Consider the following 71,896-nt stretch of genomic DNA (forward strand, 5'->3'; position numbering starts at 1 on the left):
AGTAACATGGATCAGAGACAAGGGCAATAAACCCCAAGTTACAGAAGCAAATCTTACCCAGGGCAAGGGCTCTTCAATAATGAGTGTCAGTGCACAGGAGGGGGGGGGCATGTGGCTCAAGAAACCAACCACCTGATTTACTAATGTAGCTCCTGGCTCCTTTGACTAAACAGTAATGGGCCTTCCATCAGAGATACTTTTGAAATGCCATAAAATACACGGACTGGAAGAGGTTGATAGTGAGTGACACTGGTCCCACAGGAGCTGTGACCCAGGTTCAATTCCTAGCACCCACGTGGCAGCTCACAACCATCCATAACTTCAGTTCTGGGGTGTCCCATGATCTCGACTGCCTTGAACAGCAGGCACACGTGTGGTACATACACATACATGCAGGCAAAACACTCAAATATAATAAACCTAAAACATTTTAGTCTGTATCTGCTAGGAATGCACATTCACATAGTTCAGAAATAAAATTGTCTGAGGTTTGCTTCCCAAAAACCTAGGAAAAACCGAACACGTAATCTCAGGACTTGGAAAGCAGTGGCAAGAGAGCAAGTCTGAAGCCAACCTGAGCCACATGCGAAGTCTGATGGGTCTGGGCTGTCCAGTGTACAGAGCCGGTCTCAAATAAACCCAGGAGTGGTGGATCTGGGCTGTCCAGTGTACAGAGCCGGTCTCAAATAAATCCAGGATTGGTGGGTCTGGGCTGTCCAGTGTACAGAGCCGGTCTCAAATAAATCCAGGATCAGAGGGTGGAAAGCACTAAGTGCTTCCAAACCCCCACCCCTAACAACACAACTAAACCTCCAGCTCGGTATGTAAAAGGCACTCACTACCTGGCATACAGGTCGGGTCCCCAAGCCCTTCTACGTGGTGGAAATAAAGAACCAATCCTTGAAGGTTGTCTTCCAACCTCCACATACATACCATGTTGCATGTACCCCGACACAAAATAAAAATAAGACTTAAAAAAAAGAACAAGTGGGAGAGCCGGCCGGCCGGCCGGCCCTGGAGCACAGAGCACGGAGCACTGGCTGCTCTGGCCAGGACTCTGAGGACAGGGCTCTGTACCCGGCACTTCTGTGGTGGCCTCACAACCATTCATAACATCAGTTCCAGGGAATGCAACACCCTCTTCTAACATCCATGGGCACAGACAAAAAGTTTAATTTTTTTTTTTTAAGTAAATAAAACAAGCAAAAGTTAAATTTAAAACAGGAACCAGGGCCCAAAGCCAGCAAGATAGCTCAGTGGGTAAAGCCATCTGCAGGCAAGCCTAATGATCTACCTGAGTTCAGGTCATTTTCTCCTTCAGGGCCCCACAGGGAAGGAGAAAACCAACCCTCAGAAGTTCGGGGGGGGGGGGGCGGGCACGGGGGGGGGGAGGGAAGGAGGAAGAGAGGGAGAGGGAGAAAGAACGAACCAGGGACACAATAAAAACCAGAACACCAGAGCTGTAAAACACCAAATCTATATTTACATCCACATATAATAACATAACTTTAAGCTGAAATATATCATAAATAAAGCATGTCTACGGTCTGACAACTTAAGTATCAACAATTAAAATAAATCAAACCGGAATGAAATAAATACATTAACAAAAATCCAACGAATTGTACCTCTACCACATGTACTGTTGCCGCAAAGGAAAGACACAGGAGGAAGCCAGTAGTATCCCGAGAGTTAATACTGATAAGAACACACTGTGAAGTACACGGGCTGTTTATAAACAAACAAACAAAACCTGGAATTTTTATGCATTCAGAAAATATAACTAGAGAAATCTGAAAGCCCCCAAAATTTCAGCATTACACACATTGACTTGTTTTCTAATAGATTTGGTGATTTTTTTTTTTAATACAGGTTTATTTTTGCCCCCCATTGTATATAACCTCCCCCCTCAAGATTTACATTTATCATCTCTGCGAGCTTCCTGGATACTCGCTGGATTTAGGCAAAGATTGAGTCAATCATCTTGCAAATGTGTTAATCTTCAAAAATAGGCTATAAAAGTGCAGAACCTAAGAAAACAGTCTAGATTATGTACATATGGCTCAGCTTGTGGACGGGAACAGGGCCTAGTGTACATGTTCTTGATACAAAAGCACTTTCTGCAAGAGCAGACACATCTCAACCCGGGTCTCCCTTCAACACAGGAGGTCTAGTCTCCCTTAGGGACCGTCCACAGGCCTCCCAAGGACCCCCATGTCACATAATCAGAGTGGGAAGAGCCGGGGTTCTTTGAGCTCTTCACCCTTCTGTCCTACCGAGGGGGAGGGGTAAGGAAAGGGAGCAGTGCAAATTCACCTTTGAAACAGTTTCTTAATAAAATACTTTGGGTTTGCTAAACCCAAAAACTGTTGGAGAAACTCAAGGCATCAAAGGAACTCAAGTTTAAAACGTCCAGCAAGCCAGCTGGTGGCTGTCTTCCCTCAAGCCCAAGCTGCCTGTGCACTGAGGACATCACCCTGGCCGAGAAACAAAGAAAAGGAGACGAGGGCACTACAGCAGCTCTTCTCTCCCTGCCTGCCAGGAGGCTCAGTCAGCACTCAAGGTGTTCACAATTCACACCAGACACACCAAGACTCCAGACACAAACTAAAAATCTCCCCAAACCTTTCACTCCCTTTAAAATTGCTTCCCAGCATACAATTCACACAAGGAAATTTGGCATATTTGTCTAGACTTAACCCAGACAACTCTCCAAGAAACTGACTCTCACAACAGAAATGAAGAACTGAGATGGCCCCCATGGAGCCTGGCTCTGCCACCCTACAGAGCGATGGCGTCTCTGTAGGCACGTTTGCTCAGAAGCATCATAGACCACCCCAGGGCAGGATGCTGGGGTTCCAGGACAACCTGTCCACAGGAAGACAATGTTTTATCTTCCTCACTGACTACCTGCTAACAGCTGACTAAAGGTGCCAGGTTCAGTCCTGCTGACTCGAGATGCACAGCCATCCTCAGAGTGCCAACACTTCCATCAGCAATTGTGTGAGGACAAACAATAGACTGTGGAGGACTCAACATAATACAGGACAGGGAGGATTTGCTTTAAAACACACTTTAAATGAGAAAGCATAAAGAAGCAGAAACTGCTCAAGTCACTGAGCTCCATGAGGAAAAGAAATACACACAGTACTTCAGCAAGTTTACAACGTAGGTATTTACATTTACCTGAGGTGCGAGCCTTACAACAGTCCCCACCCCACCCCACCCCACCCCACCCCACCCCAAATGATTTCTTTTCAGCAGCGCTCAAGTATGCAAAAACTTATTTGGTCAATTATTTAAAAAAATATTTAGGGACAAAATAGATTTGCAGTCCCCATTCGTGTACAGCCCAACTGCTCCCACTAGTTTTTATTGCTATTTGGTACAAAAGTTAATAGAACTTAGGAGAATGTAGTGTTCTTCTCTGCTCTGCGAGTCTATGTACAATACAGTCACAGCTTGTTCAGTAGCTCTCATCACGTGCTCTCAGAAGATGAACCAAAGTGTGATTCCGTGGAAAGTGTGTACTTGCATCCAGCAAGACCTAAGGGGAAAGAAACGGTTGAAAGCCATTAGGACAAAGCACACTGGTTGAGGATCCGAAGAAATAAACTGGAGAAATGGCCCTACAGTTAGTTGCCAGGACTGGCTCTTCAGAGGAACCACGCCAGGCAGCTCACAATGTCTGTAGCTCCAGCTCCAAGGGATCAAATACCCTCTTCTGGACAGGAAGAGCACCTGCACTCACATGGCATTCACTCACAGATGCACACATCAACAAAAGTAATACTATTTTCAACATACATGAGTCAACTATGGGAACCTACAAGTAAAGGATTCCACTTAAGCTCCAATTTCCCAATCAACACAGCTAGAGACTACTTTATGTGTTGATGGACTACGCGGGATGAGATAATTACACCAAGAACCAGAACCCAGTACTCAAGGAAGGGTTACCCAGTGTTAATGGCTCACTTCTGTAATACCAGGACTGAGGAAACTGAAACAGGATCCCCAAGTTCAAAGCTGGCCTACGCTGTACAGCAAGACCCTGTTCCCTACTTGCAAAAAGGAAAATCAAACTGGTGCTGAGCAAAAATCCCTATTCCCTGAAGCTGGAGCATCTTCTCACCTCTACATCACAGCTCCATCCACATGCACATGGGCCGATTTCATGGGACTCACCTGAGAGGCAGCCTCCTCTGTCCAGGAGCACCATCTAAGCCATTTAACTGCAGTGCTCAGGTAATAAGTCCTCAGCCTAAGAGTCAGCCTGGCATGGCAGCTGCCCAGGCTGTGACATCTAAACGGACAGCCATGCAGTGCTAACAATGCCCCCCCCTGAGCTCAGGAAGCTGCCACTCATACACAACGGAACTGTTAAGCCGAAAGTCAAAACACACCTCTGCTTACCCATGCCCAGTTCCGTTCCCAGAACAGATAAGGACTTCAGAATGCTCTGATCAGCTCTGAACCAAGAGGGCAGGCACAGCACAGCTTCAGCTCTGTGTAGACCCAAGACAATGCCAGGCAGAGAAGCAGCTGGACTCTGGGAAGCCACACAGGCCAAGCCTATCTCCTCAGGCTGGCTTGGAGTCTGTCTTCCAGCCTCAGGTCAGGAACCTTGTCCATCTCCAGCAGAACTATGGTAACCCTTGGTTACTGGGTTACACGCCCAATTTTGTGCTATAGCAGGAGGGCAGCTATGGAACTATGAGTAAACAAATGGGTGTGGCACATCCCAATCCAACCCCTTTTCTCAGCAGCAGGAGCTGGAGTGTAGCCTGCTGAGCCCTAACCTAACAGCCTGGCTGCAGTGAGGATTAAAGCTTGATTCATTAGATGCTCACTACATGGTAAAGACTCAATACATTTCACGGGCTATCTAACTACTGCCAGGCATCTATAGTTCCTGAGTTCTGTAAATTTTAACAAACAAAGATGGGGCCACTCAGATGGTTCACCGGGTACAGGCACTTGCTGCCAAGCTGACAATCTGAGCAATGTCACCGGTGGTAAGAGAAAACGACTCCCTAAGACATGCTACACCCACCCCCCTCCACAGCACACAAATCACCAACACATGTAACTTAAAGATAATATTTATAAACTTTTAAAAAGAAAATTAACCAATACAATCTATTTAAAGATACTCACACTCACCTTTTCCCCCCAAAACCATCAGAAATCAAGTTTTTTTGTCATTTGGTCGATAATGTGTATTTCCAGTACAGTTCTCATGGCCTCTCTTCTGCAGCATGCTGCTGGACAGGTGCTGATAGGACACAGGCCTCTTTCCTAAGTGAAGAGAAGGAAGAGGTCACCTGGAGTCTGGCCCCAGCACCTCGACAGGACGTGCAGGCTCTCAGTCCAGGAAGCAAGTGTCTAGAGCTGTCTGTTTAGGACAACAGTGGTGCACACCTTTAATCCAGAGGCTGAGGTGGAGACAGGCCAGCCTAGTCTACAAAGTGAGTTCAAGGCCAGCCAGAGCTACAAAAATCAGACCGTCTCTTAAAAAGAAACATGCCAGGACTAGTGGCACTCACCCTTAATCTCAGCACTTAGAGGCAGAGCAAGAGGGATGTCTACAAGACTGAGGCTAGCCTGGTCTACACAGCCAGTTCCAGACAGCCAGGGCTACACATGAGATCCTGTCCCGAAAAGTAAGTAAGTAGGTAGGGAGGGAGGGAGAGGTAGTTAGGTGGGAAGGCAGGCAGGCAGGCACACACACTTAAACTGGGCACCAACACGATGGCTCAGTCAGTGAAGGCACTTAAGGCTGCAGAAGACCGGAGACTGAGGATGGAGCAAGAAAGCAACCCCAATGTCTACCCACATCACACACACCATAACGAAACAAGCAATGTACTTAAGCTGACACAGACCATAAACAAAACTCTCTGCAACAGGAAAAAGGTCAGACTTACGTGAAAGACCATGGAACACTCGACACCTAAATCCACAGGGAGCAAAACCTACCACTTCCTTCAGGAGTAGGGATGCAGCTCAGCTGGTGCACTGTGCCGAAAGCACGCACCAGGCCCTGGGTTTGATAGCCCACACCCACAAAGACACATTACCACTTCATCACCACTTTAATGCAATCCACTGAAGCAGAGGAGATCTCCTGGTTGGTTTTCTCTCCAGCAGGAAGTGCCCAGAACACACCACACTGAGAGTAGTTCTCAGGGCTTCACAACACAAGTAAAGTGGTGTACAGGTCTACAAAATCTGGACTTCAAAACCTATACTAGACTGCCTCTCCCGGGCCAACCCTACAAGGCCTGACTGTGGTTGTCTGTGGAACAGCACAGACCCACAACACCATGATGCAGACAAGTCTGCAAGAGAGACACATAGACTACTTATCCTCCAAGCACTGGAAAGCACCAGAAAGCTCCATGAAACTCTGGAAAAGAAACTATTTCCCTATGGGAACTCCAAAGTCATCCACAAGAGGACCACTCCCCACAAGGCGACCTCCTCAGCAGACCAGTGTACCAATGCCACACACACAGTCTCTTCAGCACAGGAACACAGAAAAATCCCAAATCCCACCGGAGGTTTGGAGTGTCGGCCATGGCTTGTGGAAAGGAAAAGAGGGTTGTGACAGAGGCCTAAGCAGGATCTCAATGGCACCCACATTTTGTTTTTTGTTTTCCCTTGGGAACGGGTCTATATAGCCCAGGCTAATCTCAAAAGCCTCAGTCACCCAGGGCTGGGATAACAGACATGCACCACCATGCCCAGGTGGTACCTTGACTTCAACAGTAAGGAAAGAAACTACTTTTAACTTGTTTTTATTTTTGTTTTATTCTATATTATTTCCTTAAGAGAAATTCAAGACTTAATCCTTTAAAGTTAAGCTCTGAAGACCCATAATCCATGCTGCGTGTTGGGTACGGAAGAATGCTTGCTTGGGTTCCCATGGCATGTGTGCCTAAACTCAGTGCCAACCTAGTGCCTGGGTAGTACCTTCAAGGGCTGGGCTGGCTCCTGTGTGTCCCACAGGTCCACAGGTGTACAGAGGTCCGGAGGCGTTGTAGGGCTTCTGCACAGTCAACACACTGGGGGACTCCACCTCCCCAGGGCTCAGGAAACGGGCTTTCGGGGCCATCACAGGCGATGGGCACACACACTCTGGTAACAGCGAGGTGATGCTCCTGACCACATGGTACTTGGGTAGCTCGAAGCTCCTTCTGCCGTTGGGTCCAGGATGTTCTGGGTCCAGGGCCACCACGCTGGACTTGAGTCTTTTGGGAAGCGGCTCACAGAACTCGGCTGTGGCGCTGCCAGCATTCCGACGGCAGTAGGAGTCTCTCCCTGGCGGCCCCCACGGGCCGTCAGCCTTCATGGGGTACTCGATGGAACCACTGCCGTTACTACAGCCGAGGGGGGACTGAGACTGGGCAGCTGGCAGGGTCTTATGCTTCAGCTCGGGTCTTTTCACTTTATCCGTAGCAGCAGAGACACCACCTTTGGGCAACAGCTCTGCCTGCTGCGGTCTGGTGGCCCCGGGACCCCCGGCACTGGGCTGTGATCTGTGTGACTTCAGGTTACTCGGGGCTAAAGTGCTGTTGTCTGGCCCTGATGTCTGGGGAGCTTTGCTTGGCCCGGAGGTGCCCTGCCGGGCCTTCTCCAGGAACAAGGACTTGGCCTGTGATGAGAAGGCAAGCTTAGTCTTGGGCTTGTGCAGGCCGGACAAGGGAGGCACATCTTTGCCTAGCAAGGCAGGAGGACATCCCGTCCGCCTGCTCCTCAGCACAGACTTGCTGCTGCAGCTCTTGTGAGTGTCGGGATTGTACCTGTGCTCCAGTCTCTGGTGCATCAGCAGAACTTCCGGGTAAAAAGTCTTAAAGGTACAAAAGGGGCAGGCGATGGTAGGGATGAGACACTTGCTCAGAGAGAGAGCAGGAGAGGCGTGGAGCGCCCCAAGGGACAGATTCAAAGGCCTGTCCTGGCAGTCAGCACCCGGCTTGTATTTGCAGTCGGCCTCCCACTCCATCTTCTCCCTATGGCCACCTTCCCGGGCCAGGGGCCCACTCCCCTCTAGTTTGCAGGCAGGGATGCTGGCCTGAGGCTCACCCGCTGCTCTCTTTTTCGGCATGTCCAGATAAGCAGGGGCAGGACTCTTTCGCACTTTCTCGCCACTATCGGCTGCATTTTTATGGAAATCCTGAGTATCCTTGTTGTGTGCTGGTGAGAGGAGGACGCTGCCCAGAACACTCGGGAAGACAGAAGGCGGCGGCGTCTCCTTAAGCTGCTTGGCAGGTGGGCTGCCCTTAGCATCTTTGGCACCATCAAGAAATCGCTTTAAATTTTTGGTCTGTGCACTGTCGGCAGTTAGTAGTGCTTCCTGCGGCTCCTGGCTCCGACCTTCGCTTTTAACCTCGGCCGCAGCGTCCGCCAGCTGTTTGTCCTTGTGATGTCTCTCCAAGTGGTACCTCAGAGACGTCTTCTGGGCTGCGGCATACTCACAGAATTCACATTTGTACGGTTTTTCACCTAGAACGAGACACGCCATGTTTAGGGAAAAGCGCCAGTACAACTCTGCAAGCCAGACAAGCCATGACACGAAACACGGGTTGTCCCCTATCTGCCAATCTCCCTATCTAGGACATCTCAAGGGCCCAGTGCACTGAACACTTACTTAGACCCGTCTTTCCCAGAAAAAGCCCACTGCACGCTTTACTGACCTGGCCTCCCCTGCTGCCCTGTGGCAGTCTGTGCACTTTTTCAGCTAAGGAAATGGGAGCACAGGGAACTACACGGTGCTCCCAAGCCAAGGCAGGCTCATGACTTCCTAACCCATACTGATGCCCCACTGCATCCAAAGCAGCAAATATACCCTCGCTTCACTCCAAAATCATAAAGTGGTTTGTCTTCAGATGAGAACCAGAATATGGCAGCCATAAACCAGCCTCAAAACAGGACCCCACTGTTCAAGTTTAGGACACATAAGCCACTGAACCACAGACCAGCAGCACATCATCATCATCATCATCATCATTTTAGCTAACACATGCTTTAAGAAACAAGTCCTTTACCTGTATGCGTTCTGAGATGAATATTGAGGTAATAGTTTGAACGGAAAAACTTGCCACAGTAACTACACTCTCTCGAGGACGTGAGGGGCTTTGCTTTTCCTCCATCATCATTTTTATCTTAAAGCAGAAACAAAAATATTTGTGTAAGTCAAACGAAGCACATGATTCAGGCATGCAGACTCCAGTATTCTTGACACAAAACATTTGGAGAAACCATGAAATGATTTTTTATTTTAGTTCTGGGTAGAAGTTTCAAAGGCTAAATAACATACCAAATGCCATAAGGCAGTGTTTCATGCCTTAGACCGTGTGCTTTTGTTTTGTGCTGTTTTGGAGACGAGGGCTCACCTGTGTAGCCCTGACTAGCTTGGGACTCAGGAATCCACCTGCCTGCCACCCTTCTGCTGGGATTCAAGGGGTGTGCCACCATGCCCAGCACTAAACTGTGCTCCTCTGTGATCGAGTACAGCCTAGTGCCCTAGGTACTCAGGGTTTGCACCTTCATCACCAGAATGACCATTTCATGGTGGAGCCTGGCATGTACTGAACCTGGCTTACTGGCCAGAGAGACCACCTTACTCAGAACCAGCAATTTTATTTGGAGGCAATCAATATAAAACCTCCTAACCACCAGCCGAAAACGGCTTGAGATGAAGAAAGTGACCACTAGAGGGCAGCAAGCACAAAGTAACTTCAACAGTAACCCTGGCTTGGCTTTGGGCAAGCACCTAGGGAAAGCTGAACAAAATTTAGCCAAGTTTGGGAAGGTGGAGTTTATGGTTTCCAAGCAATCTCATGGGCAAAACAGACCTGGCTCATCAGAATCTACGCCACAGGCAAGACTGAAGTGCCTGATGTGAAGGCCCACTGGAGACGGCAGCTAAAGCCGCTGAGGCTTCTTCACTCTCACCAGCCCACCAACCTGCGCAGGACTGTTAAGACTGCCCCCTAGTGTCAGCTCTAGCAGGAAGGCAAAATGACCCACCACAGCCATCTCTGCAAGTCTAGTCATCAGCCATGATGCAGGCAGTGGTCGATCCCAAGGACACAGGTCCCTCCTGGGTTCAAAAAGGCATATTTCAACTAGTCATTTTGCCTTACGAAACTGATTTCCAATTACAGGCCTCTTCCCTGTTCTGCCACATGCTGCCTTCTTACTAATTTGCAAAGACAGCTGATCCATATACCTGGGCAAGAGCAGGTGTAATGAATGGACCTAGGCTATCTCCATTACACCAAATCCCCACTAGGGAAGGGGATCCATAAAACACAACTCCTGGCTTACAATGGTAGCAGAGGCTTTGGAAATTCAGCACTTTGTGAACGAACTTCTTGAAAGCAGCCCTAAAGCAAACTGGCTGACTGCACAGTGGATGCTGCCCTTACGGTCCCACTGCATCACAGCTAGGCTCACAGCTAGCCTGCATGCAGCTGTGTCCTCAGGGTGCAGGCTTCCTGACATCACACGCAAGAGGCTAGGAAACACCTCTGACACACACAGGCTGTGGCCTCTCAACATCTGGGCCTACCTTCCAGCCTGGAACTTGACTGGACTATGCCGTTCTGTACAGGGTTGTAAACTTTTACAACTAATGTCAAACTCATCCTAGGGAGGGGCGCCAGAGGTGGATAAGCCGATTTTGCAAACAGGGAAATCGCAAGGAAAGGTTGGGCAATGTGTAATGGGTCACCAGGAACCAAAGCCAGACCCTGGCACTTCCACTTGTGACAAGCCAGGCCAGGGAGCCTCCCTTAGGACCCCACAACAGTGCCCATGAGGTCATAAGAACGACCTCATAGATGGCCTCTGTGCCTCTGCAGTGTGTGCAGGTCAGGACTGGAGATGCCCATGTGCTCCCAGAGAAAGGAGTCTACTGACTGAAGATCCTCAATCAGTAGCCAGAAAAAGAACTAGGTACTGGTTCAAATGCACAGTGGTTGACAGGCCAGACATAACTGTTTGCTGGCCTCACCCCCGGTCTCACAAAGACTTCCAACACACCATGCAGGGCCACAAACACATCTGCAAGTGTTATCACTAACCTGTGGCTCATGCCCCCACACATCAGGGGTGCTCACTACTTTAAGCAGCAGAGCATTGTTATATTCTCTAACAATGGTTCAAGTGTGGGTGGACAGCAAGTCCAGAAACACAGGTGGGCTCCACTGCTCGAAGCTCACACCCAATCCTGTGAGCCTGGGCAACAGCTTGTTTCTATAAACACCATTACAGCACACCAAATTCATGAAGTGGGACTGAAGTGGGCCCACGTGCCTGGATTTCACCTACAGACCATTTCGGAAGCTCACTCATCAACACTGGCCTCACAAACACCGAAGTGATCAGAATGCAGCAGGCGATTCCCACAGCAGGATGAGCTAACTGGTTGGGAAGCCTCCCCCGCTCCTTCTGGGACCACTAGAAACCCATCTGAACGTACACAAAAACAGGGTCTTGATAGACAGTCCTGGTCTTACAAGTTAAGAACAGGAATGGCAGAGAATGGATCCCAAGTCCTGGGTCTCAGTCCCAGAACTCCTAGTATCCTGCACCAGGTCACTCCAGTGCCTGAGGAGGCAAACAGCATTCCCAGTCTCTACCCACTGTGCACTAACTATAAAAACCTGAGTCCTTTGGGAGCAGAATGTGCAGAGCCTTTCAGAACAAGACAGGATTTTGGACAGGCCTTTTAACTCCACCCCCTTACTACAGAAAGGAAGGAAGGGCTGAGATGCTGACTACAGGGAATTTAAGCAAAAGGACTGAGATTCCAACTTGACTCCCATGCTCCAGCACTGCCTGGGAGGCAGCAGAGTACTCACCCAGATGGAGCCCTTCAGGGAGTCCATCCTCAGACCCGTCTTCAGAGCCCCCTTCTCGGTCCACAGCCCCACCATCTTCCACAGTGGCAGCGAGGTCTGGGGAGCAAGTCCCGGGCTGCCTTCCATCCACAGGCATGGTGGGGGATGGGGCATCGGCCCTCCTGTCCTTCCTGTGCACCCTCGAGTGCAGGACAAGCTGGTGGTAGGTTCTGAAGGCTTTACTGCATTCGGAGCAGTGTGTGGGCTTCTCCTTGCTGCTGGGCAACTTGGGATCGCCATCCCCAGAAGGCACTTCACTGTTGGCATGTCTAGGTTTCTCTTTGTCTTGTGAGAGACCTGGACAACTGCTTCTATTTGTTTTGGACTTTCCAGAACCTTCCGACTTAGCCCCAATCCAAATTTCTCCAAGTTCCTCTTTCTCTGAACACGAATCTTCATTGTCCGTGCTTCCTTCTTGGCCTGACTCTTTCACCTCTTCTTGGGCAACGGCCACTTTTCCTTTGGTGGCCAGCTGCCACGCCTGGTAGGTGGTGAACGGGTCAAGCTGAGGTATACAGGCGACAGGCTTCACTGCAGTCTCCGGGTGGGATCTGGGTCTCAAGTTCAAACACTGCAGCAGCTCGTCCCTCAGAGATGTGGGGTCCCCCTCTGGCTGGGCATCAGGGGCTGTGCTACTGGCACTGGAGGCAGATTCTTTGGCATGAACCTTACTGTGCTCAATGAGGCTCTGCTTATTCGGGAAGATGAAGCCACACACCATGCAGATCTTGTAGGGGGTGGAGATGTTCCCAGCTACATGTACCTGAACCACTTCATTGATGGTGACAGGACTCTCCAGGCCCTGCTGCGACTTGCTCCTGGTACCAGACTTGCCATTGTGTGTCCGCATGTGGTTCTTCAGGAACCACGGCTCCTTGAACCTTCTCCCGCACATGCTGCACCCGTATGTGAAGGAGTCCTTGTGTTTCTTCATGTGGCTCTCAACGTCAAAAGCCCCTGGGAATGTCTGCCCACACACATCGCAGCTCAACTCTTCCTTCTCTTTGCAGTTCTTCTCCTTTGGGGGTTCTGTCGGCACCTGACCTTTGTCAAGAGGACTTAGGTACTCAGCCTCCACACGCAGGACGGCTGGCTCGCAGACGATGGGCCGGTGCTGCGTGAGTACATGCTGACTGAGGTCTTCTGCATGGGAGAAGACTTGGCTGCAGAACATGCAGTCCAGGGGCATGTGCCCTTCAGCTGGGGTCATGCTCCTCTCCTGCGCAGCTCGGAAGGGGACTGCAGCTGGCCCTTTGATGGACACAGCATCATCCACCTCCACCTGGGTGCCTAGAGAGCTGCCAATGACTTCCGGCCCGTCCATGTACGCGAGGAGTGACTGAGTTGGCATGCTGCCTGCCACTTCAGGGTCAGATAGAAGGGACAGTCCAGCCGTCTGCTGGGGAACCTCTGGAGTTAGAATAAGGCCACTTGTGAGACGTCACTCAAACCTCCAGGAGCCCTGGGCTTGTAACTAAAGTTCAGAGGGGCACATGTATTCCGGAGTTTAGGACAAGCTTGGTGATGGAGATGGGTCTTTGCACAACCCAAGTCTGATGGCTGCCCTGTGCTGTGATTCAGACGTGAGTCAGCACAAGGACACTAGTTCTGTCTGTCTCCATTGGGTGAGTGGCTCAGTTGAGCAAGACGTTGATCCCGGCAATGTGAAGACAAGGGACTTCCAAACTCTGAAAGGAAAAAACAAGACACGGTGAGGAAGGCTCAGAAAGAGGGTTCGGACCATGAGTCACGTGGTCTTTCCCACAAAAGGATACTAGACTCAATTGCCACACCTTTAACTAATCCATAATGCATCCTGCTAAACATGTTTGTTAATTAAATCACTAGCATATTTCCCAGCCAATACACTTACTAAATGAGTAGAAATTCAACCAATAAGGAGAGTTTAATCCAGACTTCTGCTCACTAAAATATAAAAGCCAAGTTTAAACAGGGAATGGCTATGACAGGCCAGCCAGACTAAGCTACATAGTGAGTTCAAAGTAAGCATCATCAACATAAAAGACAGTCTAAAAAATTAATGTAATAACTATCATAAATAAGAAGTCACACTTTAGGATAGAACTGTTACAATTCCGCTGTCTCAGACGCCACCAAGATACACGTGTGCCTCCTCCATACAGGCTATACAAAAGCTTTAATCCCAGTGCCCAGGAGGAAGAGGTAGGTGGATCTCTGAGAGTTTGAAGCCAGCCCAGTCAATATAGCAAGTTCCAGAACAGCTAGAGCTACATAGGGAGATCCTGTCTCCAAAGAAAAAAGTTAGGAAATGAGCTGACAAAATGAGACAGCTTCAGGTAATACCCTACAGCCTGTACTCAAAACGGCTACCTACACGAGACAGATGAGGTCTCCATCTCAGTCACATAGAGGTCCAAGCCTCAGCACACAACACAGGATCTTCCTCGGGTCCGCATTCAGACACACCTCAGAATGGGCATTCGCCTTGGCCCAGGACTCTGATGTGTTTGGGGCACTGGAGACTGCCAGGTAGGGCAGGGCTTCAGAAGGCAAATGACCTATCAGATGCAGAAGCCACTTACTTTGCAAGTGTCCACATTTCTAACAGGCCTCCACAGACCTGGCTCCGTGTGGCCCATCTTTCCATCAGAGAACATACCTCTCACCTTGTACTCCACCTTTCACTTGGGCATTGGCCAGGTGGAAGGAGGACTTGACTTAGCACTCTATAGGATCTGCTTTGGAGGCTGGTCTTTCACTCCTGAAGGATTAACCCCTAAAAAAGTCAGGGTCCTTCATGGCACAGAGGGCTTGTTTTTACAGCCCTGCCTCCTCATCCTAACAAGTTGGTTAATTCCAAAGGAACCAAAGGGCACCAGGCCACCTGCCAGTTCTGTCCTTCTCCTTCTGTGTCCCACCCACTGCTCATTCATGAAGCTGGCTCTTCCCCTTCTTCACACTAGGGCTGTGAAGAGCAGAGGGGGGAAGAGCAGGCCGCTGGCAGCGCTTATCTTCATGCCTGCCTTTATTACAATCACAATGGAGGACAAGGACCTGGAGTGGTTACCACCCTGTGACCTAACAGAGACCTAAGTTCTAGCCCAAGTTAGGACTTTCAAGGTGTCACAGCAAAGCTAACCCAACCCGGGCACTTCCTGTAGTTAAAACTAGAGCAAGGCTCACAAGCACTGAACTCTGTCGATGGCTGATAGATCCATACAACCAAAGCACTGGCCACAAATGAAGCTTGGGACCGATTTTAGATGGCTACACATTCACTGACCTGACACCCACAACCCAGGCAGTACGCTCACTAGAGAATTAAGCACAGCCTCTGGAAATCTCTCTCACCCTGCTGACCCACTTCACAGGGTTAACTGCAGTTCGGGCACAGTCACCTAGTTACTAGACGCCCTTTCCTCTTTGAAGCTCTAAAATAACTATTTTAAAATGGCAGAGAAGCAATCGTTGTATCAAATAGTGAATTCCAGGCCAAATTGGGCTAGCATGTGAAACCCTATCTCAAAAAACTAACAGCAAAGCTGCTTGAGCTGGGGTAACAGGAGAGGACAGCACCGCTGATCTGTGAAGCCTAAGCTTTTGGAAGAAAGAAGCCCACTTCTCTACAGGCTCCCTTTCTGAAAGGTTACCATCCCTTGGTTCAAACCATGACCACTAACCCAGGGATCAGGGTAACTTATAATCCCAAGTGTCATCTGAGTGCCTTCACTCATAGAACCTGCTTCCTGGACGGTGCATTCTGTTCAAATCTGCATTCTCCTATGTTTTGAATAAAGATTCCTGCTACTTCAGGGGAGAAAGAATGGTTCCAATTTCCATCTCTGAACTCCTCAGCTGCCTGAGGGAAGAGGCTGCAGCTCAAGGTAAAGATGCTCTAAAGATGGCAACCTGAGACGTGCCCAGTAAAGGACAAGAGGCACACTGGCCGGCCGGTGGCCAGAGAAGCAGGGCCTCATCTGGCTGAGAGGTAGACAAGGGAAGAGCAAAGCTGGGAGCACTTCCTCCTAAGAAGCTTCCAGAACAGATTCTAATGGTCACAACTATGCCCATGGTACAGCCCTGGACAGCCTGAGTTACAGCATCTCAAGACTCAGGGGCAAGCCTATCCCACAACTGCCTACCACCACCCACTACAGTTCAGCTGGGACATACTCTCAGGACTTTAGTTCAATCTAAAATCATCCTATGAGGAAATATAAATTTAAAATTAAAGATAAATCGTCTTTCTCTACCATCATTTTAAAGATTTTAAGGCTTTAAAATATAAAAAGTAGCATCCTAAGGACGACAGAGTGGCTGGCTGGTTCACTGCTGTTTCTCTGGGACCTGGCACTGGATTTTGCCATTCGCTGGGCTACAGTGCCTGCCACTCCTGACATGATGCTAAAATGAACCCAAATGTTCACAGGATTTTCTTCCTGAGAGTCAAAAGGCCACTTCCCATGACCACTCCCTGCAACCAAGACTAACAATGTTTATTTCTAAGTGGGTGTGCAGGTAGGTGCCTGCAGAGACCAGAAGCTGGGGGCAGAGAAGCAGGGTACCAGATTCCCTTGGAGCTGGAGCTACACAGGTGGTTGTGGCCACCTGGGGTGGGTGCTGGGACTGAACAAGGACAGTCTAGAGAGCAGCAAGTGCTGTTGACAAGTGAATCATCTCTCCATCCCTCCAAGATTTTTTGTTTTGAATATTTTTATTTGAGACTGGGTCTCTCTACATAGCCCTGGCTATGCTGAAATTCACTGTGCAGACTAGACTTAGCCTCGAACTCAGAAACTGCCTCCCAAATACTGGTATTAAAGGCAATTCCCAGATTCCCCACCACCCCCCCCATCACACACACACACACACACACACACACACACACACACACACACACAGCTGACCAGCACAAACAGCTGTGCCCTGAGTTGAGGCCAGAGTGTGGTCAGTTGCAGAGCACTGGCCTGCCATGGTAGGTCTGAACTGAACAATAACACTGCACCCCTTGAGTGTGTCCCCTCCCGTGGTCCATCAAAACGTGATAGCAGGTGCTCCCTCTTCCTCACAGAGAAGCCCCAAGTCTTTCACTCAACTGTAAAGCGGCAGAATACTTCTTAAGGTGTTAAAATCAATTTGCTGCGCTACAATCTTTAAAGCACTCAACAGACTTAGTATCGGAACCCAGCCAAGCAGCTGCTCTACCCTAACTGCTACCTAACATGGTCCCTCTGCCTGAAGAGTGCAGGCAAACGCAGCTCTCCCAGAAGCTGGAGTGCGGAAAGCAACAGAATCCCAGTCCTTAACGGACTATTTGACAGAGAAGTGAAGGGAAAGGGACATCACTGCAATGTAAGTTTGTTTGGTTGCCAGGAAAGCAAGTATTCTAACCATACCAAGCTTGTTAAAAAGAACTCTGCAAAAAATAAAAAAACAAAGGTCTGTTTAAAAACCTTTTTAAATCTTCACTCCTGTAAAGGCACCACTGAACCTTCAGTCCCACGCTCCAGGCACCGCACTCAATATGCCCTCACTTTTACAGAACACACTAGAGCTTAATGCACAATAAGATTACTCAGTTTCACCAGGTGGTGGTGGCGCACACCTTGAATCCCAGCAGGGAGATCTCTGAGTTCGAGGCCAGCCTGGTCTACAGAGCAAGTTCCAGGATAGCCAAGGCTATTACACAGAGAAACTCATGTCTTGAGAAACCACCTGCCCGACTCCCCCCAAGAAAAAGATTACTCAGTTTTCAGTAAGAACCATATGGCTTTGCTTTAACTGCTCAAGTGTATTTGATATCCTTTAAGTCCCTAACTAGACATTGATGTGTGACTAAATCAACCATGAATCTCTCCCCAGTACCTGACTGTAAAATTACCAATTACACAAGATAGTGAAAAGAAAGAAACTGTGCTCAAAGCAACACAATCAGGGGAACTGCCACTCGTGAGGACTACTATACTTGGACTTGGAAACACCACTGAACACAGAAATACTCATAGCCACAGAGCCTTCAGATAACACATCTGTGTGTGTGCTTCCCATGAATCCGTTCTCTCACATTCTAGGTAAGGGCTATCTCCCACTGAGGATCAGGAAGGCATTGAGGACATTTAATCCTCTCATAGGCAGCAATCTGCCTGTCTTCCAACTGCTTCCCCCAGGTTAGAGGTGTCCTAACAGATATGTGAAGACACTCAACTCACTCTGACCAATGTATTTCTATTTTTAAAACTACAAAATTAGGGCTAGAGACTTGGCTCAGTGGTTAAAGAAACTGGTTGGTTACTCCTCCAGAGAACCTAGGTTCAACTCCCAGCACCCACATGGCAGCTTATGGCTTTAACTCCAGTTCCAGGGGATCCAATGGTGGCCTCCGAAAGGCACACACACACAGTGCTCAGAAGTACATGCAGGCCAAACATCCATCAGTAGATAGTTTGTAGGAAGATGGTTAAGATTTATTTATTAAGTGTTCTGCCTGAGTGTATATGTGTGTGAAACATCTACATGCAGTACCCAGAGTTTAGGAAAGGTGTCCTGAGCCCCTGGAACTGAAGAGCCAGCATGTGGATGCTGGGAACTGAACTCCAGTTCTCTGCAAGAGCAACAAGGGTTTTTTTTTTTTTTTGGTTTTTTTTGTTTTGTTTTGTTTTTTTTTTTTTTTTTTGGTTTTTTCGAGAGACAGGGTTTCTCTGTGTAGCTTTGCGCCTTTCCTGGAACTCGCTTTGGAGACCAGGCTGGCCTTGAACTCAGAGATCCTCCTCCCGAGTGCTGGGATTAAAGGTGTGCGCCGCCGCCGCCGCCACCACCACCCGGCACAACAAGGGCCATCTCACCAGCCCACTACATTTTTTTTTTTCTTAACCCTGCAACAGGACTAACTTCTCAATCAGTCTACAGTAACAAAACCTACCACTTTAAAAACTGCATTTGTTGTATATAATGAGGGGATGCATACCACACCACATATGTGAAGATCAAAGGGCAGACAGTTTTTGGAAGCTAGTTCCCTCCTTCCAACATGTGTGTCCCAAGAATCAAAATGCAGGTTCATCAGGCTTGGTGGCAAGGGGCCTTACTGTCTGAGTTATCTCTACAGCTCCTAAACCTTTAACTTTCTCTCTCTTCTTTTTCTAAGACAGGGTTTCTCTGTGTGTAGCCTAGACTGTCGTGGACCTCGCTCTCTAGACCTGGCTGGCTTCAAACTCAAAGAGATCCGCCTGCTTCTGCCTCCCAAGCACTAGGATTAAAGGTGTGTGCCACTACTGTCACCCCCACTGCCCACCCCACCCCCCCCACACACACACCCTGGTGCATAAACTTGTAACTTTTGATCTTTAAAAAAAGGGGGAGGGGCCAAGAAAGACACAGGGATCGCCCAATGACAGAGAAATGGATAAGATCTACATGAACAACCTGGACGTGAGTGGAGGTAATGAAGGGCAAGGGTCGAGGGAAAGAGAGCTTAGGGGAGCGGGAGATCCCAGCTGGATCAAGAACAGAGAGGGAGAACAAGGAATAAGAGACCATGATAAATGAAGACCACATGAGAATGGGAAGAAGCAAAGTAACTTTTGATCTTTCAGTGACCAGATCAACTTTTCCCTAGCAGGTGAGTGAAAAAGCACTTAAAAGTTCAGAGAAACTGATTCAAGTGTAAATTCTCAGTTTAAATTCAACATTATAATCCAACTATCACAGGCAAAACACTGCTGTAAGGCAAGGTGAGAAACTCCTGGGCAAAACAATCCCAGTTCCGGAAAGTTCTGAGAACACTTCACTCCAAACAGCAGGAGACCCAAGGCCTGACAGCAGGAATGAGATCCTGGCCCTTTAACTAGACACTGCCTGATTCAGCCCCAAACAGCTCAGGTGTGCTGAGGGAGCCAGTTTTACTTTCAATATTGTCAATACTAAAAGATACTGAGCTCTGTAAACTGGCTTTCCAACACTCCATGTTGATCAGGAAAGCAGCTTATGGGGAATTATTTCCTTGCTACTTTTCCATCAGGCAGGATGGGACACTGGTGTTCCAACTTTCTCACAGTAACCCTGCCTATCGAGGGCAACCTCCCTCACATCTGCTCTGAGATCTGCTGGGGCCAGCTGCAGAGAGGAATGGGTTTCAGGAAAATGCAGCAGCAAACTCACATTTACCTAGGTTCATCAGCTCCACTGACTCAGTGTCTGTGCACAGCACGTCCGTGTACACACAACACAACACGACATCAACAAACAGGACGCCCATTATGTGGCACAAGGAATTATTTTCAGAAGGTTAAATGGGCAGGGTCTAAATCAAGACTCAATTTAACTAACCAGGTAAAACACAACCTGGAGCAATGCCCTTAAAATCCAGTATTCCTCAACCTCACAGAACGCCCCCCTTCCTACAGAATACATAAAGCTGAATAAATGCTAACATTGTGTCTAGCTCTTTCATAGTTACCTGTTTGCATCTCAAAGTAAATAAAAATAAAATTTCCTTTCAGTGAACAAGACCAACCACTGTTAGAGATTTACATGTCAGAGTTTTAATCTGCAGCTACTAGGAAATAAAAACTACCACCAACACTGAATTTTGCCCTTTTTAAATATTCACATAAGCAGTGTCAAACAAACATTTCTTTTAACATAACTAAATGTTTTACATTATCCTGCTCTAAGAGACATTAGAAAAGTCAAGTAAAACACCACCTCACCATTCAGCACTGTCTTAAACTTGAGAGATCACAATCACCCATTAAAAAGGCAGCTGACTTGGGGGGTAGTGTAGGCAAAAAAAAAAAAAAAAAAACCTTGGAAAAGCTGAAGAACAAAAGCCAGGGGTCAACTCATCCCCTTGCTCACCTCTGCTCAGCTGTCTTTTCAGGGTTGGTAATTGTATTTCTCAACTTTAGCATAAAATTACCAAACTGGCCCCAAATTTCCAGTAACTCAATAATGTTGATAGCCTGGGCAGGAAGCAATGGCTCTTCAGAGGTTGCAGTCAACAAACGTTCACATGTGAAGTTCTCTAGGGAGTGCAACATAAAAGGGAAATCTGAGGTAGCAGCTGGCTAACAGGGGCTCCCCCGGTTATTTGGAAGCTAGACATGTCCAGGAATTGAACTCACTCATGAGGAGATAAAGATTTTTAGGAGAAAATGGTGGTGTGTGCCCCCACTCCCCCCCCCACACACACACAACTTCCTTAAAGGCAAGATTGCTATCTGCCCTCATGGTCTGAATTCAAAACCCTTTGGCCCACATACCATTGCAAATCTGTCTGTCTATACTACTGGCTGGCCAAGAACCTTAATCCAGATCACCTAACTCAAAGGCCAGCTTTCCAGCACTTTCACAGTGCCCCCACAACAAGGCCATCAAGTGATATTCCACCACACTTCCCCACAGAGCAGAGGGAAGACACTTCCCCAAGTCTTTGTGTAATAATCCACTTTCTTCCACGTGCATTTAAACTAGTTAACACGCTCCCCCTGCGAAACCTGGAGCTGAGGTGTGTGAACTGAGGCGCCTCCTGTCACGGCTTCAATTTACATGCCTTGTAGCTAAGCCCTTCCTGGTTCAGAATATTTAATAGGACTGGAATCCTTTAATTCAATTTTGGTAGCTGTTCCACACACATCTTCCAGGTTCTTATTTTTTAATAACCCTGGTGAATTAAAAACTATTCCATATGCTCAGCTGTGATCGTTCAACTTAAAATGGCACATTTTGACACTAGAATACCAGACAGTTTACCCCAACTGCCTCGTGTTGTTCCTTTTAATTCGAAAGCTGGGAAATCCACTTCTTGATAACTCAGCTTCAACTTCCCAAATTATTAATTACACATACTGCCATGGGATTAAAATGAAATGGGAAATCAGGAACCAGCCACTTAAAAATTATAGCCAGTGACCTCAAAAATCCACAATGGAAGCCACACAGTATGAGATAGGACAATCTCAAACTGTTTTCTGAGCGAGTGGAAACACAGCTTCCTACACAGTATTTTTAAGGGCCCAGCCATGTTTTCACAGCAGTCAGAGAGCAGATCCTTCATGAAGTTCTGTTTTTAAGGCAGTCAAGGGTCATTAAAACTACTTCAAAGTTCTTATCAACCAGTATCATGTTTAGAACAACTGAGAAGAAAGAATGTCATTTAATAAAGTGGAAAAGCAGCTCATCTTTTGGAACCCCCGAGGCTCTAATCAGGCAGTTCAGAATTAAGAGGGCTCCTAGACGGAGGATGGCAGCCCTGCTGTGGCAAAACATCATTTCATACTAAAGTGATGTTAAGAGAAAGAAAAGGTGATTAGCACTTATCTGCCAGGAGGAGATAGACTGAGTCATCGAGGGCCATTGTGTGACTTAATTATTTCATCAGTTTGGAAGAGACTCGATGATTAAGTCTTATTTTCAAATTTCCTCTAAAACAAGCTCACTGGAAAAGGATTAGGGGCGCCTAGTCACCCCCAAGTTCCTCTGCCAAAATTGGAGGATTACAAAACAAATGCAAACAATCCCCCCAAAGCCAGAGTCTGAACTTTCTCTCCCCCTCTTCCTCCCCTACCACCTGGGGGAAAAGAAAGAGAGCTATTATTAAAATAGATTCTTCAGCATAAAGGGGAAAATTTTTCTAAGTGGTATCTTAGTTCCTTTTTTAAAGTAAGAAGTGAAAGGGAATAATACGAAGCCAAGACAATTACTAAACTTCAATCTCACGAATTATTTCACTGAAAAAGACGAGATCAGACTGCAGAGTGGGAGAGGAGGCTGAGAAGTAAAAGGACTAAAAGCTGGAACCTAAAGAAATGCATGCTTCCCCTCCACTTCCTTCTGTATGCATAGGAGGGCAGAATCTTTTTAGAGGTCTCTTGGATTTTATACTTACATAACTGGCAAAGTGGCAGGATGGGTAGGGGGCCTTGAGGGTGACTCCCAATACAAGATCAGGATTCAAAGTGAAAATCTAAATAACCAAAAAGCAAAACTTCACCACTGGACTCCAAAAATCTAAAAAACAGTATCTAAAATAAATAGGATTTCTCGGGAAGAAAAAAAGTCATCTATCATTAAGGACACACCTTAAAAAGTTCTCGGTACATTAACTAAGTAAGCACAGACTAGTGGTCTGACGGTTCTATTTTTCAGACAGCAATTAGGTTAGTTCTCTGCACTTGTCACTACAGAAAACAGCTTGGGGGGGGGGGGACTAGACCTGTTGTTCATCCTTCTCGAAGCAAAAATTAGGCGTCTGAAATCTGATTTGGTACCGATCAAGGCAGTCGATCCACTTGGGGGAAAGTAGTCAAGAAGATGGCTCTGGACGTCCTTCACTTACAAAGCGAGGTGAAAGGCCCCCTGAGGCCCCTACCTAGTCTCCAGGCCTGGCAAGCAGCTGTGGCTACCCTGCCTCTTCTTTTGTTGGCCTTAATCTCATGTCAAGTTATTCAACCAACTCAAAAGCGATGAAGACATAATTGAATCAACCTGAACTAAATCAGACCTAGGCCTCTTAAAACATACAGCTTAATGGCTCCAACCCATCCTCAAACCAGGAAACCGGCCACGGGATCCTGTGGTACACATGGTACTCCACAACCAGGGACCCCAGGCTGGCTCCCCTTAATCTAACGCGTGCTCAGGAATGCCTGTTTCTCAGAAAGAGAAACTAAGGCTCAAGGACACAAACCTTCTGTCTGGGGAGAACCCCCCCCCCACTAAACAATAAAAAGTTAAGAAGTTTCTACTGCCCGAATGCGGACCAGCACCCACTGGGGGTCCCAGATGGGGGCCCCCAAGGCTTCGGCTCACTTCAGGAAGCAAACCTTTTGGGAAAAATCCCCGCCTGCTGTCCCCACCCCCACTCTCCCCGCCCAAGAATGCGTTTCCCGTGCTCCGAGGGTCCGCGGCGGGGGCGCCCTTCCCCGTGCGCCCGCTCGCGTCGGGGCTAAACTGAGGCGCTCGGGGCCGCGCCCTCCAGTGTGCGGTTCCGCCTCCCGCCGCCCCGCACGAACTTCCCACGGGAGTTTGCGGGGCGTTCTAAGTTTGGGCGTGAAACCGAACACCTTCCCTCACTTGCGGGACGCGGGTCCCGGAGGGGGCGCGGCCCCCCCGACGGCCACGCCGCGCCGGGCGGGCCATTGTCTCTCGGCCGTCCCTCCCAGCCCCACGCGCGGCCCCGGCCGTGGGGATGCGGCCCCGGCGCCCCTTTACCTGCGGCCGTCCGGCTGCACCGCCCCGGCCGCGGGCTGAACGAGCGGCAAGGGCGGCGCGGCCTTTGTGCGTCCGCCGCGGGGCCCCGACGGCGCGGGGCCCCGGACGGGGCCGCGCCATGCCCGCCTCCCACGGCCGCGGGCGCCGGGACCCCCACCCACACAGCGGCTCCGGGGGGCCGGGCTCACCTCCGGCGCGGGACGAGGGAGCGGCGCGGGCGCCCCCTACTCGTCCGCGCGGGGACAGTGCAGGCGCGGGGTCCCTGCGCGGGCGGCCGGCGTCCGGCGGGGGACTGTTGGGGCAGAAAGTGCTCGCAGCAGCTGTTGCGCCCTCCCCCCCGGCCGCGCCGCCCGACGCCCCGCCCCCAGCCGCGCCTGTCACGCCCCCTCAGCGCCCGCGCGTGTGCGCAAGCGCGCCCCTGCCCCGCCCACCGATGCCGGCCACGCCCCCCACGGGCCCCCGAGGCGCGAGCCCCGCAGAGCGGCGCGCGCACCCCGCAGCCGCCCCACGGGCTCCGGCGCACGCGCGCCCCGCTCCACCTCCCGCCATCCGGCCTAACGTGGCGCGCTCGCGCCCGGGCGGTTCCAGTGACAGGTATTCTGGAGGGGGGGGCTGCGAGCACAGCGGCGCAGGCGCACAGCCAATCCTCCCTCGCTGCCTCCCCCCCCTCCCTCGCAAGGTGCGCCCGGGAGGGGAGGGGAGGAGCCGGTTGCCCAACTCCCGGGTCGCCCAGAATCAGGAACAAAAAAAAAAAAAAACTTGCCACTGGTTTTGGGGAGCTTACAGGATAGCGGTGCTCAGGAAAAGGAAAACACTTTCCAGAGATTCAATGTGAGATAAGAGGATTAAATTTCTCCAAATTAGTATCTTCATAAAGCTAATTGTCTTTTTCCTTAAGACCCTGGGCTTGCGTTTCTATTATAATTTGACGTCTGAATTTGGATTTGGTACCACAAATCTACTGAGTTTGCACAGAAATTCACTTGGGTGGAACTAGGCTTAAAAGTGGGGTCAAAACAAAAAAGAACACAGCACCCCCCCACCCCCCACCCCCGCTTTACGCCCAACTCACTTAAAACGTCTCCCTACCGTTTTGTTCCCGACTTATAGAAAAGATGAAAGAAAACAGGAAAAGGTTATGACTCCAAAGGCCTGGGACAGATGCCCCCTGTTTTAAGGAAGCCCCAGGGAGGAACTATGGCGGCCATAAATCACATCCAATAATTTTTCTGCTCCAAAATGCAAATGAATTCAAATATAGAATAGATCTATTGCTTCACACAGAAAGGCCAACTTGTTTGTTTCTTTTTCAAGCTGGCCCTCCGTGTGTCAAAAAGTGGGAAAACATCAATAAAGCATTGATACCCATTTTCTAAATCAAAAGAACGGAGGGGGGGGCGGGGAAAAAAGACCGGAACTGGTAAGCAAGGCAGTCCTTAATAAATAGGAAGAATTCAAGAAGCCAGCTTATCAAGGGACAAGAATCTGCCTTGTAGAATGTTTTTGCTGTCGTTTTACATAACTACCAACCCACATATGGTCTCGTTAGTCTTTTTTTCAAAGGAAGTGAATCAATTACTTACTCACAATTAATTAGCAGCGCTGGAAGTAGATCCTTAAGCCAGCCCTGATTCTCATTCAAGTCCATAAGATATCGATCATTTTTAGTACTACGGTTCCTTCTCTCACCACAAATTATTATCTTTCTTTAAAGTATTGGTTAAAGCCATATAAATATTCACACTCTACACGTAACAGCTCAAACATTCATAAGCAGTAGACTTCATTTAACTTTGTCCCAAAAAACGATGGGGGGGGGCAAGCTTTGACACAAACAAAGAAAACTCTGAGCAAGTAAAGTGGATGGAGATTGAGGCTAAACCGAAGTGTAGCCTCAGTCTACATGTTAATGGATAACCTTTGCACTCTGAAGCCTTGAATACTGTAAACACAATAGTGCTTAGAGTTAAAAATCTTAGTGTGGAGATGGAGCATAAAGAGAAGTCCAAACTTCTCCGCAGCAATAGGGAAACAGTCAAATATTTTGACAAATAATCGTTTGGCTAAGAACAATGAGACTCGGTCTCTCAGACCTTGTAGCTACTGAGTTATTTTCAGAGCAAAGCAAGAAAAAGGGGGGGGGGGGGGTTTCCTCCATGCCCTCACAAAGCCACCTCTCTAAGCCATTTTGGCATCAGATGGTCTGTTACTGTTTCTCCTCCCCCTCCTCCCACCACCACAAATAAAAGGGACAATAAAAAAAAACTTACTATGTTGTAGCCTTTAAAATTGAAAGAGAATTGCCTTCCCTGCTCTATCTGCTAGAGATTTGTATGTGATCCTGATGTCTGAGCAAAGAATTACAAAGAACCTTCCCTCCTGGAGATGTGCCAACAAAACTGGGAAATCGTTGCAAAATTCTGCCAGTGACGGCTGGGCTTGCAAACACACACACACACACACACACACACACACACTGTTTTCTAAGGGACGTGGAGGGATCGAATTCCTGCCTTGGAGTGCGGAGGCTCGTGCCTCGCGTTGATTTGGGAAGCGTGGGTCGTTAGACACAATTAAAAGTCAGAAAGTCACAGGAGAATCCGAGGGACGTTTGGTTTCGTAATAAGCAGCTAAGAACTCCCCACTCCTGGGCGAAGTGGAAACTGAAAAATCGAACGTTGGTCTCCACGGCCTTGGCCCCGCCCACGCGGAACCCAGCTTCGCCATCACTCACTCACTTCCCAGGCTGCGCTACCTCCAAAGGAATCAGGTGCTGGAGGACACAGCCACCGAGTGGGAGCCGGCTTTTCCGTGCCTGCTGCTGGGATCTACACGTGTACCCAAACTCAGGCTCCATCCTACCTTCTCCTGAACCCGACAAACCTCGGCCATGTCTCGTCCTTTTCACAGTTCCAAAACAGCCACCACCCCCCAGCCCCAAGACACACTTCCAATGTGCGCTTATAAAAAAATCACACCATTATCTCTGATTTCATCTTAGTGCTAGCAGGCCTCTTCCTTGAACTAACATCTGATTTTCTATCCAGATCCTGCCTGTATACGAAAATCTTACAAAAACAAGGGCAAGCGTGGTTTGCTGTATATACTATCTACAGGAATTATCTTTTTGAGACTAAGTCCTAATTAGAAGTGCAGATGGAATATAATCTTTCCTAAGTATTTATTTCACTGTGGAACAGATTACAGAGAAACAACTTGGAAACGAAATCCCTGGAGCTGCAGCAGAAACACACGCTCCAAAGAACTCAGTGTGCAGGGCAGGAAAACCAGAAAAACTGCAGGCAGCAGGAAACAGAAAAAGTTAGCCGGACCTGCATTTACAAACTACAAAGGACTCTGAGAGGGAGGCAGGGCAGCCCTCTTCCCAAGACTGAAAGCACTAAGTTAAGGAGAGATAACAAAGCCAAGGGAGGGCACTCCATTTTTCCCTTCCTGGATTTCCACCCAATGGAAGTCATCATTTTGAAAACGCTCAGTAAGTTAAGGAAAAGTAGACGGCAGAAGTTACCTTTCAGGAGGGAAGGCGGAGCTGAAGCCTGCCAGTCCACCTGGCCCGGAACAATACAGGAGGAGAGGTGATTGCTGGTTTTTACAGCAAACCAAAAAGGGAGGGGCTAAGTAAAGCTCAATTTAAATAGAGGCTGAGATATAATCCGACTTGATTGACTTAAATCAACCTTGATTGGGTTAAGAACACCATTTGATTCTAAGAACATCTGTCCCTTTGGCAACTTTGTTAACCCCTTTACAGGCACAACTGTTTGTTCTTCTAATACTGCTGTGTCCCAAGGTTGCCTTCTCTCAAAATATTCCTAAAAAATCGCCTTACAGACTTATACATATAATGTTCCAAAGAAGCCCCTTTCAAAACTTTTTCCACTCAACACATTTTCCCAATCGGACAAGGGAAGAGAGAGAGAGAGAGAGAGAGAGGAGAGAGAGAGAGAGAGAGAGAGAAGTAAAAATTATTGAAATCCAATCATGGCCACCAGTCTCAATCGAGAGAACCATTTTCTATTCACACACTCAAACCAAAACTTTTTAGAAGCAGGCAGATCAAGGCATTCCAAGCTAGACTGAATACATGAGATCCTGTCTCAGGGAAAAAAAAAAAAAAAAAAAAAGCAGAACTGGGAATATAGTTCAGGTAGTGGAGTGCTTGCCCACAGGCAGGAAGCCTGGATCTGTCTCTAGCACTGCATAAACGGCATGGTAGCCATGGCTGAAACCCCAGCACTGGGCACAGGGAAGCAGAAGGATCAGAAGGTCAAAGTCATTCTCAGCCCGTGAGTTTGAGCCCAGCTTGGGCTGTATCTTAAGTCCTTGTCTCAAAATAATAATAATAACAGCAGGGCATGATGATGCATGCCCTTTAATCCCAGAACTCTGGAAGTAGAGGCAGAGGTGACAGATCACTGAGGGCAGCCTGGTCTACAGAGTGAGTTCCAGGACAGCCAGGGCTATGTAGAGAAACCCTGTCTCAAAGAACATTATTAGCCGGGTGGTGGTGGCGCACGCCTTTAATCCCAGTACTTGGGAAGCAGAGCCAGGCAGATCTCTGTGAGTTCGAAGTCAGCCTGGTCTACAGAGCAAGATCCAGGACAGGCTCCAAAGCTACACAGAGAAACCCTGTCTCCAAAAAAAGAAAAAAAGAAAAATCAAAGAACATTATTATTTTAAATTTTAATATTATTATTAAAATTTTAGAGGTACAGGAATATTATAGTTACTGCTCAGTCTGCTGCCACCTTATATTATAATCAGTAAACTTTTCTTCCCCATGAATAGCTCCATTAAATTATATATACATACATTTTCCAGCAAATCCTATATTTTCTACTTTTATTTTTTTGGGGGGGGGTTGGTTTTTTTTTTTTTGTTTTTTGGTTTTTGGTTTTTGGTTTTTTTTTGACAGAATTTCTCTGTGTAGCTTTGGAGCCTGTCCTGGAACTCACTCTGTATCCCAGACCGGCCTCGAACTCACAGAGATCTGCCTGGCTCTTCCTCCCAAGTGCTGTGATTAAAGGCATGCGCCGCCACCACTGCCCAGCTTCTCCCCTATTTTCAGCTTTGGAGCTGGGAATACTGCTGAGTGGTAGTGCACTCACCAGACATGCAGGGGGCCCCAGGTTCAATTCCCAAGCACCTCAACAATATTTCGAATCTCACTTCTGTTAATTTACCTGTGTCTTTAACCCCAGCCTGGTGTGGAGCACCCAGTTCCCTCCTCCGGTCACACACACGGTGACCTCATACATGCTTCTCAGATCGATCTAGCTTGGCCTTCATGCCTTCTCCATCCATAACAAAGGACATCCTTCACAGTGGAGAGCAGAGCCTGTCACCACCCTGCTTGTGCTTTCCTATCGCCCAGGGCAAGAACAGCTTCCTGGCCAGCCTGGCTAGCCTCTGGGTCAGACCTAACTCTTGCAGTCTCAAGTCTGGACAGGGTCCTCACTTCAAACCCTACACATATCAACCAGCAGTCTTCTTAGAGCAGAGCTTTCCACCTGCCCAGCCTCTGCTCTGCCGCCATCACTTCCCACTCCACAAAACAAAACAAAACAAAAAAAAAACACCTACTTCTCCTTCTCTTCCAAGGGATCTGACATGGTGGCCTGGACAGGAGCATTTTCTCCCTTCACTGGGGCTCAAATACCCAGGCACCACCATTTAAGAGTTACATAATCCTAGACCATCATTTAATCTCTGTTAAGGTTCAATTTCCTTACCTAGAAAAGGGTGTGGTAAACCTGGCCTAGGAGCTCAGTACCTCCAGCTGCTCAGAAGCCTGAGGCAGGAGGCTCACAAGTTCAAGACCAGCCTGGGCAACCTGAAACCCTGCCTCAAAATAATAAAAACTAAATAAAGGATGTAAAGGCACATGCCATTAAGGAGACAGACAGGAGAATCTCTGTAATTCTGTGGCTACCCTGGTTTATAGTGAGACTCAATTAGTTAACTAAAGTTGTGATAGTACAATGCTGTAACCACAGCATTCCAGAGGTAGAGGAAGGAGGATCTGGAGTTTAAGGTTGACCTAGGTTACATATTAAGTTCTAGGCTAGCCTGGACTCCATAAGATTGCGGTCTCAAAAATATTAACAAAATAAACTAATCATGATGCTGGATGCCCAAAATCCTAAACACTCAGGAGGCTGAGGCAAGACCCTGTCTCAAAACAAAACAAGGCTGGAATGTAGCTCAAAGGCAGAGTACATCCCTAGCATGCATGAGGCCCTAGATTGCATCCCCAGGACTGAAAATAAATAAATAAATAAATAAATAAATAAATAAATAAATAAATAAATAAATAAATAAAGAATAAAAAAAAAAAATAAATAAATAAATAAATAAATAAATAAATAAATAAGTATGCAAAGGCAGATGAGCATGACAAGAAATATAATGGTAATGCAATTATTCAGATTGCCTGCAGAAATAATACACATCTCTCTAGGACTCTGGAGGCTTAATGAGACCTGTTGAGCAAACCCTAACCACCCAGGCCTCTGGGTACCCTGAAAGGAGGCAGAGTGGTAGGAAAACAATGAGTCCTCGTCCTTTCTGGGCTCATCTCCTGAGACAGAGAAGGGAACTGGAGAGAAGTGGAGATTCCCTTCCGGGAAGGAAAGCAAGCTATGATCATTACAGCCAGGTGTGGTCGTATTGCTCCGTGAGCTCAGAATTGGGGAGAGTTAAGCCAGGAGATTATGGAATTCCCTACTACCCCATGCTACCCAGCAAGAGACACTGCCTCATCTCTCTCTCTCTCTCACACACACACACACACACCACACACACACACTTAAAAATAAAAATAAAAATAAATGAATAAATAAATAAATAAATAAATAAATAAATAAATAAATAAATAAATAAGGACTTGGGCTATAACCAAATCAGGAAAATGCTTGCCTAGCATACACAAAGCCCTGGGTCTGGTCCCTGGCATGGACTGCACAGGATGTGGTTGCTCATGCCTGTAATCCTGGCATTTCAGAGGTGGAGTTAGAAAGACCACTGGTTTAAAGTCAAACTCTACTACTCTCAAAAAAATGAAAAAAGAACAAAAGATATGGCTGGGTGATGGTGGCCCACACCTTTAGTCCCAGCACTTGGGAGGCAGAAGTGGATCTCTGAGTTCAAGGCCAGCCTGGTCTACAGAGTGATGCTCAGGACACCCAGAGCTGCACAGGGAAACCCTGTCTTGAAAAACCAAAAAAATAAAAATTAGTATATATATTAATGCGTTAACAAGGCCATGGAAAAGCCTTGGTTTGAGTCCATTACAGTAGGCTATCAAAGGTCAATTCTCTTTTCTCATTCAGCACATCAACAGCACTCCACAGAGCTGTTAGTGTGTGTACCCCTCTTAGTCTGTGGCCCCCACACCCTCCTGATTCCCCTCAACCTCTATCCTGGTCTATACATGTCCCTGGTACCCCTTTTCCTGTTCAGGTAATCTCCCCCATTCCAACAGCTCAAAAAACTATCTCCAATAGTTCCATCTCCAATTGGTTCAATATTCAAGTCTGGTGCCATTACAGACCTGCCTCAAGTCCCCAGTGTCTCAGAAAAACAGTAAAATCTACAACAAAGGCTGTGTGACCAGGTGGACTGTTAAGAGCTCAGTCCTTAGCCCACTACAGAGATGGCTCAGTGGCTAAGAACCCTGCTGAGACTGTAACCCACAGATCCAGGGAGGCTACCTAGCAGGGGGGACCCTAGGATGACTGTAGCTTATAATAGGTTTTGGTTTTGCCCAATCACTGGGCATGCTTTAGTGAAACATTTCACTATTAGGATAAGAATTTGTACCGTATCAAGTTAATGAAAGGATATGCTGGCTGTACTTTCAGGAGGGGAAGCTAAAATCTGTTTAGATTACAGACTAGCCTATAGAAAAATGTCTGCCATAAATCAAACAGTGAAGAGGAAGATGAATAGAAATCTCACTTACACAACTTATGTGAAACATAGCTCTCTTAACAGATGAAGATAGGTTTCTTCTATCCCAGAATCTAATCAATATTTATATGTATAATTCAGCTATTATTTGGCTTAAAGGGGCTTATTGGGAAATGTTACATTTTTACTATATTTCTAGAGAAAATATTTTCCAGATTCAAATAACTCTGGATTTTGGAATTATAACCTGTTTTTATGTTCAAAAAAACAAAACAAAACATTTAAGTGGAAAATGCTGAAGGACCACAGAACTCAGTGTTGTATTTACATATCTATATCTGTATAAAATAATGAATATAAATGTTTGTTTAAAAAAGGTAAAATATGCCAGGCAGTGGTGGCGCACGCCTCACTCGGGAGGCAGAGCCAGGCGGATCTCTGTGAGTTCGAGGCCAGCCTGGTCTCCAAAGCTCCAGGAACAGCGCAAAACTGCACAGAGAAACCCTGTTTCGAAAAAACAAAAAATAAAAATAAAAAATAAAAAAAATAAAAAAGGTAAAATAAACAAATAAATAACATGGGGGGGGGCGGGGTAGAACCCTGCTGAGGCAGGTGGATCTCTGCGTTCCAGGCCAGCCTGGTCTACAGAGTGAGTTCCAGGACAGCCAGGGCTACACAGAGAAAACCTGACTCAAAAAAACAAACAACAACAACAAAAGCCTGGGAGATGGCTCAGCAGATAAAACACTTGTTGCCAAACCAGACTGGACCACCTGAGTCAGATTCCCCAGGACCCACATGGTGGAAGAAGAGATCTGACTCCCAAAGGTTGTCCTCTGACCTCCATGTGTGTACCATGCCACTTATGCATGCTAGTATATAAAACACACACACACACACACACACACACACACACACACACACACACAGAAATGTAATTTAATTTTTTTCAAAAAAATTTTTAAAAAAATCCCAGGCAGACATGTGTGTTAGTCCAGCAACTTGGAGAATAGAGCAGGAAGAAATCAAAACAACCTTGACTCCTGGAGACCCTATCTCAATAAACTAATCAACTGTCCAGAGCTGGTGTTTCAATGCAGGCCTTGAATCTCAGTAATCTCAGTGCTCAGGAAGCTGAGGCAGGACTGTAAATTTGAAACCAGCCTGAGATACAGAGGGGGTTGATGGTTGGCCTGAGCTATGAAGAAAGACACAAACAAAAGCTGGGCCTGGTAGCCCATGGTAGCCCATGCCTATCATACCAGCACCGACTGCTGGAAATAGGAGTCCAGAGTTTCAGGCCAACCTCAGCCACAGCAACTTCAAGAGCAACCTGGCCCACATGAGACCCTGCCTCCAAAATAAAAATTCCCAATACAGGGACCAACTTCCCCCTATACCTCCTTCACCTTGTCCCTCAAAGCTACTTGCTTGCCTCCTAGGCCACTTCTCTCTCAGGGTCCTTTCCTTCTTATTCCCATCATCCTTGATTCGTTCAATCTGTGTCACCTGATTCTCACCCTCTGGACCCCATCTTCTTTCCAGTCACACAATGACCATGGGACTTCTGTCCCTATAGGAAAATCTATTTTCCAGAACATGACTCAGTTCACTCTCTGGACACCAGGATGCAAAACTATCGTGGCCCCAGCCAACCTTGCAGCCTGATTCACTTAGCAAATATTTACAATCCATTCCTTTCTCCCGAGCAACTAAGCTAGGTGGTAATTACAGGAGCCCTGCCTTCCTGAGGCTTCTATTTTACAGAAGTAGATGGTCACCACATTTAAACATAAATAAGCAGAACGGTATATAAACATGGTATCTACCCGGGACAGGCCACAGCTCATGTATACCAGAGGCAAATACAAAGGGGTCCAGAGCTTCATTGTAACAGGACAAATCTTGAAATGCTGAATACAAACTTCAGAATATAAACAGCAGTTTATATTAGCAAAGAATCAGAGTATTCAGGCAGCTGCATCACCAAGGCAAGAACTGACACAATAATCTACAAAAGTCTGCCAAGTTCCTTTACAAAAACAGCTTTGTGTATGGATGGGTGTCAACAAACAGGTACCCCTTCCGAAACAGACCACCACAAAGATCATGAGACAACAAAAGTTACTAAATCTTGAATGAAAAATCAAAACAGTTGATGGTAAATGTTTTCATTTCTTTTTCTTTCTTTTTCTTTTTTTCCAAGACAGGGTTTCTCTGTGTAGCTCTGGCTGTCCTGGAACTTACTCTGTAGACCAGGCTGGCCTCGAACTCAGAGATCCATCTGTCTCTGCCTCCCGAGTGCTGGGATTAAAGGCATGCAGCCTATAAAACATACAATTGCATGTCATAAGCCAAACACAAAAAGATCAACACTCTGTCCTCAAATTGTATCATCTGAAAAATTGAATTCAGAGCAGAATACAAATAAATAACTAAATCAGGTGTGGTAGGACACACCCATCTACCTCCACAGCATTGGAGATTAGAGGATCAAAAGTTCAAGGTCATCCTAGGGTAGAGCACAACCTTGAGGCCAGCCTGGACTATTTGAGAAACTGTCTCAAAAAGGAAAAGTACCAGCCTGGTCTATAGAGAGTTCCAGGACAGCCAGGGCTACACAGAGAGACCCTATCTCAAAACACACACACAAAAAAAAGATATCAGAATGGGGGTGAGGGGTGTCAAAGGATAGAAAAGTGAGTTAGACTGGAGAACATTCCTGGGAATCTACCAAATAGCATGAATGGAGATGATTATGAATTAATGTGTAAAGTAATATCATGGTTGGGTTTGATAGTACTCCCCTTTAATCCCAGCACTCATAGTGGAAGGAAGCAGATCTTTGTGAGTCTCTGTGAGTCTAAGACCAGCCTGGTCTATTCAGCAAGTTCTGGGACAGCCAAAGCTACATACATAATAGAGATCCTGTCTTTCAACACTAATATATATATATATATATATATGTGTGTGTGTGTGTGTGTGTGTATATATATATATATATATATATATATATATATATATATGGTGTGTGTCTGTGTGTGATGTATTAAGAGATTTTAAATATTCTAAAAGCAAGCCAAGCATGGTAGTACTGGCATGTGATCTCAATATGAAGCTGAGGCAGGAGGATTACCAGGTGTTCCAGCCAAACCTAAACTATCTAGTGAATTCCAGGCCAGGCTGGGTTACATAGCAAAACCTTGTCTAAATATATATATAATTTTAAGAAAAAATTTTTGGGCCGGGCAGTGGTGGCACACGCCTTTAATCCCACCACTTGGGAGGCAGAGGCAGGCAGATCTCTGAACTCAGAACTCACACGACAGAGCTAGTTCCAGGACAACTATGACTACACAGAGAAACCATGTCTCAAAAAAAAAAAAAGAAAAAGAAAAGAAAATCAAATTTTAAAAAAAGAAAAATTTTCAACACACCAAAATAAATATATAAGATAATGTATACATTCATCAGCTTCAGTTTCTCATTCTACTGCATATACCTTTAAATAACATGACATTGGACCCCATAGATAAACATAATTATCATAGGTCAATCAAAAAGTAGTAAGTTTGCAAAAATCCCCAGTTTGAAAACAGCCTGGGCTACAGTGACACCCTGTCTCTAAATGTGTATGTGTATACATGTATATATGTTCATAAATATGCTCACACACACCACATATCTAGGAAAGACCTAGAATACCTTTTTTTTTTTTTTTTTGGCTTTGCATTCAGGGCCTTGTACATACTAGACAAGTACTGACACTGAGGTACACCCCAGCCCTAGAAATATAATTTTATAAACACTTGATGAGCACTGCATTCACTCCTTCCCTGGCTTCCAAGTTCCCCTAACACACCAAGTACCCCATATATGCACAAAGCAATGTGCAGGGCTTGGGCAGCTCAGTGGTTAGGGGCTTGTATAAGATCCTGAGTTTAATTCCAGCCCCTAAGAAAAGTGAAGGGTTTCTGGGCTGCTTAGCATAACACTGGCCCTGGCCCCTTCAGTGCCCCCATTCTTCCCTCAATACAAGTTAGGATCTAACACTTCATATCAAATGTCCATTGGGCAAGTGGATCTCTGTGAGTTCAAGGCCAGCCTAGTCTACACAGTGAGTTCCAGGACAGAGCTAAACAAAGAAACCCTGTCTTCAAGAAAGGAAGAAAGAAGAAAAAAAATAAAAAATAAAAAACCCAAGCCGGGTAGCAGTGGCACATCCCTTTAATCCCAGCACTTGGGAGGCAGAGCCAGGTGGATCTCTGTGAGTTCGAGGCCAACCTGGTCTACAGAGCAAGATCTAGGACAGGCACCAAAACTACACAGAGAAACCCTGTCTCGAATAAAAAGGAGGGAGGGAGGGAGGAAGGGAGAGAGAGAGAGGGGGGGGGGGGAGAGAGAGAGAGAGAGAAAGAAAGAAAGAAAGAAAGAAAGAAAGAAAGAAAGAAAGAAAGAAAGAAAGAAAGAAAGAAAGAAAAAAGAAAGAAAAAAACAAAGTCCAATATGTGTGGGGATAGGCACTTTGTTATTTCTGGTTTCTTGCTGGTCTCCAGCACCTAGAATAGTGTGTGGCACACAGTAGGTGTTTAGAGTACTTGTGTAGCATATACAAAGGTCCTGGGTCCAACCTCCTGTGACATTTTTTTAAGGGACTCACTATATCACCCTGGCTGTCCTGGAACTCAGAGAGATCCACCTGCCTCTGCCTCTCTAGCATTAGGATTAAAGGTGTGTGCCGCCACACCTGGCCTTTAACATTCATATTAAGTAGGAAGAACCTGCATGAGTGACATATTTATGTAATTACATAGAAGATCCAAAAGTCCACAACATGGAGTAAACAGATCTCCCCTTCAAGACCCACCTTCTAATCGGAGGATTAGGTTAGTCCACACAGCCAGGGTAATAGCACTCTAGAGAAGGGCAGGAAAGCCCTGAAGCAGCGGGAAGGCTGAAGGCAGAGTCTGGAGAGGACCTCCAGGGACAGGTGGAATGCCTATAGTTTTCTTTCTTTCTACAGAGGTTTGAAGATGATAGTGGGAGCCCCAGAAGTTAGATCACTCCAGGCTTCAGGAACAAAAGCTCCAGGGACAAGTCCAGCCTGGCATGGAAACCCATTGAAAAACTGACCTATGTGTATCAGCTGCCTGGAGCCTCCTGGCCATGGTACGGACACAGTAACAAACTGGCTCAGTTATTAAGTGACCCATTTCCTCAGACAGTAACACAGACCACTCACTAATAACCACTCAGATAAGTAAGTGTGTCCAGTTTTCAGGTCACTTTTACAGCAACTACAATAACTAGTAATAAACAAACAAAAAAAGGGGGGGGCTGGGTGTGGTGGCACAGGCCTTTAATCCCAGCACTCAGGAGGCAATGGTAGGTGATCTCTGTGAGTTGGAGACCAGCCTGGTCTACAGAGTGAGTTCCAGGACAGCCAGGGCTGTGGCACAGAGACATCCTGTCCTGGGAAAAGAAAAAGAGAAAACAGGAAAGCATGTACTGGGGCCACACTCTGAGCCAGTGCTAACTCGGTGACTTGGGTACACTTAAAATCCTAGAAGAGACTGAGGCAGGAGGATAGAAAATCTCACACTTGCCTGGGCTACAGGCTCAGTTCTCTGAGTAACTGATGTCTGTAAATCCTTCTCCAGCCAGGCCTGGTGGCACACACCTGTAATCCCAGCACAGGGAGGTGGGAGCAGGATTAAGGGTTCATATACAGCAGGTGGATCTCTGTGAGTTCCAAGCCAGCCTGGTCTACAGAGAGTGTTCCAGGACAGTTGAGGCTACACAGAGAAAACCTGACTCAGAAAAAAAGAGTTCATGGTCACCTTTGACTGCATAACAAGTGAACTCCATGAAACTCTGTCTTAAAAAAAATAATAAATAACCTTATATAGAAAAGAAAAGAGGCGATCCAAGATGACCAAACTTTCCAATTTACTAACTTCTCTTATTTAAGCCTCTCTGGCTGAAATGAAGGCGTATGGCATTTCAGACCCCATTAAAGCATCAATCACAGTCAGCAAACACTTCCTAAATAGTTCTTCCCGGTCCAATCAAACAGTTTGAGGCAAAGTCAGAATGGGCTCACCGCTATGAGAACACCTCCTTTGCATGCCCTTGACTGACTCAAACTTCTGAGGTCCAAAACTAAGACTTCACTGCCCAGCTGGGCCACCTTCACCATCTGGATAGCTCGCTGCCTCTGTTTCGCCCATTTTACAGATGAAGGAAAGGGTGCTTGGAGACACTCATACTCTGTATCGGGGTTTTGGCACAAACCATTACCGTAAAGACCAAAGGCCTGGTGGTTCAGACCTGTAATCCCTCCACTCAGAGGCAGAGACAGGGTGATTTCAAATTCAAGGCCTGCCTGGGAATGAGTTCAACGCCAACCCTCTTATAGTATAGCCCGTCTTAAAGTAGAAAATGAACACAGACCCGGGGAGACATTGGGTTCACTGCCCCCAATACTCAAACTGACACAGAATACCACTGACTCCACCAGAACATCAAACCGGGGCAGACGCCCACCGACTCCTTCTTGTTCACTGTTGTGTGAGGTGGGGAGGTGTGCGGGGGGGGGGGGGGGGGGGGGGTCAGCGTCAGATGTGAGCCTAGATTTGCTTACTCTAGTCAGTCCTCAGCTACACGCCCGGTAAGAAGAACGCAGGTGCCACTGTCCACAGCACATACCTCAGTGTGGGCAATCTTCGATGCCTCAGTGTGGGCAATCTTCGATCCGCCGGTCGCTCCGGGTCACCAAGGACCTCCTCCGCAATTGGGGCCCGGGAGAAGCGAGCCCAGCTTATATACGAACAGGAGGGCGGGCCCGCAAACCTGCTGCCCAATGGGCCTGCAGGAACACGGCTTGAGCCAACCCCCAGAGCGAGATTAGGGTGGGGTCCGCACGCTCCTCCCTAGGATCAGGCAACCGGAAATGAGCACGACAGTTCTCATGGACTTCCGGAACGCAATCCTGCCTTTGCTGCTCAGCCTGGCCGTTTGCTCTAGTTGGAAGAACAGGGGTAACGGGTGGGCACTGAGGGTGGAGACCTTTGGTGGTTGTGAGGTTAAGGCAATGTCTTAGGTAGCCCAGGCTGGCCTCCTAGTCACTATGTAACTGAGACTGCCCTGTGTGGATACCTCAGCTTCTGTAGGCCTGCGGGGTGGGGGTGGGGGACCCAGGACGGCAAGAGCTCTTACCACTGAGCAACATTCCCAGCAAGCCCTGAAATCTCGTAAGATGGGGCCTGCAATGACGACCAGCAAAATAACGTCAGCCATGAATCTCTGCCTCTTTCCCAGTACCCAGAGAACTTTCTGGTTCAGTCGCTCTGACTAAATAAATAAATAAATACATAAATAATTGTTGATATAGTTTTACTTTTTTTTGGAGCTGAGGACCGAACCCAAGGCCTTGTGCTTGCAAGGCAAGCGCTCTACCACTGAGCTAAATCCCCAACCCCATTATTTATTTATTTATTTTTAATATTTATTTATTTTATTATGTATGCCAGCAGCTCAGAAGAGGGCCCCAGATCTCATTACAGATGGTTATGAGCCACCATGTGGTTTCTGGGTCTTGAACTCAGGACCTCTGGAAGAACAGCCAGTGCTCCTAACCTCTGAGCCATCTCTCCAGCCAAGGGATGAGATTTTGTTGTTGGTGTGGTGGTGGTGTGGTGGTGGTGGTGGTGTGGTTTTTTTTTTTTTTTTTCCCCCAGACAGGGTTTCTCTGTGTAGCTTTGCGCCTTTCCTGGAGCTCACTCTGTAGCCCAGGCTGGCCTGGAACTCACAGAGATCGGCCTGGCTCTGCCTCCCGAGTGCTGGGATTAAAGGCGTGCGCCACCAACCGCCCGGCGATACATTTTACAAAGACCAAGCCAGGGCGTCTTCTGGAAAAATATTTTAAGAGATTGGGTTTTGTTGTACTTCCTGGAAGGGTCAAAACACCTGATCATTGGACCAACTTTCCTGAACTGTTAGACAAGGCTGGCCTTGAACTCAAATCACCTGCCTCTGCCTCTGCTGGGATTAAAAGTGTGCTCCACCACTGCCCGGTTTAAGAAAAGGGAATTTAAAAATTCAGATACTGGGTTTTTGAGAAGTAGGAATGACACATATGTAGGAAAATGTCAAAGATTTTAAAAATATTTTTTAACAAAGAACTACTGCCTTGGTATGTTATCATTGCTCTTCCCACCCCCTCACATAAACACCACACTAATGAGGAGTTTTCTTTCTCTTCCTCAAAGGGGTGGGGGGAGGGGTGCAGTCATAAACCTCCAAACCAGTAAAGCTGACTTTCCTGCAAGAACTTGTAAGCCAGCCATATATCCCTCGAAGGAAACAAGAATGCTAGGAACAGAATAAACAGTGTGATTGGAAGTCCACAAATAAAAACAGTGTGTCCCCAAGAAAACAAACTAGAATTTGTCTAAATGGCTCTGGCTTAATCCTCTCCTAGCCAGCACAGTGGGGCTGGAGAGGAAGCCTCCTTTCAGAAGGGTGTAAAAGTGTTCGGCAGTGTTGATGTATCGTGAGCTCAGCCATATGGGAACAAATACGATATTCACTGTGTGTGTGTGTGTGTGTGTGTGTAATAATAAAGTAAATGGAGAGGGCGCTGGACCGTGTGTTGCAGGCCTGGTCACACGGCAGAGTGGCCTGTGGACCACAGGGTCATCTCTCCTACCCTCCCAGACCCAGGTGGAAAGCATTTCATTACCACATTGTCAACAAGTCTTCCGGTTTTCGCCTTTTAATCCAAGTTACTTTGTGGTTGTTTGGCAGTGCTAGAAGCCCATGTTTTTATAGCCAAAGAAAATGTGTATTTACTTTCAGAAGAGCACGGTCACGTGACTAACACGAGCCAGCCTCCTGCAGCCAGTGATTTATAGGAACTCCGAAAGGCTCCGCCTGTAAGCATCTTCCTAGGGCCTCCCTCAGCCTTGGTAGATGGAAGGGTAAATTGGTACAGTCCTTTGTACACATAACGGGGAGACAGGCAAGGGCCTTACAGACCTATTCGTACATCTGGATTCAGCAGTAACAATGCTGGGATGGAGGCTAACAACACAGGCCCCAAGGGAGAAGAGTTCTTAGGAGACAAGATATTCCCAGCAACAATGGCTGGGGGGAAAAATGCACTCTTCCCCAAGTCAAAGGAGTTAACCTACACTACTACATAGCCATTTTCCAGTCAAAACTCGGACTCAAAGGCTCAGCCAGTAGGAAACTTGCAGCTCTTGCAGAGGTCCCGAGTTCAGATGCCAAAACCCACCAATGACCACTCATACCCCGCCCGTCATTCTAGCAACATGGGATCCCATGATCTTCTGGCCTCATCTGGTACCTGCATACCTGTGCACATACACACAGAGACACACACATACCCATAAATAAAAATGAAGTAAATCTTTAAAGATGAAATCAGAACTTTACATAATCCCAATATTTAGGAGACAAGAGGCAAAGCTATCCCAAGTTTCAGTTCATCCTTGGCTACACAGAAAGTACCAGGACAGTTTGAGCTACAGGAAACCTTTTCTCAAATTAATTAATAAGTTAATTAACTGAAACTTTATCTTAATTTTTAATAGTCCACTGGGAAATAGTTTTGATAGCAAAACTATTTGGAAAATCAAAAATGCAATCACACTATTTAAGTTTTACAAATCAAAGCCTGGCAGCAGTGGCACACACCTTTAATCCCAGCACTCGGGAGGCAAAGACAGGTGCATCTCTGTGAGTTCGAGGCCAGACCAGTCTACAGAGTGAGTTCCAGGACAGTCAAGGCTACACAGAGAAACCCTGTCTCAAAAAAATAAAAATAAATAAATAATACAAATTAAGCGAGGCATGGTAGCACACACTTTTAATCCCAGAACTTGGGAGGCAGAGGCAGGATCTCTGAGTCTCAAAAAAGCATAGCAAAACAAAAAAACCTACAAATCGTTTTCTTAGAAAGCAAACCAATCAACCAACCAAACAAAAAAGAATGCTGGCACACATGAAAATGTTTAAATCCACCATGCAAGTCTGAAACCCCCTTTGGGAGCCTGAAGCAGGAAGATCAGCCCTGGCTTCATAACATGACTCTATTTCAGAGAGAAAACCAAAATAAAGAAACAAGAAATTTAAATCAGCTACCAGTAGTAGTGCATACCTTTAATCCCAGCCCTAAGGAGGCAGAGGCAGGTGGATCTGTGAGTTCGAGGTCAGCCTGGTCTACAGAGCTAGTTCCAGGACAGTCAGGACTACATAAAGAAATCCTGTCTGGAAACACCTCCCCCCCACCGCTAAAAAAAAAAAAAAAAAAAAAAGATAAATCAGACTGGGGAGATGGCTCAGCTGGTAAAGACATTGGGTGCCAAGCTGCATATCCTGCGTTCAATTCCCAGGACCTACAAGGTAAAAAGAAAAAACTCACTCCCAGCCATGCGATGGTGGCACACGCCTTTAATCCCAGCACTCAGGAGCCAGAGGCAGGCGGATCTCTGTGAGTTCGAGGCTAGCCTGGTCTACAAAGCAAGTTCCAGGAAAGGCACAAAGCTACACAGAGAAACCCTGTCTCCAAAAAAAAAAAAAAAAAAAAAAAAAAAAAACTCACTCCCAAAAGTTGTCCTCTGACCTCCATATGTGTCCCATGGTATGTACATACCAATGAAGAAGTCAATGTGATGAACAAAAAAATAATTGAAGACATTTTCTTATTATGGAAATTTTTAGTACAAATTAAATATGTGATACCAACAAACTCTATGTAAAATATATAGCACATGGGAAATTCTCTAATAATTCATGCTTAACTATATACATGTGTGTGTATTTAGAGATATATACAGAAATCTGTAGAAAACTGACATGATAAATAAGAATTTATAATACTTTCCCAAATTATAAAAGAAGAGAATTGAAACAGTTGCTAACACATTGAAATTACAGAAGCAGGTATTGGGTTTGGGAAAGACCATTCTACTATTTTTGCTATCTTATTTACACACGCTTCAAATTTGCTCAGAATACTTATAAAAAACTTCTAGTCGTTTTTTTTAAATAATGGGATATGAATGACCTTTTCTCTACTTCCTGTCTTTCTCTAATTATTTTCCACAAACCTGCTGGTAACAACCTTTGAAACGAAAGAAGTCTTTGCCCAAAAAGAAATTTAAAACTCAAATCTAACAACCTAGTAAGATGTTTTCCTTGTTATGAAACTTGAGTGACTGAAAACCGGTGCTTATTACCGGTGCATGCAATGTTCTTTTGGGACAGCATGTGCCATCAGAATCTATGCTGTAAAGACGATCAGACGATAAAAGGGCAAGCTGCTGGCGAACCTTTCCAAAGACCAGGAACCATTTAAAACACACACACACACACACACACACACACATGCTGCACCGCCTTCCTGCTTCTTAAATGTTAAATGGCAAGACACTGTGGTTTTATTTCTAAGCCTCCATGCAGCAAGCAGAGAGCTGGGCAGAGTTCTACATACCTCGGAGCTGACTCAGAAAGGAAGGGTTCCACATTCCTTAATTAGCAGTATCAGAAGCACTCCACTTCCGTCAGCGCGGTTCCCATTTCGCCCGACACACAGCATGCTCAACACCCTACAGGTCCACAGACAGGACGGTGATGGCGCTGCTTAATTTACTGTGTTCTGCTCTATTCTGTTCCACACCATTCTCTCGTTCCTAGTGCTTACCGGATGAAGATATCTGAGCTTCAAGACTTCAGACATTACCCCATGTATCTAGAGATCACAGTAAGAAACAGATAAACATTCGACCAATTTGAAAATATAGCTGTCTTGGCAGGGTGTGGTGCTGCACGCCTTTAATTCCAGTACTCCAGAGGCAGAGGCAAGGGGATTTCTGTGAGTTTGAAGCCAGTGTAGTCTAGTGAGTTCCAGGCCAGCCAGGGCTACATAGTGAGACACAGTCAATAGTAATAGTAATAATAATAATAATAATAATAATAATAATAGCAATAATATAATATTAATATTTAAAACAAACAACAACAAAAGAGCTTCCTCAGCTATTCATAGGCAAATTATTCTAAAGTGTGGTGTCCAGAAGTTTCTGTTTTAGTACCAGTTACTGGAATCAAGTTTATGATCTGTCTTCTGAAGAGAAAGCCTTGAGGAAGATTTCCAAGAGCGATTACATGGCCATCCAAAGTGGCATATTTGATCAGATTGGGAAGGTAGGTGGTAAAACCATTGCAGCCTAAAAAAATATCACATTCTCACAGAACATTTTTTTCCTTGTAAATATTGGATTTGAATATAGCCACGGTTACTTCAGAGAGTTCAGAGGGCTTGTTAAGCAAACAAACAACAACAAAAACAGTGTATCACTGTGTAGCCCCAGCTGGTGGAACTCATGGCAATTCTCCTGCTTCGCCCTAAAATGGAATTACAGTCAGCCTCAAAAATACTAGTATTTCAAGGAAAGGATCACAACTCCTGGCCAGAGTTTTGTTTGAGTTTTTCTTTGTTTATTTGTTTTTGTTTTTCAAGACAGAGTTTCTTTAATCTCAGAGTGCTGGGCACAAAGGAGTGTGTCACCATACCCAGGCAGGCTACAGCTTTTTAAGTAATAGAGAATGGTCCTAAGGAGACAATCAACAGACTTGACAAAAATTTTTATTGATAAACTATTTTGAAAAATATCATTTTGTACATTGGTGGAGCCCAATTCCCCAACATATTGCATTCCATGATCCGTGCCTGCTTGTTTGTCTGTTTATTTAGAGATAGGGTTTCCCTCAGGCTGGTCTGGACCTTGTGACCCCTCTGCCTCACAATGTGCACTTCATAATTGCCTGTTTCCTCACTTCAATCTGTTCTTCCTCAAACTGTGTGTTTTCCTCTTGATAGATTTCTATTTGTTTTAACTGTGAATAAGACAGAATGACTTGTTACTGTAATCTCCACACTTAAACGACAGAGGCAGGAGGAAGCCAGCCAGGACTACACAGGAAGACTACATCTCAAAACGTAAGCACACACACACACACACACACACACACACACACACACACACACACACATACAAACGTTTAAGCCAGGCATTGAAGTACATGCCTATTGGTGAGGAGGAACACAGGACTGAATAAAGTCAGCCATCTGGGAAATATTGGATGATCTTGCCTCAGAACAAAAACCTTTAGGTTGGATGTGGTGAAACAGGCCTTTAATCTCAGCAGTGGCAGGTGGATCTTCCACACAGCAGGTTTCAGGCTAAAGCTAGGTAGTGAGGCCAAATCTCAAAAAAATAAAATATTTTATATGTACATATATGTGTGTGTGTGTTTTATATGTGTACACTTCACATACATATTTGAAACACATTTAATTTATTTTATTTTATCTGTTTTTCTTTTAATATATTTTGAGACAGAGTTTCACACTGTAACCCAGGATGACCTGGAACTCAACAATTGTCCTGCCTCTACCTCCCTGGTGCTGGGATTATAGGTGTGAGCTCCCATGCCCCTCTGAAATACGTGTACTCAATGTAAGAACTATGTGAGCTTTAACAGACATAACTGTGTAGAGCCAATGACCTCGGTGAGTCGAATAGGCCTTGAATTAGGATGTAAGTTAGTAGCTGAATGTCAGTTTAGAACGTCCAAGGTCCTGGTTCAACCTCCAGCACCAAAATAAATAAGTAGGTATATAGATGAATAAATGGATGGATGGATGGATGGATGGATGGATGGATGGATGGATGGATGGATGGATTCTGGAATTTTGTTTGTTTGTTTGTTGTTTTTTGAGACAGGGTTTCTCTGTGTTGCTTTGTGCCTTTCCTGGAACTTGCTTTGGAGACCAGGCTGGCCTCGAACTCGCAGAGATCTGCCTGCCTTTGCTTCCTGAGTGCTGGGATTAAAGGCGTGCACCACCACCGCCCGGCAGATCCTGGAATTTTGATATTATGGGATCATGTAAAACCCATAGTTTGTCACATGCCCTAACTTAGTTTCCCTTATAAGATACTATCACAGGCCAAACATGGCGGTTTATGCCTATATTCCAGCACTCCGACAGGCTCAAGAAGCATCCCACCACTAAGCTGTCTCCTTTGTAGAAGCATTAAGTCACAGACTTGGGTTTTTGCATCACTTACTAATTTTTGTAAGCAGACTCCTTGCATAGACCTTACATATTTAATATAGTACAGGTCCTGGGAGGCTGGCAAAGGGCAGAGTACCTGTAGGACACAGGAAGGGCCTTGAGTTCAAATACCAAAAACAAAATAAAAACACTGGAAAATACAGCACATTGTTGGACAGAATCCTTAACCAAAGAAGTGAAATCTTTCAAGGTCAAAGAAATCCAGCTTGAAGTGGAAATGATCTAATCAATATTTGGGGAATAATACTTGCGTCTAACAGAAGTTTTGCTCATCCAAAACAACAACAGCAAGAAGACCGGGTTGGTGGTGGCACACCCTGTAATCCCAGCACTTGGGAGGTAGAGGCAGGCAGATCTCTGAGTTCGAGGCTGGCCTGGTCTGCCCAGCGAGTAGCCGGAGCTACAGAGAAACACCAACATGATGGGGGCTGGATTAACTCTCAGAACTAGGCTCCTTCCACCCTGTGGATTAGAAAGCATTTCATTTTTTTTTAAATGAAGTAGTTAGGGATTTTATTAAAATTATTTTAATGTAAACCTAAGGATGAGGGTTAGGAGAAAAAGGGTGGCTCAGAAGTGTGGGTACAGACTCCTTAAGAGAGAAGAGCCAGAAAGCAATTTTTACCCTATTGTTTGTTTTCTTAACTACTAAAAAACTTCCACAGCTCTCTTCACTTCCAAGCTTGGTAGAATATGTCAACCATCAGGGAGGCACTAAAATTTAGACCTGTCCTATAATAAACAGTCAAAGCTTTTTTGTTTTGTTTTGTTTTGTTTTTTGTTGTTTTTGGTTTTTCGAGACAGGGTTTCTCTGTGTAGCTTTGCACCTTCTCCTGGAACTCGCTTTGTAGACCAGGCTGGCCTCGAACTCACAGAGATCCACCTTCCTCTGCCTCCTGAGTGCTGGGATTAAAGGTGTGCTGCCCACCACCGCCCGGCTGGTTTGGTTTTTCAAGACAAGGTTTCTCTGTGTAACCTGTCCTAGAACTGGCTTTGTAGACCAGGCTGGCCTTGAGCTCAGAGATCTGCCTGCCTCTTCCTCTGCCTCCAGAGTGCTGGGATTAAAGGTGTGAGCCAGCATAGCGGTTATGAATCAAAGCGTTGAGACTTTCATATCCCTGGGTTCCATCTGAAGCGATGCAAAACAACGATAATAATAAATAATAATATACAGTCTGGGGCTGGGGAATTATTGCTTACCATGTACAAAGCCCTGGGTTCTACCCTTAGCACCAACCACATAAATGGGGCCTGTTAATAACCCAAGCCTTGAATCCCAATGCTAGGGATTTGAAAGCCAGAGATTTAGAAGTTCAAGGTCACTCTCTGTTTTATAGAGTATTTGAAGCCAGCCTGGGCTACTTGAGATCTTGTCGCCCAAATTAAGTAATTAATTCTAAGCTGTACTGTCTCGGACACAAGGACACCTACCACTGCTGGTAGCTTCCGTTCCGTTCATCTAGAATCCGGTGGGAAGGGTGCTCATTTGCAGTCCTTCACTGAGGCTCTCAGCAGCTCCGCCACGCTTTGGGCTCAAGCCCTGCTCTTGCCAGGCAGCAGAAACTGCAGATGTTGTCGGGACTGTTAGATAGCAACCTCCGGCCTCCTGGCTGTACTGATATTTCTTCACCAATCTTCATTGGTTGGGGTTATTTCCTTAGTCACAGACTGGCAGTTATTTGCGAGGCTGTCAATAGGAACTATGAAGATAAACAAATTATTTGAACAAGAACACGAAGTCTATATGTGCTCTATCTTTGGGGGGGAACCTATGATTTTTTTTCTGTTCCTTAAATTTTAGGTGGTTTTCAGAATAGTGATCTGTTCTTTGCATCTTTCCCAGGACATCTGAAGGTTTAAGCCTTCTGCAAACATTTACATTTCTGACCAGCCAGCAGCACTTAATATCTTCAACACTTCCTAAGATTAGAAAAAGGAGGAGAAAGCTTAGGGAGATTTGGCAAACAAACCTGTCATAATCTGGCAAGGAAGTGCTGAGCAACAGTATCTGGGTCTGACTTTATTGGAACATTTGAGAGCAATTAAAATGTCTTTTCTCCCCACTTATTTTAGAATGTTTTAAAGCACACACAGGCATAGAATTGAAAACTGCTTTGACAGTGGAAATGAATTATCAAGCTGATCAGAGATGTTCCTACCACTCGGTAGACTGTCTATATACAATCCATTCTCATACTTCCTGACCTCCCTACACGCATAAACAAAATAAACAAAACACAGGTATGGTGGTGAACGTCTGTAATCCTACCACTCTGAAGGTGAGACAGGAGAGTGAGAAGTTCAAAGCCAGCCTCTGCATGAGGCCCCAGGTTCAATTCCCAACACAGCAAAAGTTAAAATATAAATAAGCCCTTAGGGGGAGGTGCTCGTGCCACGGCCTCCATGGGGGTCAGAGGTCTTCCCTCTCCCTCTGCTATGTGGGTGCCAGGGTGCACTTCATTTGCCTTCCTGAGAAGCCCCCTGAGCACTGAGCCCTAAGACCAGCCAGTCCTTGCTGGGTCTAAGTCCGGATAACCGATCTGTACTGCAGCTTTGCTTTTGGGTAAGGTTTTGTTCTTTCTTTCATTTCTATTTTGTTTTTGAGACAGGGTCTCACTATGTAGCCCTGGCTGGCTACATAATTCAATTTGTAGACCAGGCTGGTGTGTGCCTCTGCTTTGAATACAGTTTGTCACTTTGTAAAAACAAACAAATAAATAATAAATAAATAAGTTTAACTTAAAATGCTGTTTAAATTAAATGTATGTATATAAGTATGGCCCTTGCTTACCTTGGTGTGTCCTTGAACTATTTCCAACGCACACACGACAATTTCAGGTTTTTTGTGGTTTTGTTTGTTTTTTTGTTTTGGTTTGTTTTTTTTTCTTTTCTCATACTACCAGCGATTCCGGTTTCCCTTGCCGGGATTAAAGGAGCCGTGGGTGTAAAGGGAAACGCACAGGGGCGGGCTCCCGAGAGTCCTCCCTTCCGGGTGTCCATCTGCCTGCCCGCGTCTGAACTGCAGAAAGATGCTACGACCCTCTTCGACCTTGGCTCCACGCAGAGGCAAAGCTCACGAGTGGAAACCGAACCAGTCCCGACTTAACCCGGCAGTCCCTAGGGACAAAAGTGGGGTTGTGCAATTTTCTCAGTAAGATGACCCGAGGCCAGCGGCATGCTTGCCGGTCACACTGGAGACTGTTTCTGGTGTGTTTTAGATTCTCCACACTCAGCACTTAGGGCCTGTGACCGTCGTCTTAGGCGACTGTATTTTGAGAACATGTGGTAGAAATTGGGATTTTTTTTTCCTTCTTCCTCCTCCTCTCTCCACCCCTCTTCTGCCTTAAAAACAAGATAAGCCCGTATGCAAATAGATTCCGGGTAACCTCAGAGGCGTCCTCAACCTTATTTGCTGAGTTACTGAGTCTTCCTGCGACCAGACTAATTTTTATTTGCATGCCTATAACATTACCAATATTCCATGTCTGAGTCACTGAGGATGGCTCTGGATTTATCACTTCGAGGCTGCTTTCAACCACACCAAAGGGGAAATGGGCGTCCTCTGTGTCAGCCTAAAACTGTTTATATGGAGGGATACAAAAGAGAAAGGAATTTTTAAATTTTTCTTTATTTTTGCATTTTAAAAACGAATCTTTCTAGATTAGCAAAGAAAGTAATGGGTTTCCTTGTGGCATTTTCATTTTCCCATGTCATGACATTTAGTTCTTATTGGTTCGGGGATATTTTAGGAGGTTTTAAAATTGAAGTGAGGATTGGAGGGGGATGTGGCTCAGCAGCAGAGTGCTGGCCTTGTTTGCCACAAGAATAGATTCATTAAATTTAAAAATATAAAATGGTAATGTGGACACATGACTTAAAGGTAACATTTGAAATAGTTTTATTCATGTAGTTTATATGTTTAAAGAAGCATACAGTGTGCCATTCCCATAAATACAGCTATTCTCCTTTGGGGGTTAAAAACTCGAGTTTTTTTGGGGAAAAAGTATACTTTTCTATGCTGAATAGTTGAAGATGGAAAAACACCCCTCGCCCAAACTCCTGCAAACAACCCTAATTAAACCTATTAACAACCCTAATTAAACCTATTGGGTAATAAACAAAACAGAATGGACCTTTAAAAGTAAAAGGGGATCTGTTTGGAAGGTGAGGGGGTGGTGTGGGGGAGGGGCGGAGATGGGAGGAGTGAGTGACCAGGACCAAATGCATTCATTACATTCGTGTCTGAAAAGGTCCTAATGCAACTCGTTCTTATAAATAATTAACATATGCCAATTAAAAAGACAAATCAGTGAATAACTTTATGACAAGAAAACAGAAAAATAATAAATACATGAAATAACAGAAAAGAAAAAGGAGGACAACGTCAAGGCGTCAAGGCGCTTGTCAGAGGGAGCAGGAAGTCTGAAGGAGAGTATGTGACAGTTTATTTTTCAACGAGCCCGCATTATCAGGTGAATGAACTCCCTCTGCAGGATGTAAACATGCAGCCGGGATGCCTGGCTGCTCCAGGAGCTCCTGGATATTTAAAAAGCTTCTCAAAGCCAGGTCTTCTCCAACCCCAATTACAGCGCTTTTCTGAAGGGAAACACTGAGTCGCTCATGAAATCATCAAGCTTTCGAAACCTGCTTACACCATTTTCTCTCTCTCTCTCTCTCTTTCTTTCCTACCTATGCCAAAAGCAGACAGTAGCCCAAACCTGGAAAGGCTGTACCAGATTTGCTTAGGACTGGGTGTTTTGGCAGAGTGGGGATGGCTGAGGGTGGGTGAGGTGTTTGCTAAGGCAGGAGCTCAAAGCCCCTCCTTACCCTGCTGGTCCACCATGGAGGGGCTTATCGCTATCTCCCCGGGGCCTGTGATTAACTAATTCTGGTGCAGTAACTATTTGGCCATACTCCTGGCCAGCCTCCAAGTTTCATGTAGAACTGTAAATGGGCGTGGCCCCCACATAGGCTGGCCTGTGTTTCAGGAAGCCTTACATACAGCCTCAGCCCTGCAGGATTTGGCCAGAGATGGGTTACAGAGTGTTTGGCTAGGAAGTACCATCTACTTGATCTGTTTCTCACTACTGTGTGAGCTCAGGCTAGCACATCTTGACCAAAGGACGTCAACAAATATTTGTGTCAGGAATAAATGTGAGAAAGGTGGTTTTTAGCTTGAAACAGCTTTATCCTGTTTTTTTGTTTTGTTTTGTTTTTTTTTTTTTAAAGGGGAAGAGTGTTTGGGGATACTTAATTTTAAATAATTATTTATATTTACTTATTTTTTTTAGATGAACTGTCGTGAAAGCACAGGCTGCCACCTATAATTTGCTTTGTAGCTGAGACAGGCTTTGAACTCCTGATCCTTCTGTCTTCCCCTCTTAGAATACAGGTGCACCATCATTGGGGGTTTATGTTATGCTAGGCAGTGGAGCCCAGGTTTTCTCACATGCTGAGGAAGTACTCTCCTAACTAAGCTGTATTCCTAACAATATATATATATATAAATATAAAATATATATATATATAATATATATATATATATTTGAGACAGGGTCTCTCTGTGTAGTCCTGGCTGCCCAGAACTCACTTTGTAGACCAGACTGGCATTGAATTCAGAGATCCTCCTGCCTCTGCTTCTGGAGTGCTGGGACTAAAGGTGTGCGCCATCACTTACAGCCCTCAATGTCCTTCCTTTAAAAAATTATTTTTATGTTACGTGTTTGAGTGTTTTGCCTTCATGCACATTTTGGTGCCTAGGGAGGTCAGAGGGCATCCGAACACTGGAAATGGAATTCTAGATAGTTGTGAGCCAACGTGTGGGTGCTGGGAACCAGACCCAGGTGCCAGGTCTCACTTATTCTTAGAACATAATTTTAGCTAGGCATGATGGCATGGACCTCTAATCCCAGAAACTGGTAGGTAGAGGCAATTCCAGGTCAGCCAGGGCTATGTAGTAAGACTAAAACAAACCTCTACCACATAAATTTATGTAAAATCAGTAGCTGGGGGTGGGGCTGATCCAGCATAGTTAAGCAGCAGAAGTTTCTGAATAGCTACTGCTAGAAGCTTCCGTATTCTGTTTCTAGCAAGGAGGACTGTAAAATCCCTCCTTTGAATGGCACCTTCTGTTTGCATCACAGTGTTAAGAGGATTTCACAGATGACTTCAAGGCAGAGAGGGAAGGAGAATGCCCCACTTGATAGACGGACAAACAGTGGCTCAGAAGAGACAAAATCAGCCCTGTAGGATTCCAGGACTCAGGTCTTGTCCTTTCCCAAAATTTGCATATTCTCATCTTGCAAGGGAAACCTAGGAGACTGTGTGTCTTGCTTTCCTATGAAACCTGTGTTTGTAACTTCCGGAATCCACAAGGAAGGTTTCTGCCGGTTTCCTCTCTGCCTTGAAGCTTCCTGTTCCCCTCCCTCTCCTCCCTCCCTCTGTGTCTCTTGTTATCTCTCTCCTCTCCCTCTCTCTCTCCCTTACATCAGACAGATCACCTGTAAGAGGAGGAAGTGGCCTAGAGTATGGGTTTCCTGTGAAATGGCGTTCTCTTTCTTTTTTCTCCCTGAGTGCATTCTGGTATTATTTTATCCCAGCTCCTCCCCCTTGAGACCCTCTCTCTATTCCATCCTTGTCATCCACGAACATCTTATTAATGATCCCCACTGAGTTTTAATTTCCTTAGTGTGGGTAGCTGTGTCTGAGTTCACACTTTTAACATTGATGTAAGACTTCGGCTTTTCCCCTATCATTTAGGGAGAATTTTGTTCTTTTAAACTCTCATCATTTTTCTAGTAATTCCCCCGGTGGGTGGCTGTACTACCACCATGGGAAACACACTGTAGAGCTCACTGACAAACTCAGACTAATGCTTAGGATGACGATCAAGGAGGGGGTGGGGGTGGGGGGCAGGTGTATCTCACGTGGGTATATAGAACACCTGGGAGACTGGACATTTTTGTTGTGGTTTTACAATCTTGGGAAGAAGGAGGAAGGCTGTGTGGGGAGGAACTCTGCTGTATTACTCAGCTAAAAGTAATAAAGCTGGGCTGAGCTGAGCTGGGCTGGGCTGGGCGGGGTCAGCCTTTCCCTCTCCCCCTGGCATTCTATTGGACTGTCTTCATTTCAATTTCATTTTCTTTTTTTTTTCATTATAAATATTTTTATTTTATAATTAATTTAATTTTACATATCAGCCATGGATTCCCCTGTCCTCCCACGCCCAGATCCACCACCCATTCCCACCTCCTCCAAGGCAAGGTCTCCCCTGGGGAGTTGGCCCAGCCTGGCACATTCAGCTGAGGCAGGTCCAGTCCCCTCCTCCCTGTACCAAGGCTGAGCAAAGTGTCCCAGCATAAGCCCTGGATTCCAAAAAGCCAGCTCATGCACCAAGGACAGGCCCCGGTCCCACTGCCTGGGGGCCTCCCAAACAGTTCAAGCTCATCAACTGTCTCACTCATCCAGAGGGCCTGGTCCAGTTCCATGGGGGCTCCTCAGCTATTGGTTCATAATTCATATGTTTCCACTAGTTTGGCTATTTGTCCCTGTGCTTTTTCCAATCATGGTGTCGATATCTCTTGCTCATACAATCCCTCCTCTCTCTTGCCAATTGGACTCCTGGAGCTCCACCTGGGGTTTGGCTGTTCAATTTCATTTTCAAACCATGTGAAAGAAAACCTATTCTCTGGTGTGTGATGCTCCTCTCTGAGGTGGCAGACCCCTCCCTGTAGAGCTGGGCTTCTCTGGGTCCCATTTGCAGAGCACTGGCCATTTGGGGGAGAAAAAGGACTGTCACCAACCACACGGCTTAGAGGCTCTTCTTGATTCCTGGTGCCACCTTCTGAGCATCACTTGTACGCTTTAGTTAATCCTAAATACAACCCTAAGTGGGACAGAAACTATGAATGTCCTCAATCACAGAACGAGATCCAGGACAGGCTCCAAAGCTACACAAAGAAATCTTGTCTCAAAAAAAAACAAAAAAAATGCCAGGCGGTGGTGGCGCACGCCTTTAATCCCAGCACTCAGGAGGCAGAGGCAGGCGGATCTTTGTGAGTTTGAGGCCAGCCTGGTCTACGGATCGAGATCCAGGAAAGACGCAAAGCTACACAGAGAAACCCTGTCTCGAAAAACCAAACCAAACCAACAAAAAAAAAAAAAAAAAAAAAAAAAAAACAAACCCAAAAGTCCATCAGTTTGCCAGGCAGTGGTGGTGCACACCTTTAATCCCAGCACTCAGGAGGGAGAGCCAAGTTGGTCTCTGAGGTGGAGACCAGCCTGGTCTGCAGAGCGAGTTCCAGGACAGGCACCAAAACAACACAGAAAAACCCTGTCTTGAAAAACAAAACAAACAAACAAACAACAACAACAAAAATGCAATGGGGAAAATCCGAGGTCCAGGGATGGCAAGGGACAGGACCAGGGTCACACAGCTAAGCTTTGCTGCATTCACCTCATTGACTTCTCTAGGCTAGGATTGCCACTCCATTCTTATCCCAAAGGCAGAATCGATCTATCATTCTCCCCTCTTCTCCTTTTTCCCCTCCCCCAGTCTCACAGGAATGTAGGAGGAAGTCAGGGAGAGTCAATTCTAAAATAGGCTGAACACGGAATTGGAACCTACCTGAACGGAACTTCTCTTCTTCTTTTAAGGTTGACTCCATAGCTGGTTGTGTCACACGTTCACGTGGTTCTCTAGCCAGGTCAGATCAGCCGGAAAAGAAGCTATATATCCTCTATTAAGAAACAGGACAGGCAGCCTACAAGTGAGTCCAGAAAGGCAAAGCTACAAGAGAAACTGTTGAAAAAAAAAAAAAAAAAAAAAAAAGAAACAGGACAGAGGCCCAGCAAGATGGCTGGGACAGTGGGAACGGGGACTGGACACTTGCCTGACAACCTAAATTCCATCCCCAGAACCCACATCCACACGGTGGAGGAGGGAACTGACTCCCCAAGTCATCCCCTGACCTATACACTTGAGCCACTCACGTAAACAGAAAATAAGCTTTTCAAAAATGTGAAATGAGTGTTTGTTTGAGACAGGGACTCTGGCTACGAAGTCCTGGCTGTCGTGGAGCTCTTACTACATAGACCAAGCTGGCCTCGAACTCACAGAGCTCTACATTTCTCTGCCTCCCAAGTGCTGGGATTAAAGGCATGCACCACCACACCCAGTTGTAAAGTATATTTTTAAAGCAGCAAACTTGTATAACCACTGTGGAAATCAGTATGGCGGTTTCTCAGAAAATTGGGAATCGATCTACTTCAAGACCCAGCCATACCACTCTTGGGCATATACCCAAGGAATGCTCAATCATACCACAAAGATACATGCTCAACTATGTTCATAGCAGCATTATTCATAATAGCCAGAACCTAGAAACAACCTAGATGCCCGTCAACTGAAGACTGAATTAAGAAAATGTGGTACATATACACAGTGGAGTACTACTCAGCAGAGAAAAACAATGACAGCATGAAATTTGCAGGCAAATGGATGGAACTAGAAAATATCATCCTGAGTGAGGTAACCCAAACCCAGAAGGACAAACATGGTATGTACTCACTCATAAGTGGATTCTAGATATAAAGCAAAGAACAATCAGACTGCAACCCACAGATCCAGGGAGGCTATATGGCAGGGGGGACCCTAGGATGACTGTGGCTTAGAATAAGTTTTGGTTTTACTCAATCACTGGGCAAGCTTCAGTGAAACATTTCACTACTAGGATAAGAATTTGTACTGTATCAAGCTGATAATAGAAAAAATAAAATAAGCCGGGCAGTGGTGGCGCACACCTTTAATCCCAGCACTCGGGAGGCAGAGGCAGGCGGATCTCTGAGTTGCAGGCCAGCCTGGGCTACAAAGCAAGTTCCAGGAAAGGCACAAAGCCACACAGAGAAATATTAGGATGTTTATCTTAATTGTAGCTTCTATTCACTCAGCCACTAACAAAAAGGCGGGTTCTTTTCAGGGGGAAGGATGAGGAACTAGGGGCTGGAGAGATGATTGGCTCTGTGGTTAAGAGTACTGGCTGCTCTTGTAGAGGACCCAGAGGACCAAGCTTGTAGGTTTGATTCCTAGCAGCCATGTGGTGGCTCATGGCCACCTGTAACTCCAGTCCCAAGGGATACAACACCCCCATTGGGCACCAGACATGTGGTACACAGACATACATCCAGGCAAAATACATACACAGGAAAATAAATAAATAAATAATTTGTGAAAGTTTTGTTTAGTTTTTCATACATTTTAAACATATTAAAGTATATTCACATGCCCATGTAAATATTTCTCATCCATTTTCAGTATACAAGAAATATTTTTCAACCTTTAAATATCCACAGTATGGTAACAATGTCCTTTGTTGTGCGGTGAGGTCAGAGGCACACCAGCTAAGCTGCAGGCAGATCGACATTTCATTTTTCGTGGAGACTTTACAAGCCTGTAGTGTTCTCATTCTGAATCCGTGCAATTGGTCCTGGTGGACGAAGTCCAGGAGGAAACACACACACACACACACACACACACACACACACACACACACACACTCACACACTCACGGACTTGATAGTGTTCCGGAAGCTTCTTATTCTGGATCAAATCCTCACTATCACTTCTCTTCTGGCGATTTATCCCCACCTCGTCGGAAGAGGAAGGGAGTAACAAAAGGTTCCCTTTTACACAGACAAACACTCTTTCCTGTTCTTTTAAATCTTTCTTCTTTTGTTTATTTTGTTTTTGTTGTTCTGTGGTTCTGGGGTTAAGCGCACAGCCTTGATCTTTATAAACAGTCTGCCACTAAGCTACACCACAACTTTCTGTGTGTAGGCTTTCCTCACATACTTGTTTTTTTTCTTTTTTTGAGATGGTGTCCTGTGTAGCCTGACTGGCTTCAAATTCACCAGGCTGGCCTCAGACTCACAGAGATCCACCTGTCTCTGCCTCCTGAGTGCTATGATTAAAGATATGTACCCTACTACACACATTTTAAAAAGCAAAGCACCCACTATATGAAATAACATTACAATTGTTTTGTTTTGCTTTTTTTTTTTTTTTTTTTTTTTTTTTTTTTTTTAGACAGGGTTTCTTTCTGTAGCTTTGGCTGTCTTGGAACTGGCTCAGTAGAATAGGCTGGCGTTGAACTCACCAAGATCCAATTGCCTATGCCTCTCAAGTGCTGGGATTAAAGATGTACACCACCACTACCTAGCTAGTGCAATTTTTTTATAATGATAATTTAAATTTTTCCCCTCAGATTTAACAGATTTATTTATTTTATTTTTATGTGTGACTGCTGTTGGTTAAATCAGCGCTGCTGCTCACGGCTGGCATGCTGGTGGAGGAGAGTGCTGATCAGAAGAATCACAGCCATGGTTACCTTTTTAGAGCTTTATTGGAAGAGAGGGGGCGGGAGAGTGGGGGGGGCAGACAGAAGGAGAGAGTGGAAAGAGAACAAAGGGGAGAGGGAGAGGGAGAGAGAGGACAGACAGAAAGAAGCGTGGAAAGGAAAGAGAGGGACGCATAGAGGGCCCACCCGCTTTTTAGGCTGGGACGCCGTCACAGGCTGATGACGTACTAAGGACAGAATCCTTACAACTGCTTTTCCTGCTTGTATGTATGTATGTGTATTATATGCATGCCTGGTGCTCTTCGGACCCCCTGGAACTAGAGTTAAGAATTGGTGTAAGTCGTCACATAAATACTAAGAATTGAACCCAGGTCTCTGCAAGAACAAGTACTCTTAACCACTGAGCTGTCTTTCCAGCCCAGCTGTATGTAGAGATTAAAAAATAAATAAAACGGCAAGGGAGGTGGGTGAGGAGAAGCAGCAGACTGGGAGAAACGGGTCCAGTTCGGCTTCTGGGGGGTCGGTAGGTGGAGTTTTTTGCTTTGTACTTTTCCCTCATTTCTAGCTTTCTTCCAAAAGGACACTAATCTTTCAGAAGTTATTTATTTCATCTAACTTCAAAGGCTGTGTCTGTACTATTTTTAGACATTATTACTACTACTAATTGTTATTATAGTTTGTTTTTCTTTTCTTTTCTTTTTTTCCAGGCAGGGTTTCTCTTTGTAGCCCTGGAGGGCCTGGAACTCACTGTAGACCAGGTTGGCCTCAAAATCACAGAGCTCCACCTGCCTCTGCCTCCTGACTGCACCACCGTAGCCTGTCTGTTTTTCTTTTTTTCTAGAGTGTATGCATGTATGTGTGTTTGTGGCTATGTGTGTGGATAAGTGTGAGCACGTGTGTATGTTTATAAGTGTGTATGCCTGTATGAGTGGAGGTCAAAGGTCAACCTTGGAAATTTATCTTTCTTCAGGAACTATGTACCTTATTTTTGGGTCTTTCACTGACCTGGAGCTCACTGAATAGGTCAGACTGGCTAGTCAACACACTCCAGGATCCTCTTGTCTCTACTTTACCAGAACTGGAAGCGTGTGTATGTGTGTGTGTGTGTGTGTGTGTGTGTGTGTGTGTGTCTGTCTGTCTGTCTGTCTGTCTGTCTGTGTTTTGGGAATCTGAACTCAGCTCCTCATGCTTGAAAGGCCAACACACCGTACCAACTGAACCTTCTCCTCAGCCTGCTTGTTTCCTGTTTGTTTCGGGACGGTGTCTCACACTGGAGGTAATCCTGCTTCTTCACCCCGCTGTGTGCTAGGATTTGAGGTGGGAGGTACCATGTCTGTCTGTCTTTTCATTTTTCTCTCTTTATCTGAGGTAGACTTTCAATCTGTAGCCCAGGCTTGCCTCAAACTGCCATCCTTCTGCCTCAGCCTTCTAAGTGCTGGAATTTCTGGTTCACTCTATTGTACTCAGCTCTTTTTATTTGTTTATCTATCTGTCTGTTTATCTATCTATCTGTCTGTCTGTCTATCTGTCTATCTATCTATAGTCTCACAGGACAGACTTGGTTCTTCTAGAACTTACTATGTAGACCAGGCTGGCCTCAAACTCAAAGATCTGCCTACCTCTGCCTCTTGAGTGCTGGGATTAAAGGCATGTGTCACCCCTACATCTGGCCTGTTAATTATTTTTAAAATGTTTGTGATCATTTCCTTTCTTGATCACTCATGTGTTAGGTTTTAGGGATGACTTCTGAAAAAGCAGAAAATATTCAATATGTTTCTTCCTATGGAGGAAACCAGCTTCTGGGTCCTGCTGGTTCCGTGGTCTTTGTTTTGCTTGTTTAATTTTTTAAGACAGGATCTCAATTAGCCCAGCTTGACTTTGGACTCACTCTGGAGCCAGAAGATGACTTAGAGCTTCCGAATTTCCTGCCTTCACATCTTGAGTAAGGGACTTACTAGCATGGATCACAGTTGATTTATGGGGTGCTGGGATGAAACCCAGGGCCTCATGAATGCTCTGCACACTCTACCAAGTGAGCCACATCTGTTCCCTCTCCTTGGGCATCTCTGAACGCGAGGCTTGCCATGAGCCTGAACATTTGTATTGGTGAGTCTTGATTGTCAACCAGACTGGATTGAGAAATGCCTCGAAGATTAGTGTAAACACACCTCTGGGTGTGACAGTGAGTACTCCACTTGATGAACACTTCAATCCACAGGCAGATTCATCTGAAGAAATTACTGGGAGGCAGTGGCCAGCCTCCCTGCCTATAGCAAACCCTGGTTCCTTCCTGTCTCCATGATGGGAAGTCCTCTGCTCCACCCCCTCACCCCACCCCACCCCACCCATGACCCAGGAAACTGTGAGAAGCAGAGCAAACACATCCTTCCTCTCCTAAGCTGTTTCTGTCAAGCATTTCGTCATAATGTGGAAAAATAGGAATTAATACAATCATGTTGTCGCCACTGGCACCGTCATTTGGAAGATTCTTGAAAGCCTTCTAAAAATCATTTACTCAGTTAGTGTGTATGGGGGCAGGGGGAGGGAGAGAGCATGTGGAGGTCAGAGGACAACTTCTGGGAGTTTGTTTTTTTCCTTCACTTATGTGGGCTCCAGGGATCAACTTCAGATTGTCAGTCTCAGCAGGAAGTGCCTTTACCAACTGAGCCATTTCACAGGCTTCAGACTTTCAAATGATTCTAAATATATTAAGAGTTGCTTTTTTTTTTTTTTTTTTTCCTGAGACAGGGTTTCTTTGTGTAGCCCTGGCTATCCGGGAACTTGCTCTGTAAACCAGGCTGACCTTGCACTCACAGAGGTCTGCCTGCTTCTGCCTCCTGAGTGCTGGGATTAAAGGTGTGCACCACCAACACCATCCTCCCTTTTTATAGATAATGTTTGACCATCTCCTGGTGTAGTCCTGTGTCTACCTTCTGAGTGCTGGGATTAAAGGTGTATACCACCATGTGGGATGTTGGGCTTCTTTTTTAAATTATTATTATTATTATTATTTGTTTTGTTTTTCAGGACAGGGTTTCTCTGTGTAGCTTTTGTGCCTTTCCTGGAATGCACTTTGTAGACCAGGCTGGCCTCGAACTCACAGAGATTCACCTGCCTCTGCCTCCTGAGTGCTGGGATTAAAGGCATGCACCACTGCCGCCTGGCAATGTTCAAGTCACTACTGTGGTTCCACTGGGGCTTGAACCCAGGACCTTCTGCATGTAAAGCAGACGTGATGACCGCTACACTATGGAACCCTCATTAAAATTCTTGTTTATTGATTTTATGTTTATGGGAATTTTGCTCGGATGTACATCTGCATACCTTGTATGTGAGCTGAAATAAATCCTTTGTCCCTTGAATTGCCTTTGCCAGGTTTTTTTGTGTGTTTGTTTTATTTTTGTTTTTCAAGACAGGGTTTCTCTGTGTAGCCCTGGCTGTCCTAAAACTTCCTTTGTAGACCAGGCTGGCCTTGAGAGGCCAGAAGAGGGAATCAGGGCTCCTGAGTCTGGAGTTACATCGGGTTGTGAGCTCCCATGTGGGTGCTGGGAACCAAACCCAGATCTTCTGAAAGAGATTTTCTTCACTTCTCTTCTTCACTTCTCAGTCCTCCCCAGCTGGGCTTCTTTTCCCAAGAAAAGTTGATGTCTTGGTTTCTTTTCCTGTTGCTGTGATAAAATATCCTGGCAAGCCAGGTGGTGGTGGCAGACACCTTTAATCTTAGCACTTGGGAGGCAGAGGCAGGAAGATCTCTGTGAGTTCAAGGCCAGCCTGGTCTACAAAGGAAGTTTTAGGACAGCCAGGGCTACACAGAGAAACCCTGTCTTGAAAAACAAAAATAAAACAAACACACAAAAAAACCTGGCAAAGGCAATTCAAGGGACAAAGGATTTATTTCAGCTCACAGTTCAACAGAACAGTTGATTCTAGAGGGAACATCCAGGAGGCAGGAACCTGAGCCAGCTGATCACATTGCACCCACACCCAGGAACAGAGAATGGCAAACACGTGCTGATTACTCCAAACAGTCCCGAATCCCGGTCTAGGGAATAGTGCTGCCCATAGTTGAGATGAATTAACCTAATCAAAACAGTCCCTCCTCACGGGCCCCAAGGCTAACCCAAGCTACATAGTCCCATCCATACATGCCTAGAGGTCGTCTCTCCTGCCCAGCTGACAGCTAACACTAGCCATCATATTGGTAAAGCATGTCCCAGCTGTGAGGTTTGCAAAAGCACTGCTCTCCATCCTCTTAGAGCCATGGTGATGGCTAGTATGGCCAGTCTCCTGGTAGGCAGACTTCTGGGCGTGCCCAGGAGGGGTTGCTAGACACAAAGGATGATGGGAGAAGATCCACCGTGCATGGGGGTGTCATCTTCCCGTGGGCTGGGATGCAGGGACCACCAAAAAGAAGAAATGAAGCTGAGAACTAGCATTCATGTCTCTCTGCTTCCTGACTCTTGAAAACACAATGCAACTGGCTGCCATGGCTTCCCTGTCACGATGGACTGGACCCCTCAAGGCGTGAGTGAAAACAAATCCTCCTTCCTTTCTTCCTTGAGTTTCCCATGTCAGGCTTTTAGTCACCACCGTGAGAAAAGTGGAAACACAGATAGACTGAGTGCTGGGGCTGTAGCTCTATTGCTAGACGCTTGCCAGATGTGCACAGAGCCCTGAGTTCCTCCCAAGCACGGCACGAACTGGTCCATTCCTGTAATCCCAGCACTCAGGAATGGGGGTATCCTGGGCTACAGTGCAGTGTAGTGCGTTCAAGACCATCCAAGGTTAGAGGGATAGAAACCTTTTCCAAAAGCAAGTAAGTAAAAACTGTAATGACATTTTCATCTTTTATAATGGTGATCTTCTATTTATAAATATCAGTACAGCGCTGGAGAGATGGCTCAGCAGTGATGAGCACTGACTGATCTTCCAGAGGAAGGGAGTTCAGGTCCCAGCACCCACAGAGGGCAGTTCACAACTGCCTGTTTCTCTTACTTCAGGGGATCTGATGCCCTCTTCTGGCTCCCTCTGGTACCTACACTCACTTGAGAATACTCACATGTGGACACACATAAACATAATTAAAAATTAAACAAATAAATCTTTAAAGAAATACCAGGGCTGGAGAGATAGTTCAATGGTTAAGTACACTGAATGTTCTTCCAAAGGATCTACTGGCTGGATCACAATCTGTAATTGCTCTTAACTGCTGAGCCATCTCCCCAGACCTCTGTTTGTGTGAAAAGGTCTCATGTAGGCCAATCTCACTATGTAGCTGAGGATGACTTTGAACTCCTGATCCTCCTGCCTCTGACTCCCCAATGCTAGGACTATAAGGGAATGCCACCAAGTCTAGTTTTTAGGTAGAGCTTCACACAGGCTAGGCAGGCACTCTTACCCGAGCCACACCTCCAGTTCATGTTATTGTTTTTTTGTTTGTTGTTGTTGTTTGTCTAGTACGGTGTGTTGAATGCAAGGCCTCCCACATGCTAGACAAAGCATTACTACTGAACTGAATCCTTAGTGAGAACTCTCTCTGTCTCTGTCCCCCACACACTTGGGGTGTGTGTGTGTGTGTGTGTGTGTGTGTGTCTGTCTGTCTGTCTGTCTTTCCTTCCCTCCCTTCCTTCACTTTTGAGTCAGGGTCTCACTAGGTAGACCAGGCTGGCCTAGAACTTGCAGCAGGGGCTGGAGAGATGGCTCATCAGTTAAGAACATTTGCTGTTTTTCCAGAGGACCTGAGTTCAGTTCTCCAGCTCTAGAGGATCCAACACCTTCTTCTGGCCTCTTCCAGGACTACACACGTTCACTCAGCCACACACACACACACAAATAATAACCTTTAGGGCTGGAGAGATAGCTCAGTGGTTAAGAGTGCTGCCTGCTCTTCCAGAAGTCCTGAGTTCAATTCCCAGCAACCACATGATGGCTCACAACCATCTGTAATGAGATCTGGTGCCCTCTTCTGGCCTGCAGGCAGAACACTGTATACATAATAAATAAATAAATCTTTTAAAAAATAATAATAATAACCTTTAAAAAAAAACCAAAGAGAACTTAGTGATCCTCCTTCTGATCTGCCTTCTGAGTTCAGGGATGGCCGGCTCCAGCCACGATTCTTCATCTACACCGGAGAAGAAATCGAACCCAGGGCCTCCTCCAGGCAAGCACTCTACTGACTGATCTATACCCTCCAGTCTTATTGCTGCTTTCTATAGCGCCACTAAGAATGACTTGATGGCGGGAATGGTGATGAAGCCATCAACCCAAGCACTTGGGGGACAGAGGCAGTGGGATCTTAGAGTTCAAGGCCAGCCTGGGCTACAGAGCGAGTTCCAGGATAGCCAGAGCTACACAGAGAAATTCTGTCTTGAAAAAGTATAAACAAGAAGAAAGGAAGGAAGGAAGGAAGGAAGGAAGGAGGAAAGAAAGAAAGAGAGAAAGAAAGAAAGAAAGAAAAAGAAAAAGAAAGAAAGAAAGAAAGAAAGAAAGAAAGAAAGAAAGAAAGAAAGAAAGAAAATAATGGCTTTGTATTTTGAGGAAGGAAATCAAAAGAAAATAAATTTTGCAACATTATATAAGGTCCCACTTAGTATCCAAACATTAAGTTATGTTAAAACAGCTACATTGGTTCTGCATTTACTTATTTTTTCCACTTGATTTTGCTATCACAGAGTTGAGTAGATGCCACAGAAACAAAACCCCTAGAATATTGATGGAAAATACTTGCTGACTACTATCCTCAGAGTCATTTGAAGAGAGGTTTGATGTAAGTGAGCAAGCTACTCACATTCAGCAATACACAAATGTACACACACAGGAATCAATGATAAATCTTAAAAAGAAAAAAGAGGCCCGGCTGTGGTGGCGCACGCCTTTAATCCCAGTACTCGGGAGGCAGAGGCAGGCAGATGTCTCCGAGTTCAAGGCCAGCCTAGTCTACAAATTGAGTTCTAGGACAGCCAGAGTTATTACACAGAGAAACTCTGTCTCAAAAAACAAACAAACAAAAAAACAAACATGTCTTTAAAAAATGCCCACTGCCACAGTAATGGCATGAGTGTTATTCAGAGAGCCAACCACTTTCTGTTCAGATTTGAAACCCACTCCGCAGGAAGGAATACCAGGACCAGGAGGTCATAGGCCCAGTGGGGAAATCAGTTACTGAGGTCTCGCTGTGCAGTTAAACTGCAAAATTGTAAAAACAGCGACAGCAACAAAACATTTTAAAAAGTAACATAGCAAGCTGAGCTTAGGGGTCTACGCAGTAGAGCAGTGGAGAAGTCCAGGTGGAAAGAATATTGATTTCCAGGCCAACTTAGAGTCCATGAGACCCTGGCTCAAAACAACAGTTGGATGTAGTGGCGCATACTTTTAATCATAGCACTTGGAGGCAGAGGCAGGTGAATCTCTGTAAGTCAGCCTTGGCTACTGAGCAAAAGAGTCTCCATCTCTAAGTCAATAAAACAAAATAGTTAAAAACTGTTAAGATCAGGGCCAGGCATGGTGGTACACACCTTTAATCACAGCACTTGGAGGCAGAGGCAAGGGGATCTCTGTGAGTTCAAGACCAAACCAAACAAAACCAAACCAAACAAAACCAAACACAAAAATCAAAACAACAGCAAAAATCAGTTAATAGGACTGTAAAGACCGCTCTGAGGTTAAGAGTGTGCAATTATTCTTACAGAGGAAGCAAGTGCCTGGAACTCCAGCTCCCAGGAATTCCGTGTCTTGTTGTGGCTTCTGGAGGCACTTGTACAAAGTGACATAAACTCCAGACATATATCTTTTGTTGTGGGATATTTGTACACTATGTGAAGGTGTATTGTGGTTGGTATAATAAAAGGCTGAACGGCCAATAGCTAGGAAGAAGGTATAGGTGGGATTTCCAGGGAGAGAAAGGAAGAGGAGGAGGAATCTAGGCATGCACAGGAGACAGGAGAAGAAACAGGAGGTGCAAGAAAGGTAACACCATGCTATAAAATGTAGATTAGGCCAGGCAGTGGTGGCGCACGCCTTTAATCCCAGCACTTGGGAAGCAGAGGCAGGCAGATCTCTGTGAGTTCGAGGCCAGCCTGGTCTACAGAGTGAGTTCCAGGAAAAGCATAAAGCTACACAGTGTGAGTCCAGCTTGGTTTATTTATTTATTTTTTAAATTTGATTTTTTTGTACATTGGCATGAGGGTTTCAGATCCACTAGAACTGGAGTTACAGACAATTGTGAGCTGCCATGTGGGTGCTGGGAATTGAACCCAGGTCCTCAGAAAGAGCAGCCAGTGCTCTTAACCACTGAGCCATCTCTCCAGCCCCTAGTTTGGTTTGGATAGCAAGTTGCAGGCCAGTTAGGACTACATAGTGAGACCTTGTTTCAAAACAAAGCAAATGAACAAAGAAGAGAACACATTAGAAATGAAATATTTTTTTCGGGGGTGGGGGTGGGGGTGGGGGTGGGACAGTTTCCAGACAGGGTTTCTCTGTGTAGCCCTGGTTGTCCTGGAACTCGCTCTGTAGATCATGTTGGTCTCAAACTCACAGGGATCTGCTTGCCTTTGCCTCCTGTGTTCTGGGATCAAAGGTGTGCAACGCCACTGACCAGCTACGGATTAATGTTTAAAGCCTGCTATGATGTGCCTCCCCCTCCTAGTGTGTGTGTGTGTGTGTGTGTGTGTGTGTGTGTGTGTGTACAGGAATGCACTAGCCACCCTTGGGTGTTAGTTCTCAACTTCCACCTTGCGTGAGATAGTCTCTTGCAGGGATTCTCCCATTCCTGTCTCTCATCTCACCTTTGGAACTCTGGGATCACCCAGGAATACTACCATTACTTGTGTTCCAGGGATTCGAACTTCATCCCTCACACTTTCACAGCCAGCTCTACCCCCTGAGCCATCTCCCCAGCTCCCAGCTTTGTGTTAATGACTGCGGAACTTGGGAGGAAAACAGTCATTCACAATTGAGAGCCTAGGAAACAGAATGAATCTCTTGAGTGAGGTGGAGAATGAGGCTCGCTCCTTCCTTTAATTAGAAGCTTCTCCACTGTTCTGGAATTTACAAAACATGTTGCTTTGCTGGGGGTCTTTTTGGGAAGGAGCAGGGTCTCCTGTCCCAGGCTGACCTTGAACCTGCTATATAGTAGAGGGTGGCCTTGAACTCCTCACCTTTTTGCCTCTACTCCCAAGTGCTGGATTACAAGCATGCACCATCACTGCAGGTTTATAGGGCCCTGGAGACAGGATCCGGGGCTTCTGGCATCTGAGGTAAGCACTCCACAAACTGCACTGCCTGCCAGACCCTGCTCCGCGTCTTTCGTTTTTCTTTCTGCAGGATTGGAGGTGAACCCAGGGCCTTGCTCATTCCAGGCAAGCGCTGTACCGTGGAGCCATACCTCCAAACCCTACAGTGCTTTTTGCACTTTTATTTATTATCATTTGCCTGTTTGTTTTGAGACAGGGTCTTCACAGGAAGCCTGTGTTGATCTCCAACTTGTTTTCTACCTTTGGCCTTTGCCTCCCAGGTAAATACAGGCATGTGCCACCTCTCACAGTTGTGTGTGTGTGTGTGTGTGTGTGTGTGTGTGTGTGTGTGTGTGTGTAGTTAGGTAGCTGCCTTGGAACTTTCCATCCTCCTGCCTCTACCCCCTGACTGCTGGTTTCAATGCTCAATAGCATTTTGTTATCCCGAAGGAAGCTCTCAGATCACACAGACACGTATGAGACATGAAATGCTCAACAACTGACAAACCTCAGACTTCCTGTCTTTCCGTCGAGTGTTTCTGTCACTTGCCCTTCCTCTTTCCCCTTCTTTAATTTGCTGACGCTCTCTGGGGCCAAGGCTGTGCCTGCAGCAGTTTCTAGGTAGATCAGCCCATGAGACAGTCTTTACTACATGGTTTCAACAGTGCATTAAGCTATTCAGAACAGACCTGCAGGGTTTTCCAAAGACACCAACATTTTAATTTGACCATGGAACACCCTAGGAATGCAACCTATGATACACCCGGGCCAGGCGGCATTTCCAGCCTCTCTACAGTCCTTGCTCAGTCACTGTTGTCGTTACTTTTCTATGGCTGTGATAAAACACCATGATTAAAGCAGCTTGGGGAGGAAATAGATTAGTTCATTTACAACAGGACACACTCCATCACTGAGGGAAGTCAGGACAGGAACTCACGCAGGGGGGAAATCTGGAGGCAGGAACTGGTGCAGAGGCCATGGAGGGTGCTGCTTACTGGCTTGTTCCCCATGGCTTATTCCGCCTGCTTTTTTTTTCCCCCTTCTTTTTCTTTATTCTTTTGTATTTTGCTCTTTATTTTTCCTCTATAGCTGATAAACGCAAACAAAATCGTTCATCAGCCTGCTTTATTATAGAGCCCAGGACGACCACCAGCCCAGGATGACCACCAGCCCGGGGATGGATGGCACCATCCGCAGTACATCAATCACTAGTTAAGAAAATATACCACAGGCTAATCGGTAGGGGTATTTTCTCAGTTGAGGTCCCCTTCTCTCAAGTGACTCCAGCGTGTATCAAGCTGACATGAAATCAGCCAGCACAGTCACGGGCTCCTGTGAAACAATAGTCCCCACAAACCCACACTTCTTCCTTCAAAAGGAATTCTGCCATGAAACATTAGAAAAAGAAAACAACACTCATTTCTTATCCTGAAGAAGACTTATTTGGGGCTGGGGCAATCAATACTAAGTGGTTAAGAGCATTTGTTGCTCTTCCAGGGGACTCAGGTTCAATTCCGAGCACCCACATGGCACTGGCAACCATCTTTAACTCCAGTTCCAGGGATTCCTACACCTTCTACTGACCCCCTCAGAAACTGCATGCATGTGGTGCACATACATACATGCAGGCAAAATACTCATACACAAAAAATAAATGGGCTGGGTGTAGTGGTGCACATCTTTGAATCTCGCACTTGGGAGGCAGAGGCAGGCAGATCTCTGTGAATCTGAGGCCAGCCTGGTCTACAGAGTGAGTTCCAGGACAGCCAGGGTTATGTAGAGAGACTATGTCTTAAAAAAATTAATAAGTCATAAAATAAATAAATCTAAAATTTTACAAAAGATTTATTCCTTATTTTTATTTTATGTGTATGGGCGTCTTGTGTTCACGCATGTTTGTGCATCCTGTGCCTGGTGTTTGTGGAGGGCCAAAGAAGGCGTAAGATCCCCTGGTCCTGGAGTTAAGATGGCTGTGAGCCATCATGTGGGTGCTGGGAATTGCACCCCAGTCCTCTGCAAGAACAGCAAGTGCACTTTACCCCTGAGCCAGCTCTCCAACCCCCAAACACATTTCTTTGAAATACAGTTTTTTAGTTTTGTCTTTTCCTGTGCACATTCCCATTACACCCTTAAGAGTCCTGTTTTATTCTTTCTTTCTTTTCTTTTTCTTTCTTTCTTTTTTTTTTTTTATTCTTTTTTTGGTGCCTGTCCTGGAACTCACTCTGTAGCCCACGCTGGCCTTGAACTCACAGAGATCCACCTGCCTCTGCCTCCCAAGTGCTGGGATTAAAGACGTGCGCCGCCGCCGCCGCCGCCGCCGCCGCCGCCGCTGCCACCACCACCCGACTTGTTTCTATTTGTTAAGGAACACATTTCTTATGCAGTCTGTTTTGAATTTCTGGAACGAGGAACTCTTAGCGTGGACAGTGTTGTTAAAATCTAGACTGGTGACAAGCCTTGAGACAATCATCCTGAGTGTGGAAGGAAATGACTCACCATTGTCCTGTAACCGAAAGTGTTATTCACTGAGGTGCCTGCACAGAGAGGCTCACCACGGCTCACCTCACCTGCTCACCTGGCTGTATCCAGGCTTTCTGTTCTGCTTCCTCAAACAAGGAGCTGGGAGCTCCCACTTCTACTGTGTGTGTGTGTATATGTGTGAATGTATGGTTTGTGTGTGTATATATATATGTGTGTATGTATGTATTTATGATTTGTGTATGTGTGTATGTATGTATTTATGATTTGTGTATGTGTGTGCACATGTATGTATTTATGATTTGTGTATGTGTGTATGTATGTATGGTTTGTGAGTGTGTATGTGTGTGTGTATGTATGTATGTATGGTTTGTGTGTGTGTGTGTATGTATGTATGTATGGTTTGTGTGTGTGTGTGTGTATGTGTGTGTGTGTGTGTGTGTGTGTGTGTGTGTGTGTGTGTATACACCACAGCCAGCTGGCTGGTGGATGTCAGGGGACAGCCTTCAGGAGTCAGCTGTCACCTTCCACCTCACATGGCCCCTTCTTTCTTCTGCTTCACCGTCCAGTCCAGGCTAGCTAATCACTGAGATCCCAGACCAGTCTCCTGTCTCCGTCGGTCTCCTGTCTCCATAAAAGCATTGGAATTACCCACGCACGTGCCTTTTTGTGGGCTTAGGGGATCACACTTATGGGTCAGGCTTGCACAGCTGACATTTTAGTCAACGCCCAATCACGGCAGCTTGAACTTCCTTGAGGAAAATGATGACGTTCTGGTTGCAGGGTTTGATTGAAAAAGTCATGCCATAGGTAATATTCCTGGAGTAGTCCATTTTAAGGTTATCAAAGTGGCCAATGTGTCTCTTTTGGCCCTATGCAGAGGCAAGAAGGAAAAACCAAGGTCATAAATTTTGATGATAGAAACATAGCAATACATTTTTTTTTTTTTGTTGCTTTTGTTTTTCGAGACAGGGTTTCTCTGTGTAGCTTTGCGCCTTTCCTGGAACTCACTTGGTAGCCCAGGCTGGCCTCGAACTCACAGAGATCCGCCTGGCTCTGCCTCCCAAGTGCTGGGATTAAAGGCATGCGCCACCACTGCCCGGCTACATTTTTATACTTTAAAATAAATAGAGGAGAGAGAGAGAGGGAGGGAGGAAGAAAATAAATAAATAAATAAATAAATAAATAAATAAATAAATAAATAAAGAAAGAAAGAAAGAAAGAAGGAAGAAAGGAAGGAAGGAAGGAAGGAGGGAAGGAAGGAAGGAAGGAAGGAAGGAAGAAAGAAAGAAAGAAAGAAAGAAAGAAAGAAAGAAAGGAAGGAAGAAAGGAAGAAAGAAAGAAAGAAGCTAGTGCTGGAGAGATGGCTCAGCAGCTAAGAGCACTGGTTACTTTTTCAGAGGACCTGTGTTCAGCTCCCAGCACCCACTTTGGGTGACTCACAGTCTGTAAGTAACTCTGGTTCCAGGGGATCTAAGGACCTTTCTGCCCTCTTTTGGCACCTACATGAGTAATAATAATAGTCACGTTGACCAACACTTCCCCACATCTGCCTCTACCTCCCTCCTGAGTGCTAGGATTAAAGGCATGCTCCACCATTGCCAGGCAAATTTAAAAATCTTAAAAAAAAAAAAAAAAAAAAAAAAGGCGAAGCTGAGCCGGTGACTTTGCTGCTCCTCAAGGACCACGAAAGCCAGGATGTCTCTTTCTCCTGTGTGAGGATAGAAGACACAGTGACTCCACAGAGGTGTCTCGGACCTCCACAGGCGTGCTCTGACATAGGCACACAATAATAACTTTTTTGATTAGCAAAAAAGCTGTCAGTTAAAAAGGGAAACATTAGCTGGGCAGTGGTGGTGCATGCCTTTAACCCCAGGCAGAGGCAGGCAGAGCTCTGTGAGTTGGAAGCCAGCCTGGTCTACAGAGTTAGCACAGCCAGTGCTACACTGAGAAATCCTGTCTTGAAAAACTGAAAAAAAAAAAAAAAAAAAAAAAAAGAAAAAAAAAAAAAAAAAGAAACATTATTATTTCCAGGAATTTCCTAAGGGGAAGGCTTGAGCAGACACAAGCTATTTTCCTGCTCCTGTGGAGTTAATTTTTGTTCTCTCTCTTTTTTTGGAGTTAATTTTTTACAGTCACCATCTTTAGTTACTTGAGCTAGTTTGTCCCCCCTGGTGTTAGTTCTGGGGGGGCGGGGAGATCGCTATCTAAATCACCTCGAGATCCTATGAGCACTGCATAGATCGGCCCAGTGAAGCACATACCCCATCATCTACGACATTTGCTAAATACTCTTCATTCAGCCTTCCGGTGAAGTTCTTTTGAAAAAGGAAGTGGGAGGGCATGTACCTTCCATGTCAAATGAGGAGTCCCCCTCTTTTTTAAAAATGCATTTTCGTGGCTGAATACAGGCACAACTTCAGCTCACTCACCAAATGAGAGACAGCGCACTCTTGAATCTCCTGTTTGTTCAGAGCAGAAAACTGTCAGGGTTGAGCCAAACAGAAGAGTCCTTTTCTAAATATAGCAACGTCATCTGACCCTCGCTGGTCTTTGTACTCGGAGGGCTAAGGTATTAGACACATGGCTTCGAGGCTAGAGCGTGTAATTCCTCTTGGGGAGAGGAGA

General features: G+C 45.9%; 1 protein-coding gene and 1 non-coding gene across 13 annotated transcripts; both read right to left on the reverse strand.

Annotated features, from left to right (window-relative positions):
- Positions 1-1,461: 1,461 nt before the first annotated feature.
- Positions 1,462-47,866, reverse strand: Znf217 (zinc finger protein 217). 12 transcript variants are annotated; one of them, XM_037204519.1, is made up of 6 exons: positions 47,635-47,866; positions 11,874-13,600; positions 9,051-9,167; positions 6,979-8,508; positions 5,167-5,301; positions 1,462-3,547 (listed from the first exon to the last, which is right to left on the reverse strand). In XM_037204519.1, the coding sequence occupies exons 2-5, from the start codon at positions 13,261-13,263 to the stop codon at positions 5,192-5,194; spliced, it is 3,147 nt and encodes a 1,048-aa protein (XP_037060414.1). In that variant the 5' UTR covers positions 13,264-13,600; positions 47,635-47,866; the 3' UTR covers positions 1,462-3,547; positions 5,167-5,191. The 12 variants fall into 12 exon arrangements, with proteins under 12 accessions (XP_037060414.1, XP_037060399.1, XP_037060415.1 ...); XM_037204504.1 differs by lacking the exon at positions 47,635-47,866 and adding an exon at positions 43,555-43,637; XM_037204520.1 differs by lacking the exon at positions 47,635-47,866 and adding an exon at positions 38,745-38,766.
- A 12,875-nt stretch (positions 47,867-60,741) lies between these two features.
- Positions 60,742-60,814, reverse strand: Trnav-uac. The gene has a single exon. It is a non-coding gene; the product is annotated as a tRNA-Val (tRNA).
- Between the last annotated feature and the right edge of the window lie 11,082 nt (positions 60,815-71,896).

This window comes from Peromyscus leucopus, chromosome 1, assembly GCF_004664715.2.
Source record: "Peromyscus leucopus breed LL Stock chromosome 1, UCI_PerLeu_2.1, whole genome shotgun sequence".
Classification (NCBI taxonomy): domain Eukaryota; kingdom Metazoa; phylum Chordata; class Mammalia; order Rodentia; family Cricetidae; genus Peromyscus; species Peromyscus leucopus.

Coding starts and splice junctions, on each gene's coding strand:
- Znf217 (XM_037204519.1), bottom strand. CDS start 13,263: ATGCCAACTCAGTCACTCCTCGCGTACATGGACGGGCCGGAAGTCATT. Junction 8,509..9,050: donor TCATCTCAGAACGCATACAG/GTAAAGGACTTG, acceptor GTCTCGTTCTAG/GTGAAAAACCGTACAAATGT. Junction 5,302..6,978: donor AGCCAGCCCAGCCCTTGAAG/GTACTACCCAGG, acceptor CTCTTCACTTAG/GAAAGAGGCCTGTGTCCTAT.